The following is a 72,089-nucleotide window of genomic DNA, read 5'->3' as shown; positions in this document are numbered from 1 at the left end:
TTAGGATAGAGCTTAATCCAAGCTCCATCCTGGTGTCCTTGTAAGAGGGAAGATTGGACACACACACACACACACAAGGAGAATGCCACAACAAAGGCAGAGATTGGAGTGATGAAACTGTAAACCAAGGATTACTGGCCACCACTAGAAGGTAGGGAAAGGCAAGGAAGGAGTCTCCCCTACAGGTTTCAGAGGGAGATGGTCCAGCTGGCACCATGATTTCAGACTTCTAACCTCCGGAACCGTAAGAGAATAGATTTCTCTTGGTTTAAGCCACTTAGTTTGTGGTACCCTGTTACAGCAGCCCTAGGAAACTAATAGTGTAGGCATCCCATATTTGACTCAGCCTCCTAGCAGCTGAAATAAGCAAACAGTCCAGTAAATGAACCACAGTGCCCACAGGATTCAAAGGTTCCATTTGTTCATGGGATGCGGAGCTTTCCATGACACGAGAGATCAGAGAATGGTCTTCTCTCTGGGTCCTACAGAAGAAACACTGCCGGATACGGTGGACAACTGTAGTCGATGACATTATGATACTGATCGTGATAATGAATTTTATGTAGCTATGTCCTACAAACGACCTCACTGAAGGCAGATGGCGTGACCCCAATGGAAAGTTCATTAAAAGCACATATAGGAACCAGAAGTGAAAGAGGAGACATTACTACCAACCTTACAGAAATTAAAAAGCAATACTATGCACAACTGTATACCAACATATTAGATAACTTGGATGAAATGGACAAATTCCTAGAAAGATGCAAACTACCAAAACTGCCTCAAGTAGGAACTGAAATCTAAAAGACCTAGAACCAATGAAGAAATCGAATTAGTAATCTAAAACACTACCCATAAAGAAAAACTCAGGTCAGATGGCTTCTCTGTTGAATCCCAACAAACATTTAAAGAAGAATTAATACAAATTAGTCACAAAATCTTCCAAAAAATAAAAGAGGAAGGAATATTTCTCAACTCATTTTATAACGCTGTATTACTCTGACACCAAAACCAGACAAAAACATCCAAGAAAAAACTATAGACCAAAAGCACATATAGGAAGGATGTATTGTACCAAAAGAGTGTGGTCCACATACACAGCTCTATAACTTCATGTCTTTGAGGCAACCTCCATAAGTAATTTTCTCAAACTGGGTTTTTGATAAGGATTAGAGAGCAGATTTCAAGGCTATAATCTCTGGCAAGAATCTGGAGAGTAAATATTCTGCATTATCAATGAAATGTAAGTCCTTATGCTTTGCCAACTTCCAGGGCAGAAGACAGAAATGAGATCCTCTTATTTATTTATTGTTAACAGCATGTTGAAAGTTAAGGGAACTGCTACCACCAAAATAAGAATTAAAGACTGTTTTTCTTGCTGAAATTTGAACAAAGAGTGTGGGGCAAAGGAGAAGAGCTACTAGATATTTTAGATATATAATTTGATTTAAAATTTAATTTAAAACTACAAGAAAGATTTCAGGTTCTAGGAAATTTTAAGCATTGACTTAAACACAGAAAAGACAGGCTCCTTTTCACTGGACTTTAAAAATAAATCCGAAACACATCTTGCGAGCATAATAAACATAATCCCAGGAATCCAAATTCTACCCTTTTTTAGGTCTTAGTTAAATGCTGCCACTTTCAAGAAGATGTAGCTGTTCTCCGTTTAGTGTGGCACACAAAGGTTTCCTCTTACAACATTTTTCACTTTCTTCCTGGAGTTGCATTTGTCTTACTGTTTCACTGAAGTGTAATCTTCTTGAGGGCAGGAATGGTGTCTTGAATTAAGACTCTTACTCAGGTATAGGATAGTGCTTTGGGTACAAATAGCACTAACTAGAACTAAAAAATACCATGTGTCTCATTACACGGTCAGTTTAAGGGTAAATGGATTTTTAAGGTACTCAAAGTGTTAAAGCCTCTTGTTAAAAGGATTGTCAGGTACAATAAACTTTAAAATTTTGTTTTTGAATTAAACCATGAATAAGAGATGGCTTTAATATGATCCATTTATACTATGTACTTTTAATCAGATGTCCTCAGCTATAAGTATGGACATCTTTGGGGAGAAAAGTAGTAACCTAATAGTTAATCTTCACATTACAAAACTATCCCTTTGAAGACATCCAACCAGTTTCTTCTTCTGAAACCATTCTTGGAATGGTAAGGAGAAACCCCATTAATAGACTGTGAAACTCTGGTTTATAGAAAGAATGAGGTTTTCAGAAAGAAATTACTTAAACCAAAGTATGTAAGGCGGATTGTATTATTCTAACCAGTTATTTACTCAACTTCTTTTAAAAGGATTATACAATCTCTGCCCATTGTCATGTGACTGGCAAGGCTTCCTTTTAAGAGGAATATACTTTCTGGCCCCACTGATAGGCTCTGTCATGTTACTTGCTTTGGTCAATAGAATGTGAGCAAAACTGAGGTGAGCAGAACTGAAGCATGCAAAATGTGAGCTGTTTTCAGTTTTAAGAGTAGCATGTGCCAGTGGTTTATAAGAGCTGATTATCACATTTCCAGAAACTTGGCAAGCCCCTTGTTAAACTGTTTGTAGCCTGAAACGCGCCATGGTGGGAGTATTTACATCATGGAAATAGTAAGCACTACAAATCACTACTCCTCCTCCCTCAAGGTTGGGTCCAGCACACAGTGAGCGTGTCCCCAAAAAGTTGGTCTTTCAACCTGGAGCCTGCAAGCCAGGACACCAGTGGAGGAGAGCCAAAGCTGCCTGCAGCAGATGTAATTTGCTTGAGAAATGAATCTTTGTTTTTGTAAATTACTGAGTTGTAGGGGTTGTTTGTTACCTAAGCATAATCCACCAAAAGCTGACTGATACACCATGCTACTGTTACTAAGTTTTAGTGAACACCAATGAGCCCTACCTTTGTCTGTCCAGACCTTGGTTCAGGGGATTTCTTCTAACGACTTGTGCCATCACACACCTTGAACCTGAAAGGAAGAAAAATACACTCAGAGACTCAAGCCCAGGAATCCAGGTCTTGGAAGGTTACTATAAAGATATTAAAACAGTAATTCCATTTTTAAAAATCACTAAACTACTGCATCTTTTTTTTTTTTTTTTTAAACCTGGGCAAACACAAGTCTGTCGCTCATGGACCTGGACGGTTTGGGAGTGACTCCCCAGCCCTTTCAACAGGTCACACGTTTCCATCCCGCCTTTCCACTCCAGGCGCATGAATGGAGCGCTGTGTCTTTAAGGGGACGCGGCGCTGAGGTTTCCGCACAGGACAAAATGTCTGCGAGGATCCTGGAGGGGATCGGCCGATCCCAGACACCCAGCTCACCTCCCGCTTCGGGGGTGTTGGGGTGAGTGTGGGCTGCGAGACTCGCGGCGGCGGCGCGTGCCCACGGGAGACTGGGGAGTCCCGGGGGACAGGTGAGGGATCGCGGGAAGCTGCCTGGGGGCGGCGGAGTGAGCTGGGACCAGCCGGGGGCCTGGCGGGGGATCGCAGAGCAGCCAGCGCCCCGCAGACTCAGACGCTCAGGCTTGCCAGTGCACGGGGTGCCGGGCGTGCCCTTCGCGGTCGTGGGATTACCGTTATTGTAAAAGATGCATTTGGACCCGGGATTCTGCGTAACGCCCGGTTCAGTTTCTTTCTGCGCCTCATTTTTGCTCCTGCTCTACAGGCTCCCTTCAAAAAAGTTATTCAGGAATATCGAAAGTCATGTGCTCTCCCTTTATTAAAGTTGCCTTATTGCAGTCAGTCCTTTAACAGGGCAAGTGGTTGGCGGCCCTTTCTCTAATTGAGACTTTCTGAATGTTTCCCACTTTGGGGAGAAACCGAATGCAAGCCAGATGCTCAAACAAAGACCCCGATCCCCACCGTGCTCAAACAAAGGAATTTTCTGATCCTTCAGGAACAACATACAGGAGCAGTTTGCTATAATCACTTACACTAACCTAATGCCCGAAGTTTACCAAGCAAAGTTAGTTTTCCCTCCTTGAAAGAAAAAAAAAAAAAAAAGTACCTGCTACCATCCGAACTTCTAATTAGCCAAGACTACAAAGATGCGGTGTTTAAGAGAAACTGTTGTAGAAATAGCTTAATAAATTGACATAATTAGGGTAATCATTTTCTGTACTTTTCATTAATGTAATTATTTATATACATTTTTTAGCCAAAAATAGCTTGAGGCAGCTGACAATGAAAAGTATACAACAATGTATGCAAAGACCAAGAGCCAAAACCAGGTAATTCTTAATTAAAAAATCTTTGTTACACAGCTCTTCAAAGTAGGGCAGCTTGAAATCCCACTAATTCATATTAAATAATGCATCTTACAAGATGAAAATGGATCAACACCCTTCTTTTTAGGAACACATGTATTAAATAAAATAATGTAGGCCTGAAATAAAGGTCCACTTAGGGAAGAAGCTTCACAATTTTCATTAAAAAAAAAATACATTAATGGAGAGCGTTTCTCAGCCTTTTAGCTAATGGAAGAAGTATCTAAAATTTTGGCTTATGACATTTAGAGAACATCTCTGATTTACCAGTTAATTAGCTGTGGGTCCAGTACATTTTTTACAATCCATGTGTAACATTTTTCCAAATTTTTTCACACTTAACCCTTTATTCCCTAACTGAGGTATCCATCCTTTACAGTTTGGAAGCATTTTTACTTCATCTAAGCCTGGTGACTATAGCCTAATTTTTCTAACTGTCTAAATTTGTTTATAAATAGATTAATATATGGCAGTAAATTAATATTTCAAGAGATGGACAGGTAACAGATGAACTGTGGTTTCCTTGATACCTCAGTTGTCAAGGCTAATTATTTGTTATAATTATTATATTCTGCTTTGATTAAAGTTACTGGTGGATAAAAATGTTTTTAGTGTTTTCACATAAGTCTGTGTGGATTTGACATTAGGGTGAATTTCTCACCTAAGATCCAGCCAGGCTCAACCTATACATATTTGTTTATAACTCTGCTAGATTAATCCAACTAAAGTGATTAGACTTGACCATGCAAGGACAAATAGAGCTTTCTGTGATTTTTTTAGAACACTGCCTGGTTCTTTGACCTTTAGCCTGCCTGATATTTTGCATGTGTACAAGCACAAGTGTAAAATAATAAAATTAACTTTTGTGGGTGGTCTATAGGATGATTCTCAATGTTATAATCATACATTGTATGTATACACCCATATTTACACAAAGTATTCATCCAGGTTCTGATCTCTTCCTTTATTCTCTATATTGGTATTCAGGGAGATCATATTGAGGAATATGGGTTTTAATCTGATAAGTTATTAGAAGAATAAAACTTCTTCAGAGAACATCAAGTGCAGAGGTAATTAATATGAATGTCTTATCTTCCAGCAGCTTAGACTTTGTATCATCCCTTCCAGATAATGGGTACTGGAATGAAACTCATCATAGAATTCAGAGGCATCATACCATTAATACTACTCTCTCCCTTTCCAAGAAATAACTAAAATCTACTTTTTTTTTCAGCTTTTTTCCCCCTGAAATTGGACTCAAACATTTCCACTGTTAAATTAATTTCATGCTAGCAGTGCATTTATTTAGCTTCAAGAAATGTTATTTAAAATACGAGCTTGGAAGCCTAATTATACAACTAAAGAACTGGAACTTTATTTGTTAGAGTCAGCACTAATGGTGATGTGTTTTAGTGAATGTTGTACCCTGAGCAAGGTGGGGAAGGGAAAGAATGCTGAAGCACGTGTATCTGCATGAACCTTTGTGTTAGGGTCCCCAAGCCCACCCTTCCCCACTCTTCATGAGTGAACACTGCTCTGATCTTTACCATGGGTGTCAGCATCTTGAACCATCTCTCCCCACCAGATGGTAGGCTTCCAGAGGGCAGGGACTATGTGGTGCTCCTCTTGGCAGCCTGGGCAGCAAGCACGTGCCTGGCCCCGATCAGGTACACAAGGAGAGTCTGAATGAAAGAGTGGAAGAAGTGAACGGACGTAAACGAAATAATCATTCATTGGCACCTTTCTGGTAGTTTTTAAATTGTTTAAGGAAAATTAAGAGAGCTTTTACTTTCCGTTTTCTTCTTGTTAGCTAACCAAACAAGTTAATAGGTGTTCAGTTTGGGGGCAGTACTTGGTAAGGAAGAAATGCATATCACAGGACTCCAGCTAACTAGGCCTCCCTATCATCTTCTACCTGAGTGATGAGCCACCTATTTTGCAGGAAGATCAAATGAGGAAGTGAAAATAAATTTGGTTGGGGGTGGGGAAGTGGATCTATGATTCTTTTTAATTTGTTTTTTGTATTTAAAAATCCCCAAGAGAATTCTTCCAACTTAAACTACTTCCTCTATTGAATAACAGAATATGTTAAAGAGAAAAACAGCACTGCCTTTTAGCCACTAAGATCTTCACGTAGGCATGTTTGAATAGTAAATACTGGGAGCTTCCTTTTGTTCATGCTTTGAATTGATATAGCGCTGGCAGTCCAACAGTGACATCTCGTGCGTTATCTGATTTCAGCCACCTATTTATTACGGGCAGCTAATCTTATCATTTCTCCTGACAGATGGGGAGATAGAGACTCCGGTGAGCTGGGGCTAAGAAAGGTAAAGTCGGGCTCATTTCACTGAATGCAGTGTCCCCTGAGTGCCTGCCCTATGCAGGCCCTATGCCGGGGAGATGAGTGAGGTGGGCTGCCCTGCCATGGCATCCTCCATCTTACGTCGATATAGAATCTCCTTCTGCTCAGGCAGGGAACAGCGAACCACCCACACTGAGCAAGCTCACACACTGGGATCCCTCCAGGGCCAGATGGCAGCGCACTATGCCCCATGGGATTGTTCCCTCCAGTCTCCAGAGTTAAGGCTGCCTAGGCCTGCCTGAGCTCACATGCTTGAGGATTGTTTTATAAAATTACTCTTTATTTATGTATAGACCCTGCCATATACATACTCTACCTAAATGTATACACATGATCACATACATGCTTTCTCAGCACCCTTTTTCTTTTCCTTTTGTCTTTACCTCTTCCCCTTCTCCTTTCACGTCAGCTGCCACCCACTCAGCCCATAGTGTATCTCCTTATTTTTCTTCATATATATAAAAAATCATTAATCTGTATATCCTATACAGATCTACTTATTATTTAATAAGAGTGAGATCATATTATACACACTTTTATGCATCTTGCTTTTCTCCCTAAACAGGTCCTCCAGAAATCCCCCTGACAGAGCTCCAATCCATCCTTTTTAATGGCAGCATAATATTCCCTGGGGTGACTACACATTATTTACCCAGCCATTTTCCTGCTGATAGGCATTCTCTTGATTCCAGTTTTTTGCCATTCTAAATAATACTATGATAAACATCCTAATACATGTTACTTTACATATTGGTACTTTTACTTCTATAGAAGAGATTCCCAGGAGTTGGATCCCCAATTATATCTATTTTTAATTCATAGAAATTGCAGATTGCTTTTCCTAAAAGCCTTCACATCTCCACTAGGAATGCATGAGCATACCCTTTTCTCTGCCCCCCTTCCAACTTTGGCTGACAGACCTCTTCATTTTTGTTAGTGTGATGGATCTAACATGAGACCTTATTGTTACTTTAATAGCACTTCCCTGAATATACGTGGTGTGCATCTTTTCACAGATTTCCTGGCCATCTGATTTTGCTCTTGGGTCATTTGCCTACTCATATTTCTTGCCCATTTTTCAATTGGCTTGTCTTTTTCTTCTCAGTTTGTAAGAGCTCTTTGTATATTAGGGTCGTGGCTGAAGATTCTAAGACTTCTCTCCCAAGCCAAGCTGACTTCCAAGCCAAGCTTCTCTCCCTCTGCACTGTAGGGATGGTTGAAGTGAGCTCAGGGATTGCTTAGCAGACCTAGGAAGGCTCTGCTAGGAACGACTTGTGGCCACAGTTACTGCTGGTCACTCTTTAGAGACTGAGTCTGAACAGAAGACTCTTTTGAGCCAGAATGTAGCTGTGGTCGGAGGGCTGAGAAGGTGAGGCAGTTCTGAACCATGCTGCCTTCCACCGGTTAAGACCTCCGAGAGTGAAGCCTTGCCAGGGCAGAGGAGGTCCCTCTGCCGCCCTCAGAGGGGCAGCACTCTGCTGGCCAACACTTGTGGTGCTGCTTGTCCCTGGCTCAGATGAGGGCTCGAATAAGTCTAAAGGATTAAGACATCAAAATCAGTGATCAGTGCTTCTCATCCCTGTTTTCCACCTTAAGTCTTAGAACAGATGCCACTCCTGTATGTGGCACTCCTCTGGGCATCCCAGATTTTGAAGAAACCCAGAGACATCTTGTAGGGAGGTAAAGCATGACAGTAATTAGTCACCTCTGGCACTTGTAGGGGCACATCAGTAATAATTGCTCTCAGACTCTGGCAGAGGTAGGAGAGTCTGCAGCAATACAATTTTCAACCCCCAGCTCAAGAAAGCATATCAGAATGCAAAGCAATAGTCTTAATGTTATACAAAAACTTTAAATCTCTTTTTTTTTAACATCTTCATTGGAGTATAATTGCTTTACAATGGTGTTAAATCTCTTTTAATTTATAAAGTAAATATAGGCACTCATAATACTACTATTCTCTCCACTTCTCTGTATGTCTAGTAATTTTTTTAAAAGGGCACACTCTGGAAAGGTAAGATTCTAATTTAGAAGGAATGGAATTCTAAAAAAGAAAAAAGAAATGTAGAAAAAATTTTAAGTAAAGCTGGATAACAAAAAACATCTCTAGGGCTTCCCTGGTGGCGCAGTGGTTGAGAGTCCGCCTGCCGATGCAGGGGACACGGGTTCGTGCCCCAGTCCGGGAAGATCCCACATGCCGCGGAGCAGCTGGGCCCGTGAGCCATGGCTGCTGAGCCTGCGCGTCCGGAGCCTGAGCTCCGCAACGGGAGAGGCCACAACAGTGAGAGGCCCGTGTACCGCAAAAAAAAAAAAAAAAAAAATCTCTAAGCCTAAAATCTGGTTCTGTTTACTAAACACAATGTTTACTAACCGCAAAACAGTTATCCTTGAAGGGGGTCTGTAACTCCCCTCCTCATCCCACCACTCCAGCTTTGGGGACTTTAGTGATTTAGTAAATCTCTTGGGGGAAATCTAGCCTTTAATTTCTAAAGACCTTTTATACTAATTATCATGGGTAACCATGTTCAAACCAATGCCTCATATCAGAAGATATGTAAATAGCTATTTCTTTTGTTAGAAGAGGACTGGTACTTTTTTTTTTTTTTTTTGGATGATTCTGGTAAATTCATTCTTTTTTTTTTTTTTAATTCAAGAGATGTTAAATGTCCTGCCTGATCTCAGTGGACTTGCTTGGTGGGAAAAAAACAAATGAGGTTTAGAAAAGTGTAACGCAACTGTAACAAGACTATTAGCAACTGAATTAAAAGCTTCACTAAATACTATTATTAAAGCAACATATTTTTCCTGTTTTCATCTTTGTCTTCAGTCATCCCTGGTTGCCTTTAATAAAAGAGATTCTGGAACTTCATCATCTCCACTGCTGCTGGTTCAAAACCTGACAGTAGGAGCGGGCACTGGCTATCTCACTGTCTGTTATTCTCCCACCTCGGCCTGAATTTTCCCGATGAAATAAGTTCTCAGGAGAGCTCCAAGTCTGTCATATATTCTCTTATTATTATTTTTAAACTTTCAAAGCAAATTTGTCTAGAATCACACATTTGACCCTTCGTGAAGTTATTTTTTAAAGAAGAAAATTCACCTTTTCTATCTTCCCCCCTCATTTGATAGGTACAACAGTGGGAAATGTTTTCTTAATAGAAGAGACCTGGCAGTGATAGGCACTGTGTTGTATTTGGATCCCTTTAACTAAAGGTATTTGTTGGACAAATCAAACAGCTATTACTTCTATTTTTCTTCCTTAATTAAGAGAATCCACCAAGCTTTTTGTCTTGCAAATATAGAGTGCAGGCCATTTAGTTGGGATAAGCAATATAGAAAACTAATTTTTTTTTTTTTTATGACTGGAGCACCTCTGAGAGGGTCGGCAGAATGAACACCAGAGGGACATGGCACCATCCAGGATTTCTAGTATCTACTTTCAGGGCTGTTTAATTGAATTTCTTTTACTCCACTGCCTGTCGTCTGAATTTACTCCTAGCACTGCTGATGGTTCTTGAGAAGTCATAAGCCACACTTCAGTGTTTCCACCTGAGAACCTGGGCTGGCTAGAAACCCTGAGGCAATGATAGAGATAGCCCACCGCCTGATTTGAAGGTAAAAGTTTAGAAAACTGCTTTGTATATTGCTGTTTTCTAAATGTGCGTATTTTAAAAAACATTTTAATGATTTTTAGCAGTCCATGTTTCTCATAAGCACGGCGTTTTTAAAATCACAAATACAAAGATATTTTTACCTTGGAAAAAGCTGTCTCCTTGAAAGCTTTTTGAAAAGCTTCTCAGTCGTAGCACTGTCACCCTTAAAGTCTAAGAAACAAAATTTTCATTCCTGAAACTTTTTTTCCCCACTCCTTTCTTGTGCAACACTGCGAGAAGAATTCAAAAGGGAGCCTTGCTCGTTTTTTTTTAAGAGCGTAAAGGAGACTAGTTAAAACTAACATATACATACAGCACTTATTTAGCTTATTCTTATGAGAAGCTTGGCTTCCCAATTTTAGTCTTAGTACTTGTTAGCCAGGGAATCCAATAAATTTCGAAGAAAATTCCTGGTTAAGGAAAGAAGGGCTAGGCATTTTCTACCTTCCCCCCCCACCCCGAGGAATCAACGGTTAATACCTACTGAAAAAGAAACGCAAGCATCTACCCAAACTAACCGCAGGATTTTTATCAGTAGTGAGAGGGAGGCATGGTTTCTTGACAGGCTAACTCTCGTCCTAGAAGTTGTGTGTTGGAGCGTGTGTCCGTGTGCACATGTAATTTTGTGGTCGTCTTACCCTGTGTCCCTCGGTGCAGGCGCTGCCTAGAGAATGAGGAGCGACGAAACGGCCGTGACCATGGAAGAGACGGGCGGGCCGGACGCGCTTGCGGGCCGTCTGGGGGCGCCGTACTCCGAGGCCTGGGGGTACTTCCACCTGGCGCCGGCGCGCCCCGGCCACGCGTCGGGACCCTGGGCAACCTGCCGGCTGTGCGGGGAGCAGGTGGGCCGCGGCCCGGGCTGGCACGCGGGCACCGCGGCGCTGTGGAAGCACTTGAGGAGCGCGCACCGGCGGGAGCTGGCGGAGAGCACCTCCCGCCGCTCGCCGCCCGTCGCCCCCGGCCCTGCCGCGGCCGCCGAGGGCGACTGGGCGCGCCTGCTGGAGCAGATGGGCGCGCTGGCCGTGCGCTGCAGCCTGCGGGAGCGCGAGCTGGCGCGACGCGAGGCGGCCGTGGAGCAGGGCGAGCGCGCCCTGGAGCGCAGGCGGCGGGCGCTACAGGAGGAGGAGCGCGCGGCGGCCCAGGAGCGCCGGGAGCTGCAGGCCGAGAGGGAGGCGCTGCAGGCGCGGCTGCGGGAAGTGAGCCGCCGGGAGGGCGCCTTGGCTTTGGGCTCGGCCCTGCTGCACGCTCCGCTCAAAGAGGAGCCCGAGGGGGACCCCAGGGACGGCTACGTCATCACGAAGGTCTTCCTGTAGGTTTTAGCCGCTCCCACCCCCCACCCCCACCCCGGGCCAGCGCTACTCAAAAAGTGTGGCCCGCGGACCGGCGTCTTCAGCCTCGCCTGGGAGCGAGATCTCAGGCCCGTTGCCGCTCTGCCTAATCGAAATCGCCAAATGTGGGGTCTTGAGAAGCACTTCGAAGGCCAGGCAGAACCAAAAATCACTCCGTGGTCCTCCGGGGTGCCTGGGAGCGCAAGCCCCAGCGGCCTCCAATGCTGGTGGCGTTTAGTGGCATCCGTGCAGGGGGTGGTTTTCCTCTGACTGCCTTCGGAATGAGAGCTCCAACAGCCCTGTGAACCTAGATCACCTGGAGCCATGACCATCTTGTGCCTGGTGACTTTGAAAGGACAGGAGCTTCCTTACACACCAAAGACTATCACACCAGGTGCCTGTACACCAGCCAGGGCAACCCAGGGGAGAGGGTGCATGGAAATGATAAAGCATTTTTACCCAAAAAAGTTTTCCTCATTTCCTAATGAGTAAATCTTTGATGAGTAGTCTTTGCCCAGCACCAATTTCTGAACGGGAGAGTTTCCAAGACTGCTTATTGCCCTGTCATTTCTAGTGTCTTAGGTAGGCAGTCCTGGAGAAGCCCTCTTTTTGCTCCCCTCCCCAGCTTGCCCGGCAGTACCAAGCACCCTATCTTACCTCCGCCCTCTTTTTTCCCCTGTTTCAGAGCCAGTGGCAGCTGGGCTGTTTCCCCACTTAACTGCCTCACACCTGCCGCCTTACTAGCAAGACATGACCCCACCCCCTCCTTGTTATTAGGAAGGGAACTTCTGCCCCCGCATCTCCACAGTCCTCACTCCTGGGCCAAGGGGAAGGCACCCTCCCATCTGAGGCCACCTCCTCCTCTCATGTTTTCATCCATTCCTCTTCCACCTTTCCTGGGCCCTTCCTCCACAACGTTACCTCTTTTCCTCTGTCTCATTCCCTCCCTTTCTTCAGAGTCTTCCTCTTTAGCAATGCCCCAGTCTTCCTTGGACTGAAAAGAAAGACTCCCCCAGCCTGGATGCTCCCAACTGAGCACCCCCTAAGCAAGGACTGTCGAGCAGTCCTTGCTGCTTAGATTTCTTCCCCATTCCTTACTCCTTCACTCGTGGTCAGCTTTTCATGCTACACTGGACTCTTAAGAAGCCACTACAGTCTCACAATGGCTGAATAGATGATTTTCAGCCTTCATTTTGCTTAATCTCTCCCTTCTTGAAATTTTTCCTTTGGTAGATGGAACTTGCTTTTCCTCCAGAGAACTCCTTTTCCTGATGTAGACTGATTTCCAAACAGTTTTTCTTCAGGTCTCTTTTTTCCTCATTTTTCTGAGAATTTGAAAATGTTCAAGCATCCAGAAAAAGTTGAAAAGCTAGTACAATGAATACCCACATATACCCTCCACCTAAACAGTTAACATTTTTGCCATATTTATTTTTCTTCCCTCCACCCCAAACATGAATGGCATTTCATCCCTAAAGTATTTCAGCATGTTTATCCCAATAGCCTCTAAGATAGAGTCCTTAATTGAAATTCCCTAATTGTCCCAAGAGTGTCTTTTTCTCTTTTCTAAAAAACAGGGCCCAGTTAAGATTCATACATTACTTTTGATTATAGCTCTAGTCTCTTTTAGTCTAGAACAGCCCCCTTACTATTTTTTTCCATGACATTTACTTTTTTAAAAGTCCCGGCCATCTTATGTATGTCTTATAGACGTCCTGTATTCTGGATTTATCTGTTTCCTTAGGCCAATTTATGTACCCAATCTTGGTTCATCTACCTGTAGAGGTACAATAATCACCTCTGTGCCAGCGACTCCTGACTACCTCCAGCCTTGAGTGTTCTTCCGGGTCTATCCTTCATGGCCAGTCCCCTGCAGCATGTCTCCACCTCTATTTGCATATCTTGCCACAGGAGATGGTAGGGGTAATTCTATTCAACTCTGCATCTCCACCCCTGACCCAATAACTAGTAACTACTGGGCTCTTAAAAATGTATCAGGTACATTTACATGTATTATCTCACTTTATTTCCACAGCAGCTCCTTGGGGGGCAGGTATTAATACTATGCCCATTTTACAGCTAAGGAAACTGAGAGAGGGGTTAAGTGGCTTGTACGAGATTACAGCTGGTAAGTAGTTGAGTCGGGTTCCAAATCCAGTCTCTACCTGCAGATGCCATGCTCCCAGCTGCCGTACTGTCGGCCTTGTTACTCAGTCACCGGAGCTGACACCTGTCTCCTTCCTAATTCCAACTCCAGGTAGTACCATCAGTGACATTAACATGTACTGAGCACTCACCATGCCAGAGCTGTGCTAAGATGCTTCACAAGAATAACTGCCTCTGCCTACTATGCAGCAACCCCACGATATAATTACTCTTATACCCATTTTGTAGAGAAGAGACAGGCTCAGGGGAACTAAGTAATGTAGCAGCAGAGTAGGATTTGAGCACCCATCTCACTGAATCCTAGGCCCCTGATCTATTGAGTCTATTTCTACAAAGTATCACAGCTGTCTTCCTTCTGATGCCACCTGCTCAGCTCAGGCCCCATTTATCATTCATCTGGGATTCATCTTCCCATCCTTGTCTTCCCACACTGTCCCCTACTTGGCCAAAGGAACTGTCCTAAGCTGACATTGATTGTATCACATTTCCTGCTCAAAGGACCCCCAAGATCACCCATCATCTACAAGCTCTAGCTTTGTGGCTTGAAATTCAAGTCTCCTCTACCCCTGTGCCAGTCTTATCTGTCCCTTCCCCTACGCATGCTGTATGCTTTGGCCAAATTGGACTCCTTGTTCTTCTGACATGCCCTGGTCTTGGCACCTCTGTGCCTCAGTTTGCCTTTCCTCCATTTAAAAAAGCCCCTTCAATTTCTAAGTATGAAAAATCCCGCCCATTTTCTAAGACCTAGCTCAAATTCGACTGCCTACATGAAGCTTTCCTGGATTCCTCATCATTCAGAGATGATTCTTTTTTTTTTTTTTTTTTTTTTTTGCGGTATGCGGGCCTCTCACTGCTGTGGCCTCCCCCGTTGCGGAGCACAGGCTCCGGACGCGCAGGCTCCGGACGCGCAGGCTCAGCGGCCATGGCTCACGGGCCCAGCCGCTCCGCGGCATATGGGATCCTCCCAGACCGGGGCACGAACTCGTATCCCCTGCATCGGCAGGCGGACTCTCAACCACTTGCGCCACCAGGGAGGCCCCCAGAGATGATTCTTTACTTCTCTGGACTCTCAGCATTTTGTATCTCAAAACCCTTAGAAAGGCCATCTAGTGTGTGGCTCTGTGGGTTCCTGTCTTACCTCCCTTGCCTGAGCCCTTGGGAGTAAGGATGGAGTTCATTCATCCTTCTACTACCACAGTGACTTGCCTGTAACAGCTGCTCAATAAGTATTTGAGGCATTGAACTCAGTCTTTAAGATTTTCACAAGTCTTCTCAAATTATTAATATAATTATTCATTTATCTTTAATCCTCTAAGTAGAATTCCTAACAAAAAAATAGCCTAAAAGGAAGTAGCAATAAATTTTTAAAAGCTGTTTAGTCAATAAAGATTTAATAAGTGTCAGTTATTGGGCTGCTTTGTTTGAATCCAATCACCTAGTATGTCATCATCAGGAACACTTTTCTTAAAATTATTTTCTTCACTACACAATTAATAAAAATGCAATGCCCCACTCTACGAAGAAAAGGTGAAAAAAAATCCCCCGAAGTCCTGTCACCTTAGACTGCTATTAACATTTTAATGTACTTTATTCTTTTGTCTCTTGCAATTTTCGTATTACTCTAATAATAGTATGATCTTTCAAGTATTGAAATTTAACTTCTTCATGTGGGCTTCATAAGTTGGGCTATAAGATCTGAATCTGGACTTTTTGGAAGGAAAAAAAAAACTTCTACAAATGTCACTCATCAGTTTCACCAGTTGTTAGAACCACTAGAATAAGCAAAGATTGACTTTCAGAATCTTAACCGCTCCTTCAAAATAGATGGCTAATGGGAGCATCAGTAGCCTGTTCAGGGAATGGGGAAAGCAATTAGCCTGACTAATGACTTACCACTGGTTGTGGGAGTTATACACTTTTTACAATTCTGCATTGCGATAACTTTTTTATATCAAACATAAATTACCTTTATAATTAAAAATAAAGTTACTTACCTCTTGCAAATGGAAAATCCTTACTACCAGCATTCAGCTTCCTTATTTAAGATAAACAAAACTTCCAACACAAGAACTGAGATAATCTGCAATTCCAGAGAAGCCTAGAAGGAAATGCAGCCCTTGTCCAGTCCAACTCCATCATTTGACAGAGGAGAAAAATGAGCCTGAGTGGCTCGTCCACTCTTAGTGGCTATGATGGCTCACCTGACTCCAGCCTCCTCATCAGATATTCTGCCTCTTTGGCCTTGAGGGCTTCTGCTGACTCACCTGGCAAAGCACAAGGGCTATCAGGACCAACTGGCTAAGCCGGCATCCTGTCAGCTAAGAGCTGGGATCTGAAAGTGCAGAGGTGGGTTTGGGGATTGCATCAGCCTCTCTGGCTGTGGCACAGTCTGCTCACAATTAGAGTTGTCACTGCTAGTGGGTGATGGTGACATGCCTTGCGTATATTGGCAGAGCTTCCTTGATTTATGTGACTAGGCTTGCTAATAGCAGCAGCCAGCACTGCCTTTGAGGGCAATGCATGCAGTGGTGAGGTGGATGGCTGGAATTGGGATGCAGAATGCCCTGAACCTGACTCCTGAACTCCTGCCATGATGTAAAGTGATCAATCACTTCTTTAGGTTGAAATTTGTCAGGGAGGAGGGGGTGTAGGCAAAGCAGGGTAATGACAACCAAGGCTGAAAGAGCTAGGGCCCTTTATGCACCTAAGTACTCATCCTTGGAGGCTGGAGAAGGGAAGGGCTTGGCTTGGTTTGGGCTGAATTTCTACTTTAAACGGCTGTCCATGTCTTAATGTCTTAGAAGGGATTCATAAAAACTGAGCTGTTGTTTTGTTTTGCTGCCATGGACTCATTAGGGAATTCTATTTCTAAAGGTTTGATCTTCTTACCTTTCTACAACTTGAATCTGCTCCTTTGTCTGGAAAATGGATGAGGTGATCCTTAAGGCCCCCTTTAGCTCCAACATGCTTTGATTACATAAAATACAGTGAAACATCAATCAATCTTTGAGTGAGTCAGTTGTTCTGTTTAGATTTTCTTGTTAATTGCAGATTTAGAAGAAAATGTTGAAAGTCACATATGTGTGTTTATTAAAAATAATAATAGTATATCACACTTCTACAGAACTGAGGTACTAACTCTATGGGATTCACTACCTAGAACTGAAAATGTGTGCAGTGGTAATGAGCATGCTCTCCCATACCATACTCTTTTTGTCTTCACAACAACCTGCTGGCAGGACAGGTATAACCATCCATGTTTTACTGTGAGGCTCCATGCTTCAACAAGGTGAAATGGCCTGCTAAAGGCCACACAGCTTAATAAGTAGCAGACTGGAGGCTGGACCTCAATCTGTGGTTCCCAGTCAGACTTGGGACCAAAGAGTTGCACCTCCTCCACAACTCTCTTCTGGCTCACCTCTTTACCAGTGCCAGGACCTCTGCATCATGGCTTGAGTGTTTGCTGACACTTGGGTCAACGTTGGCTACTTCCCACCCACGAGCTCTGGTGCTGAGGGTAAGCAAGGCAGCTTTCCCAGAAGAAGCAAGGTTGGCCTTTATTAGTTTCCTATTGCTGCTGTAACAAATTACCACAAACTTAGTGGCTAAAGACAACACAGATTTTATTATCTTACAGTTCTGCAGGTCAGAGGCCTTGAAATGCATCTCGAAGTGTTGGCAGGGCTGTGTTCTTTTCTAGAGGCTCTAGGAGAGAATCCGTTTTTTTGCCTTTTCCAGCTTCTAGAGGCTGCCCACATTCCTTGGCTTGTGGCCCCTTCCTCTTCAAGGCCAGCAAGGACCAGTCTTTCTCACAAGGCATCACTCTTCTCCCTTGTCCACATTTAAAGGACCCTCTTCTTAAGTTCAGTTGGTCAGCAGCCTAATATCATATGCAACCTTAATTCTCCCCTGCCAGGTAATACTGCGTTTCCAGGGATTAGGGTATAGACATTTGGGGAAGGCGGGGACGTGGCAGGCATTATCTACCCACCACAGCATTATACTGCCTGACCCAGGTCTGGGGGGTGGGGGTGGGGGTTTAGAAAGGCACGTACCTGATGGGGACCCCCTATTCCTCAGGAATCAACACTTTACTGGGGGTCCTAATATTTCCCTCTTGTATTAATATTTTACTCAGCCTCTCTGCCCAGTGCAGGGAGTCCTCATAGACTTTTCTGAGAAAGATACCTAGAAGGTGACTATGAAGAATGCCTCTGGGGGGAAATCAGAGGCCTCCAGAGTTCTGAGAACATTTACAGATTTGTGGCACTGAGTAGGATCTGGCTGACTAGGAAGGCTGGGGGTGTGTGTGCGAGGAGTTGATCGAGCCTTTGGAGTCAGATGTGAATTAAACTCTAAGCGTTCAAAAAAAAAAAAAAGAGCATTCAAATGTTATTAGTGAAAATGTTGAAACATAAAAAAATAAAAGTAAAATAACATCTAAGCTCCCAACCACCTATGTTAGCTGTCACCTTGGCAACCAGCTCAATCTCTCTGAAATCCAGTTTCTTCATCAGTAAAATAGAAAGAAGACATACCTTACAGAGTTGTTATAGATTACTATTTAGGCAAATTCTGACATAGTTTAAACTCAATAACCATGACTTCTTTTTTTCCTCTTACCTGAATGGGAGCTCAAAACCAATCCAAAGGACTTCAGAAAGAGCACCCTGGGATGATTCCCGAGAGGAGAGGCACATAAGCCACAAAGGTTTGCCAAGTCATTTTCCCTCATGATGGAACTATTTTTCTATCAAAACATAAATTTCCTACCTGATTTGCCAAATAAGCTAATCCAGTCAAACTCAATATGACTTGACTACAAAGGAATCTGACCAATCTTACAAGTAAATATATCAAAACCTACCCATTCAAGCACTTCTGCCTTCAAAGTTGTCACCTTTGAAGACTATACAGTTATTCCAAAAATGCTTCCATGCTTAAAACACTTCTGGAACTCCTCTTTTAGAGTAGCTCTTGGAATTTCTGGCACATTCTTTTAAAACACTCTAAAGTTGGCAAATATTCATCTTACCAGGAAAAGTTGATTTTTGAAAAGAGCCGCCAGTTACTCAGAGCCCAGTTTGGTGAATATAACCAGATTAACATTTCTTGTTAATAAGGTGTGATTATAATAAAGCAGTGATAATTCTGTGTGCGTGTGGTTCATAAACTGGCCTTGAAGGTGTTGTACATTAAGTTTAAGTAAAGGGAGCACAGTCGTAGTAGAAATTAAAGCCCATTTGAGTGGGTTTATGATGTGAATGAATTCAGATAGCCCTGGGAGTCATTACATATTTAAAATAGTACTAGATGTTTATGAAAATCTTAATTATGACATTCTCTAAAATCTGATTTCATAGTATTAAAATGAAGGCTTTAAGGAAAAGCAATAAATGCTAATGAAAGCTTTATTATTTCAGTATATATTCTCCTGGGCCTTTGGTCAAGGTGAGTAATGATCAGATGAATGAGCTGGCAGAAGTCTGTTAGTAATTGGAAGCTAAGTAACACACTACCACATGTTTAAATATATTTAATAATATTCCACCAACTTTTCCCTGTCTTGCTTTCTGGGCAATGAAACGTAGATGAGGGAATTTCTGGGCATTTTAACAGAGATGAGGAAAGCTAGCTTTCTGTTGGAAAAATTTCTGAAAGTCATTCTTACTCAGCAGACACAGAACATTGTTTGCCTCCATCACATTAGCTTCCCCAAGTGTGTCTGCTCTTCATCCTCCAGGGACTTTTTGATTTAAATATTTTCCATCAACTCCAATTTCTAACAACCTGATCAATGTTGCTTTTTTTTCTTGGTACTTCAGTGTTCTATTGTTCAGACTCAGAACCACAAAACCCCAGTGCCTGAGCAGGCAGAGTTACTATTATTTCAGGTAATTAGAGGAGATACATAATCAAATGAGGGGCTGCAGCTTCAGTAAGGTTCTACAGTTGTCTACATATCCCAAACCCTTAAAAACATGACTAAAATATTTTGAAGGCAGAGTTTTTAAGATTTCCCTAAACAGATCTGATGTAGAGACAGATCTGAAAGCATTAAAAACAACAACAAATTGCCCCTTCCCCTCCACCCCAAGAACTTCGGCTTTTGAAAAAACTCTGAAGTGAACAGAAACCATTTTGGATTAATACTTTTTTTGAAACTATCAAGACCTTCATGTGACTACTTGGCCTTTGCAATCTACCAAATAGTATCTAAAAATAAATGTAAGCTCCAAGACTGCAGCAAGTCTTGCCCGATTTGTTTACTACTGTATCCCAAGTGCCGAGAATAGTGCCTGGCCTATATTAAGAACACCTGCTGAAGGAATGAATTGCTGCTGAACTTTTATTCTTATATAACAGTATCTGAAATCTAGTTGTTCGAGTTCTCCCTGCAGCTCCCCTGCTCCCACAGGGTACTGAGGGCCAGGGTGACCTGCGAGACCTCCCTATCATTTTCTCCAATGGCTTCATTTCCAAAGTCATGCAAAATCCACCCCTTCTTTGAGGATGACCTCAAAGGGTCACCCATGATACCTTCTACCCTTTCTCACCGTCTATCATCTAACGGTCTCCTGTTCATTCTCCAATATTCATTAAGAAACCCAGCTCCTGATGCAGTCTTGTCCACATATCATCACCTCAGGGAATGAAGACGACCCATCCACTTACTCGCCTCATCTGTCCTCCTCCCTGACTTCTACTAATAACCACCATCTCTGCTCCAGGAGTCTACTCCCAACCACGCCCTTGGTATTTTTTTTCTTTTTAATAAATTTATTTATTTATTTTTGGCTGCGTTGGGTCTTCGTTGCTGCAGGCGGGCTTTCTCTAGTTGCGGCGAGCGGGGGCTACTCTTCGTTGCAGTGCGCGGGCTTCTCACTGCGGTGGCTTCTCTTGTTGCGGAGCACGGGCTCTAGGCACGCGGGCTTCAGTAGATGTGGCACACAGGCTCAGTAGTTGTGGCACACCGACTTAGTTGCTCCACGGCACGTGGGATCTTCCCAGACCAGGGCTTGAACCCATGACCCCTGCATTGGCAGGTAGATTCTTAACCACTGCACCACCAGGGAAGCCCCAATACGCTTTTTTAAATAAGCAATGTAATAAGAATATTCTCTATCATGGTATAGACAGTTCTATCTTACTCATCTGAATGGCTACAAAGTATTACATAGTAGGCCTGCATCACAATTTAACCAACACCCCAAGTCACCACTAATGGATAGCTGGGTTATCTGGCAGACAGTTACCTGCCCATTCAGTAGCCATTGTCCCCCTCTGCCTTGCTCACTGAACCTGATGTTGTTCCAACAAGCAACATGTTCTGCCCTAGGTGATAGTTCATGATTGGCTTAAGGCAAGTGAGACCATCCTGTTGGCCTACCTTTTCAACTTCCCTTGCAGCTATGGGCAGTAATGTTATCAGGCTCTGGCTAACAACCCTAAGTAGAAGTCTGTTGTGAGAGTTTGTGAGTAAGCTTTTGCTTTCCTGATAAAAAAGAACTAACAGGAATACTGACTGCTCTTTCCCCTTTCTTCTGTTTTGGACATGACTATGATGACTGGAGTTCCAAAAGCCATTTTGCAACTACAATGCCATAAGCCAGCACTAAGAAGAGTAAAGCAGAAAGGCAAAGAGAAAGCCTGGGCCCTGATACACAGACACACACGTAAACACTGACTCATTTTAAAGAATCCAAATGTATTTCCACTTTAAAGCCTGAAAAAGTAAAATGAAATGTTTTAGATTAAAGATTCAAGGCAGAGATATAAGTGATGCCCTACAAAAATAAGAAGCACACTTAGAACACCAATATGGGGAAATACTTTCAGCTGTTCCTGAGAACACCTTTAGATGCTACGTCTAGAAACGCCTTTCTGGCTCCCTGCCAAGCACATCCCTCTCTCCTGTAACTCGTTAAGGAAGGCCTTTGTATACGATCTCTCCTTGTTGGAAATTTCTATTTCTTTTGCCTGCCCTTTGAAAATGTGCCAAATTAAATAATCTTTTACATGAAAAGTTGGAAGGTGTTTGAATTGGGTGAACCATAACTTTTCATAAGTTCACAACCAGAGTAAGTGAAACATCAGAAGTAAAAACTTTTAAAAACAGAAAAACATCTCCCCCTTTCTGAGAAAAAGTGCTTCCTGGCTATTTAATTCTAGAAAACAATTTCTGTTATTTTACTGTAATGGTGATGGTTTCTTCTGTTCTCAATTTTGCCAGCTTCTCATGTTCTAGCAAAATATGTTAGATTTCTCAAAATTCAGCAACTTGTAGCTCCACTTAAACACTTAAAGGCTATTAAGTTAATACATTTATACTGCAAGAATAAACTATAGTTTTAAATATTAGACGCAAAACAACTTTATGTGTAATTCAAATTGTACATAATCCACATTTATGCTTCTAAACAAACAGAAGCTCACATTTGTACTACTTTTACAGTTTACAAAGTGCTTTTACATACATTTTCCCATTTTCTATTCAAGACAAACATGTGAGTTAAATATTCTCATTTCACAGGTAGAAATAGAACCAGACATTATTCAGTGGTTTAACCAGTATATAGTATAGCCCTGAGACTTTAGATCTGCAAAGGGTTTTAATAAAGCAAATATCACATATATTTCAATTTTTATCACCATTTTCAAGTTTCCATTTTCTTAACAAAAGAAAACAATGAAAAAGTTTTCCACAATCTAATAATAAAAATGGGAAATATTACATAGACAGTTGTATACTAACCCAATGAGAGATATCTACCAGAAGCAAGTTTACTCTGAGGGTCCTATATTGTTACCTATATGTAGGGCACCGGCACCAGAACCACATTTAGATGAGTAATTTTTCTACTTTAGAGAAAATAATGCAGGACACTCCTAGTGCCTCCAAGTCTAATGTACATATATGTGTATGTGTTAGGGTATGTAGGTGGCCAAAAAGGATACAGAAAAATACTTAACCTAGATTTTTAGAGTTATAGGACCTCTGTTTTTCCCATCTTTAGGCCTTTAATAACTTGACAATTGTTTGGTCATATGTCTCATCTTTAGTAATACATTTATTTTTCTTTCCACACCTCCCTTTCTTCCTAAGTACCCTGTACACTAAGACTAGAAACTCCAACAGGTAGCTTTCTTTCTGAATTATCTTCCCTACTGCATATTTTTTTCCAGAATTTTCCTTTCCTATTTCTATATCTTGAAGACATTTCTTTATAGTAGATGAAGGAGCTATATAGTTTATATTCATTATGAGAAAAGATCAGTTCCAGCATTGATTTCCCAGCAAAAAGCTGAGAGAAAAGTTGAACAGAAAGGAAAAGAACAGTATTAACAGGCAGAGCGGTGACACCTGCACTCAGAAAGCTGCACTGCAGTCTCCGAAAATCTGAGGTTATCCTTTCATTATTGTGCTGTCAATTTACAGAGGAAAATTCTGGCTGGTCATGAGTTCAAAGCAGACCAGTATGTTTAAATTATTGGTTCAATGAATCATTCTTTTTGATGTTATAATGTTTTTTATTGCATTTGAAGACGTTTTCAATAAGTATCTTGAGTTTGAGGCCTTGGCTAGGTAACCCTTTTGCAGTAGAAATCAGATTTTTCTGGCACAACTCCATTGCCAGCAATGGGATTTATCAAAACTACAAATGCCAGCACACTGAATATTTCAATACTGTACTCAATTGTTCATATCTAAATATTTCAGCTATGAAACAAACCAAAGGTAAACGCTTAATATATAGTACAAATCAACAGATTCTTCACAGAAGAAAACAATGAGACTGATTTTCTACAACATGTCAGCTGTTCATTAGTTCTTCAATAATATTACTTGGGTTATTTCAAATATAATAACATTTATACACCACTACCCATGTTTTCTCAACATTTTCTACCTAGGTCCTAAAGGGCATAAACAAGGATGTATATAGTCACAATTGTTTTTATAAACTTTCGATGTTTCTTTTGTTATGCATCGTACAATAATGAATATAAGGAGACAGGGACAAATGTACATTTAAGTTAGTGGTTACATGAATTTTGCTTATATGGCTAGTTGCTTATATGGGCCTTGCAAATGACAAAATAAAGTAACAAAGCTTGATAAGCTCATCTGTGCCCTGTGAACTTTAGTCCACTCACAGCATAACTCGATTCAGTCACTAGTTTTTAAAAATGTTTTTTAAAAACTGCAAACCACACTTTATTACACATTTCTGAATCAAGAGGGGGTAAATTGTGACACAGTTCCCTCACGCCACTGACTCTTTTGGAGAGAAAATTTCTGCAATTAAACAAGAGTTTCCAAATTCTATAAAAAAGCTTTTGTGTTCTATGACTGACCTTCACTCTACAGTCCCTTTGACCCAAGGCACAGTCCCTGGTGCATCTTTTTGAGATTTAGTTTCGGGGAAGTTTTCAGCAAACCTCTCTCGAGCTTTCTCCCAGTTCTTTTTGCTCTTGTTTTGGAGAAGGTGAACATCTTCAATTGAAGATGGCTTGCCTGTCCCCAAGCCTGCATGTGTTCGCCGAAGTTGAAGCTGGATCTGTTACCAAAAGTTAAGAAGAGAACTTACTGTAGTATCTAAACACACTGAAATCTGCTGTATCCAATTTGGTACTTTATAATTCTTTGAATTAGAAAAGATTGATGCATAAGAAAAAACTGTCAAATGCATCAAATACATACAGGAATAAATACATGATTATACATGATTCTACATTGTCTTGCTTGTCAATAAGTACAGTTGACGCTATAGAAAACAGAATGCTCCTTAAATAGCAATCACCAAATTTCACTGAGATGCTGCAGAATCAATCTGTCATCTACTCTAACGAGAAGCAATGGATGTATTTAAACCTACAGTCCAAGCCTCACCTAAGTAAGTGAACAGGTAAGTTAAACATTAAGAGTCATGGGACTTCCCTGGTGGCACAGTGGTTAAGAATCCGCCTGCCAATGCAGGAGACACGGGTTCGAGACCTGGTCCGGGAAGATCCCACATGCCGCGGGGCAACTAAGCCCGTGCACCACAACTACTGAGCCTGCGCTCTAGAGCCCGCGAGCCACAACTACTGAGCCCACGTGCCACAACTACTGAAGCCCGCGTGCCTAGAGCCCGTGCTCCGCAACAAGAGAAGCCACTGCAATGAGAAGCCCGTGGACCGGAACAAAGAGTAGCCGCCACTCGCCACAACTAGAGAAAGCTTGTGCGCAGCAACGAAGACCCAACGCAGCCAAAAATAAATAAATATATTAAAAAAAATTAAGAGCCATAAAAAGAGAACTTGTTTATTTTCATAAAAGGAAGGGAGGACTTCGCATTATTTTGAGAACCATTATAAGCCACCAGTTACTGAGTGCCTAATATATGTCAGGCACCATCCTAGGGGCTTTACGTTCAGACATCCCTGAGAGTTCTCATTATCCTCATTTTTACATATGAAAACTGAAATCCAAACTTGCCCTAAGTCACACAGCTAGTGATAGAACACATATTCTAACCTGACTACTAAACCCATGTTCATCCCACTGTACCTCAATGAAATGAGAAAATTTACATTAAACTCTCACTAATGCACCCATTATTTCTTTAGGTACCAAGTAATTATCAAGAAAGTTCTTTGATCATATTACTACTTTGTAAGGTTTATGTGAAAGAGAATCTGAACCTCTGATGAACCATGGGACTATAGAATTAAACCACTGTATTGTTTTCCAGACATGATTCTCTCTATTGCTTGTTACATGCTCTGAATCTTGAACCTAAAACAGATTCTCCAGCTAGTACAGAGTCTGCCTTTTCGTAAAGTAACACTGTGATTGCTCTTGCATGTTAGGATAAGGCACAGTAAAGAAGTCAGTAAAAATAACTAAAAGACAGAGAAGAACTTCTGGCTCAGGAAATAATATTCACTATCCTAGTCTGATGAGGAAAAAAACTCTAAGGGCCTTCCTAAGAACTTTAAAAACAAAACAAAACAAATCATAAACACATATATTTGGTAACTGTGATTGCCACAAAGGTAGTAATTATGTCTCTTTTTGCTTGCTACAATACTCCTAGCACTTAAGGCAACACCTGGCATATAGTAAGTACAGTAAATATATCCATTACAAGAATAAAGAATGAAAGAAATCTTGAGTCTTACCGGAGTTTTCATTCCTCCACCATCCTTCCCTAGGCCCTCTCCTTTTTTCCAACCCATCTTTTCCAACATCTTCCGACCTTTATTGCTATCAGTAATTTCACTTTAGAGAAAAGTAAGATGAGAGTTGATTTCTAAAGACCATTTAAGTCACATTTATAATAAATTCATGAATTAAAAATAACTGGTACGACTACTTTAGAAACTATTTGGCATTACCTAATAAAGTTGAAGATACACAAATCCTACTCCTACATATACTACTTAACGGAAAAGGGAATGTTTTGCAGCCAAATCTAACAATAAACACAAATTAGAAACAATCCAGATGTCCATCAGTGGTAAAGTGGATAAACTGTGGCATATTCATACAAGAGAATATTATATGGCAATGAAAATAAAATGTACCTAACATAACAAAGTAATGCTGGACAAAAAGAATATAGACACAAAATAAATACTAAATTATTCCATTTATTTAAAGTTAAAAAATAAGTGAAATTAATCTGATGCTGGTGAAGTCAGTAGAATAGTTACCTTTGGGGAGGAGAGAGGAACAGTGATTAAGAGGGGACACCAGGAGGGTAGGTTTCTGGAGTTACTGATAATTTTCTATTTCTTGACCAAGAGGTGTATTCTGCAATGTGTTAATCTTATGATGTATCACTGATATTGATACTTACATTTGTGAATTTAACATCAACAAAAAAAGTTAAAACAAAACTAAACCTCTCGTTAACTATTTGCATTTTGTTTTATGATTTTATGGTCTGCTAATTTAAGGGTATTTTATGTTCTATCACACTGTCTTTTCAGTTCTACAAAATATGTAAATCAGCTCTTCAATAACAATAACCCAAGCCATGTCAGACCAATGGATTTCATTTTTCATTTCTGTCTTCTAATTTAACTGTAATGCAATCTTCATATTCTAAATCAATTATTTCAAAAATATTAAACCTTAAAATATATTTGTCATGTTGCTTAGCATATCTAACTTAAAATGCTGTATTTCATAAAATGTGACTCCATAAATTCTAAGATGCACTGTTAGTCTATGTAACATTAAGAAAAAACTGCTGTCACATGTAACTGTAAAATTCTATCCAAGTGGTATATCTTAGAATCAATAAAATGATAATAAGTCAAAATGTAGTAACTAATTGTTAGTTCTACATGAAAAATTTAAATGTTAACTAAACCTAGAATTTATATTCTGAGAAACGAAATGTAGCTAATATATGATTAAATGCAGAAATATAATCATTTTGTAGGCTTCAAAATTACATTTTTCATGTTTATCAATGCTACTTTATCAAGAGAAACGAACTGAATCAAAAATAAGTAAGGGGGCTTCCCTGGTGGCGCAGTGGTTGAGAGTCTGCCTGCCGATGCCGGGGACACGGGTTCGTGCCCTGGTCCGGGAAGATCCCACATGCCGCGGAGCAGCTGGGCCCGTGAGCCATGGCCGCTGAGCCTGCGCGTCCGGAGCCTGTGCTCCGCGACAGGAGAGGCCACAACAGTGAGAGGCCCGCGTACCGCAAAAAAAAAAATAAATAAATAAATAAGGAAGGGACTCCCCTGGTGGTCCAGTGGTTAAGAATCCACCTTCCAATGCAGGGGATGCGGGTTCCATCCCTGATCAGGGAACTAAGATCCCACATGCTACGGGGCAACTAAGCCCACATGCCACAACTAAGAACCGACGCAGCCCCCCCCCCCAGAAAAAAACAGTAAGAAAAATAGTATTTCAGGGTCAAGAACAGAAGCAGTTGAGTTCTGAAATAACTATTAAAAGTATCAGTCCATACCAATTTCTTACTAGCCCAGCCTCCTAAGTATCTAATATATAAAAGTATGGTCACTCAATTGTGTGGCTACAATGTTAGCTATGCATATATATGTGTGTTTAAGTTTGTATGTGATAAATCTGTATGTATACTTACATATATGATCAGTAATTTTCTAGGGAATAACACAATACCAATATTAGAAGAAAATGTAAACAGATGTAGAGTTTCCATCTTGTTCTATGTTATTCCTTTAAAGGTTACCTATCAGATTATATAGCCCCATAAATCACATTACCCTATGAATGTGATTATGGTACAAAGATTGTTTCAAGCAATTAAAATTTAATACTTACGAATGAACAGATGCAGGAGCATCATCTCTTTGGAAAGTTCCTTCACTTCCAATCTGCTCCCTACGTTTTCCAGCTCTATCTTTATATTTTGGATTCTTCAAAGCCTTTTCATCTTCGTAGTCTGTATTCTTCATAAACATGAAATATTCATTGAGGAAAACAAAACAGATAAATAAAAATATAATGTCTGTATATTTGCCTTGCTTAGCAAATATGGTTCAATGTGGTCTCCATTAAATAAGCCATGATATAAATTATGATACAAATTAAGACAATTACATTATTGAATATTTCTATTCTATCCCCTTTAATATAGTGAAAATATAGTACATTTTGAATCAATGCTGTGTACTCATATTCTCATATGAACTACCAGTATTCAAAAAAATATGGAGACCCCCTGGGGCTGGGGAAAAAAATCTACTTCTCCTTTTCTCTAAGGAGCTGAAAGTTCCAAAGGACCTAAAATATTTTGATACTGTTCCTTAGAAGGGAAAAATGTAGAAAGTCTTTAAAAAATAGATAAAAGGAAAAAAATACTTTTACCCTGGCAATAATAGTAGCTTTTTGCTTCAATACAGCTTCATTATATGATTAATCACTCACTCAACAAATCTTTTCTAAGTAAAGAGTAAGTTATGCCCTATGCTAGGTGACAGAATGCAAAGAAATTTATAATCCTAAAGTGCAGACACACACAGTCTTCAGCATGTTACAGTATGACTGGTTCAACAATTAAGGTATATACAAGATATGGCAGTGGCACAGAAGAGACAGGCAATTCAGCTTGGGGTTTCAAAGGCTCCTCTTCCCCTTTGTTACTATTTGCTAATCTTTACATAAGAAGTATAACATTCATCCAAAAAGATGCTACAGACTGCTAGAGCAACGCAAGGAAAGTACCACAGAAGTTTTTACTTAATTTTGCTTTCAAAACAGAAAAATACAAACCACCAACCCTAATAGGTATTCCCCCCAGAAAATGATATAGAAATTAAGCTAAAATTTTTGAAAAAACATTTTATTCTCTCCTTATATATCCTCTATTTTCCTCCCAAATTAACCTTAACATTTTTTTCTAGTATGATTTCTCTCCCTTAGTACAATAGTAACAAAAAATACAATTCTGCATAAAAATGTTATTTTGGCAGCATCTTTTCTGACTTGTTCATAAAGTGTAAAAAACACTGGACAAATACACTTAAGACCTAGATCCTATATCTAGCTCTGTCATTTAGTAGGTAGGTGACCAGCTCTAGTTTCTCTAATGTAAAATGGCAATATTAATTAGTTTTCTGGTCTACTTATAGGATTAAATGGTAATTTTTTTAAACTGCCTTACTGAGGTATAATTAACATACAATAAATTACACATAAAGTGTACAGTTACTTTTGAGATTCGTACACTCTTATGAAACCATCGCAACTAAGATAATAAACATATTCATCTCCCACAAAAGTATCCTCGTCCTTCTTTGTAATCTATCCCTCCAGCCCCTCTCCCTGTGCATCTTCTCCTGTAGCCAGGCAACCACTGATCTTTCTACCATGATACATTAGGTTTGCTTTCCTAGAATTTTATAGAATCGAAGTATATAGTATGTTGAGTTAATCTTTGAACAACATGGGTTTGAACTTCGTGGATCCACTTATACATAGATTTTTTTTCAGTGGTAAATACTACAGTACTACACGATCTGCAATTGGTTGAATCTGTGGATGCAGAATCCCAGGTATACAGGAACTGTGGACATAGAGGGCTGAGTACCAGCTATATGCAGATTTTTCAACCAAGGTGAGAGTCAGCACACTTAATCCCTAGGTTTTTCAACGGTCAACTGTACTCTTTTTGTCTGGCTCTTTCACTCAGCACAATCATTTTGAGATTCATCCATGCTGTAATCTGTATCAATAGCTTATGCTTTTTTATTGCTAGAGTGTTTGACCATATAGATTTAACATAGTTTGTTTATCCATTAATGATGGACAGATGAGTTTTTTCCAGTTTTTGGCTTTTAGAAAAAAAAGCTGCTGTGACCATTTGCTCACTAGTTTTTGTATGAACATATGCTTTCATTTCTCTTGGATAGAAATGAAATACTTTGAAGTAGAATGGTGAATAATACAGTAGGTGTACATTTAACTTTTTGACGAAGTACTAAACTCTTCTCCAAAGCAATCACACCATTTATATTTTCACCAGCAGTGTATGAGAGTTCCTGTTCCTCCACATGCCCACCAACACTTAGTATGGTCAGTCTTTTTAATTGGTTTTAAATTGTAATTCCCCAATGACTAATAATACTGAACATCTTTTCATGTGTGTATCTGCCACCTGCTTTGGTGAAGTGTCTATTCAAATCTTTTGCTTATTTTTAAATTAAGTTGTTTTCCCTTATTGAGTTTTCAGAGTTCTTTATATACTCTAGGTATAAGATACATGATTTTTATCAGATATATGATTTGCGAATATTTTTCCCAGTCTGTGGCTTATCTTTTCATTCTCTTAATCGTTTCTTTGGAAGAACAGAAGTTTTGGAGAAAGGACAATTTGTGCTTTTGTGGATAGTGCTTTTAGTGTTAGATACCTTAAAAAATCTTTGACTTTTTTTTTTAAGGTTTGCTTCTAGAAGTTTATTAATAGTTTTAAGTTTTAAATTTATATGTATAGTCCATTTTGAGTTCATTTTTATACGTTATGAGGTGGGGATCAAGGTGGTTGTTGTTGTATATGGCTATCTAATTGTCCCAGCACTGACTGCTGAAAAAAGACCATCTTCTTTCCACCAAATTGCCTTCATGCCTTTGTTGAAAATCATACACACACACACACACACACACACACATTTATCTATGTATCTATCTATCTATATGGGTCTATTTCTGGACTCATTATTCTGTTCCATCAACATATTTATCTTTTTGCTAGTACTATACTGTCTTTATTGCTGTAGTTTATAATAAGTCTTGAAATCAGGCAGTATTAGTCCTCCAACTGTGTTTTTCAAGGGTATCATTTTAATGCAAGTTTTTTAAAAACCAGAAATGGCTATTCCAATATAGGGTATTATCATCACTTTCCTACTCCAACCTCAACAGTTGGTGAGGTAAACAGTAAACAACTAACAGGAATTACATAAATCTCAGAATCATTCTAAATAGCTCTCTTTTTATATATAAAAATGGACTATGCTTATCTACAGGCAGTTTTATACAAAACCAGATGCACAGTTTAACACATGTAACAATATTTAACTCCCTTACCTGCAAACCATATTTTACTCGTATTTTCTTTAATTCTTTTCTCCTTTCCAACTCTTTTTCCTCCTTACTTAGAGCTGGACCAACTAAAAGGAAAAATTGAGTTTGGTTTAAAAAAAAAAACACTAAATCTGATATAATACTGTTTATTTAATAATGAAAAACTAATAGTACTAGTATCCCATCTGCAGATTAATAAAAAGTTCAAATAAATTAATATAAAAGTATCTTAGGTTGTGATGATGTCCTTTCAGCATTTTGGTAATTAAATCTACTTGGAAAGTAAACCAAAACTCAAAGACTACAGGAATGTTTTAGATACTGAAAGAAACACTGAACATCTTAATTTTTCAATATGGTTACTGTAATTGAAATCCAAATGCAGAAATATTGTTGAGTTTTCCAAAGGAACATAAGCTTGTGCAAAAGAAAAATAACAGAACCCAAGATTCACATTATTATGTAATGTGCCATACTCATTTTCATAATGTAGTATGAGAAAACAAAAAATACATAATGAACATGTATAGTTGGTATTTAAAGGAAACAAACGATGTGAAAAAAATTACTTCTTACTAGTTAAAAGTATCTTTCAATTTTTAAAGCCTTAGATGAGTGGGTTTTAAACAAGATAGCAACATTTTACAATATTATTTATTATAGAAAGTAATGGTATATACACAGATTAATAATTCAAACAAACTGTAAGTAGGAAAGCAAATATATCAATCAATAAACCTTAATACCTTGGCCTATTATTTTCTATGTTACTATTTCACATCAGTTTAACTGTGGATGACTTTTTATATCAGTAAACAGATGTTAAAGGGAAACCAATCTCTATTTATGTCACAATTACTCCTTTGAAGTACATTTAGCTACCACTGCAGTGCTGCTTCAAAAGCCTATAGACTGCAGTAAATAATAAAGATGAGGCCTATTTTCAGCTACAATAAACAAGACTGCAAAGAGCCAAAGTATATACCTAAATAGGGACTTGCTAATATGCACATCTTCAACTTTGTTTCCCAAAGAGATGGTTTCAATTAATAGTCTCACTAATAATGTATGAGAACTCCCTTCTCTCTACATTCTTAGATTTGTTATTGCTTTCTTCTTTCTAAATACTGTTGTATTCTATATTTCTTACTAATTTATAAAATATATATTTTAAAAAAAAAGCCTATAGACTGGATTAGCAAAAACAGCTAATGATTATCATTCCTGGTCATAAAGTAACCTAATGTTGTAATAGTACAACTAAATTATTACACAGAAAAACCAACTACAATCATAATCTACTAGTCTAGGTCTCAAATTTCAAATACATGTCATTTCTTAGTCTCATTTGATAATATTCACTTAAATATAAATGTATCTCAATAGAGTATTATATCAATTAGATATGAAGCTGGTAACTAACTGATACTTTTTTAGAACACGCAGTGAATTAAAAAGCTACCATGCCCATAAACAGTATGTTTCACATACCAAAAGGTTCATCTTTCTTATCAAGACGAAGGTGAGCTCTAACCTGCCCTGGTTCACAGCCATCACAGGTATCACTGCCAGGGTGAATGTGAAAGGACAACACAGTCTCTCCAATTTTCACTTCATCTCCATGCTCAAGTACGTAAGGGTCACATTTAGTTTTGGGCTAAAGGAGAAAAAAATTACAAAACCAAACCCAAGAGAGTTACATGTGGTTATTTTATTTATTTTATGTCTACTGTAAGTAATGTCTGATTATAAAAAAAAATTTTGAGATTGTTCTCAATGAGATAGACATATGCACACACATTTCCACAAAACTTAAAGGTGATGCATAATATTCTACGAGTCGAGAAGATGACAGCTGAACTGAGCAACTTCTAATTTTTTTTTAATATTTATTTTATTTATTATTATTTATTTTTGGCTGCATTGGGTCTTCGTTGCCAGGCGTGGGCTTTCTCTAGTTGCAGCGAGCAGGGGCTACTCTTCGTTGTGGTGCGCGGGCTTCTCATTGCAGTGGCTTCTCTTACTGCAGAGCACAGGCTCTAAGCATGTGAGCTTCACTAGTTGTGGCACATGGTCTCAGTAGTTGTGGCTCGCGGGTTCAGTTGCTCCGTGGCACGTGGGATCTTCCGGGACCAGGGCTCGAAGCCATGTGCCCTGCATTGGCAGGCAGATTCTTAACCACTGTGCCACCACGGAAGCCCTCTAATTTTTATATTATCAAAATCCACTGATCTCCCCATCTCCATGCCCAATCCTATCACAGAAATACCCAACTCAAACTTCAGCCTATTACCAAAATGAATAATCATCACAGTCAAAAAGAAGAACTGTTAAGGAGACAGGTGCATTGTATTTCCCTTCTTCCGTCCTCTCTTGATAATTCAGTTTTATCTCATTTTTTTTTATTTTTTTATTTTTTATTTTTTTGGTGGTACACGGGCCTCTCACTGTTGTGGCCTCTCCCGTTGTGGAGCACAGGCTCTGGACACGCAGGCTCAGCGGCCATGGCTCACAGGCCCAGCCGCTCCGCGGCATGTGGGATCTTCCCAGACCGGGGCATGAACCCGTGTCCCCTGCATCGGCAGGCGGACTCTCAACCACTGCGCCACCAGGGAAGCCCCTCATTTTTGATTCTTATAGACTAAGACCTCCCTCCCTCCCTTCCATGTATTATCTTATTATGTGCTAAAGCACTTTGTTACATGTTGGGATAGAAGAGTTAACTGAATAGACATAGCCCCTGCCTTCAAGAAGTTTACAGTTTAACAACATTTCCTTTAAAAGTTTAAACACACACACACACACACACACACACACACACGATGGCCCCTAAGGTTGCTATAAGAACATTTACTCTGAATAGCTTTAAAATGTATTTATTTCTAAAAATAAGGCACAGGTACATAATTAGAAGTCAAAACTCAACAGTTAAGTATCCACTTACTGTATACATTTTTTAGCCCTTTCTAAGAATTCCCTTCCATGTTAACACATTTGGGTGAATACCAATCTGAACTAAATGATATATATAATAACTATGGCCCTGAGGGATAAAAAGCTTCATTTCAGTTTTATAAAATAATGTGAAAGTATTTAATTAATAAGTATATACTCACTTGAAGAATCTGTTTTCCATTAACAATTGTACCATTTTGACTGCCTTGATCCACAAGGACATAACTTTGTAAGTCGTGATCAAAATAAATTTCTGCATGAAACTTAAAAAAAAGAAACCAGGTAATTATAAAGTATTATACCTTTTTTAAACCATAGATAATTTCTCTATGATAAGATGCAATGAACTTTTAGTCTCTTAATAATTTAACTTTTATTATTTTTAATACATTTTTTTCAGAATACAAAAGTATAATAATGCTTCTAGTAGAAATGAGAAGGCTACAGGAGAAAAACTCACCTATAATTCCACCTATCATTACCATTAATAATTTAGTATGTGTCCTACCTTTTCTACTTTTATAATATAGCTGAGATTATACTATATGTAATTTGAAATAATTTTTTCACCTAATATATTTGTTCATGTTATTAAAAATTCTTAATACGAAAGGTGATTTGAAACATTCAAGGTCGACTTCTCAGTTTTTTCCAAATTTTCAATACTAGGAACTAATCACTCCCTTCTGTTCCACAGCACTTTGTTTATATAACAATTAAATTATACAAAGTTTCCGTATATGTAAATGTCACCGTACTGCTTACAATTATCGCTTACATTTATTTTTATTTAATTAATTTATTCATTTATTTGTTTATTTATTTGGCTGTGTCAGGTCTTAGCTGCAGTATGCAGGAGCTTCCTTGAGGCACGTGGATCTTTCGTTGTGGCGTGTGGGCTTGGGCTTCTCTCTAGTTGTGGCGCGCGGGCTCCAGAGCACTGTGGGCTCCGCAGTTTGCAGCAAGTGGGCTCTCTCGTTGAGGTGCTCGGGCTTAGTTGCCCCGCAGCATGTGGGATCTTAGTTCCCCGACCAGGGATCGAACCCACATCCCCAGCATTGGAAGGTGGATTCTCTACCACTGGACCACCAGGGATGTCCCTATTGCTTACATTTAGTTTACAATGTTCTTACCACTTAGTACATAATACAGTGCCTCACATATATTGGGCATGTACTCAATACATGCCTATTTAACTGGATATAGAGCTGCAGAAATATTTAACTTTAAATTTCATAAACAATACATTGCTGGTGGGAATGTAAAATGGTGCAGCTGCTTTGTGGGGGGTCTGACAGTTCCTCAAAATGTTAAACAGAGAGTTACCATACGATTCAACAATTCTACTCTGAGGCAGGCATCCAGAGAAATGAAAACATACCTCCAAACAAAAACCTGTATGTGAAATGTTCACAGCAGCATTATTCTTAATAACCAAAAAGTGGAAACAATTCAAATGTCCATCAGCTGATGAACAGATAAAAAACATTGTATCTGAACAATGGAATATTATTTGGCAATAAAAAGAAATGAAGTACTGATATATGCTACAACATGGAAGAATCTTGAAGACATGCTAAATAAGTAAAAAAGCTAGTTACAGGGGTGGAGTCAAGATAGCGTACTAGGACAGGGAATTCGCGTCTCCACACAACTAGGGCACCTAGCAGGCACCGGTGGGGGACAACGGACACCTAAGGGGACCGGAGGAACCCCCAGCAACTGGGTAGGATGTGGGGTGTGGGGGGAGTGAAGGGGGAGGAGAAGTGGAGGTGGGACGGGACTGGCGCCCCAAGGGGCGGCTGGGGGAGGGGAAGCGATCCCACGCCCAAAGGGGGAAATTGGAGAACCACTGGGAGAGCAGAGGATCAAAAGGGAGCGTGGCCAGGTTTCCCCTGCCCACTTGGGCCCCCAGGAACCTGTTCAGATCCCAGGCCTGATCCTCTGCCCACCGAGGCCCCCTCCAGCCACACGGGTCCTGAGGAAGTGGAAGAGAGGGAAGGGGGAGCAAAAGTAAAGGCCGGACCTAAGGGGCAGCACCCCTGAGGGGTGGCTAGGGAGGGGAGGAGTTCCTACACCCAGTGGGACCCACCCACGGTTAGGGGTCCAGCGGCAGGGGAGACCCTGGGGGAGACAATGGGGGAGGGGCACAAAAGAATGGAAAGGAACGGGGCCAGTCCTTTCCCTGTCCACTTAGGCCCCGGGTAGCCTGTTGGGCTGCCAGGCCTAATCCTCTGCCCTCAGAGCCTTCCTCCTGCCTTGCAGAACCCAAGCCCCGTCCCCACCCACCCCCACCCAGGGCCCCAGCTCTGCACTCAGAGACACCCTCCAACACTTGGCCTAAACCCCACCCACACACTCTCACTCAGGGCCCTACCTCCAAACTCCAGAACTCCACACTCCAGAGGCCCTTCCTTTGACATACTGCCTCTCCCCTTCCATGCAGGTCCTAAGCAGAGGCCTCGCCCAATGCCTGAACATGGCCACCTAGGCCCCGCCCCATGCTCAAATGTCACCCCCCACCTGCCTAGGTCCCGCCCCACCCTAAATCCCGCCCCTAGCTGTTGCACCCCAACCTAAACTCTGTCCCCATAGCCAAGGTGCATTTTTTTCTTTTTTCCCCTTTTAGACTGGGGTTGTTTTACCTTGTTGATTCATTGTTGTTCTTTTATATTTTTATTTTTTCTGATAAACATTTTATTTTTCTACTTTTATTCTATTCTTTATACTTTGTTATTGTTCTCTCCTTTTGGCTTGTTCCCTGCCCTCCCCCCTTTTTTTTCTTTTTTCTGTTGTGGTGTTATTTTACCTTGTTGTAGTTGTTTCAATTATAGTTTTATTTTTCCTAATATAATTTTTATCTTTCTAATTCAATTTTATTTTTTATTCTTTGATACTGTACTGCTCCTTTTCTTCTTTCTTTCTTTTTTTTAACATGCCACAAAGCTTGCAGGATCTTGGTTCCCAGGCTGGAGATCAGGTCCGAGCTCCTGTGGTGGGAGCTCCGAGTCCAAACCGCTGGACTAACAAAGAACCTCAGACCCCAGGGAATATCAATCAGAGTGAGGCCTCCCAGAGGTCCTCATCTCAGCACCAAGACCCAGCTTTATCCAACTGCCTACAAACTCCATTGTTGGACATCTCAGGCCAAACAACCAGTAAGACAGGAATACAGCACCACCCATCAAAAAAAAAGAAAAAGAAAGAAAGAAAGAAACGACAAAAAAATATGTTACAGATGAAGAAGCAGGTAAAAACCTACAAGACCAAATAAATGAAGATGAAGTAGGCAACCTACCTGAAAAAGAATTCAGAGTAATGACAGTAAAGATGATCCAAAATCTCGAAAACAGAATGGAGAAAATACAAGAAACATTTAACACGGATCTATAAAAACTAAAGAGCAAACAAACAATGATGAACAACACAATTACTGAAACTAAAAATACTCTAGAAGGAATCAATAACAAAATAACAGATAAGTGAGCTGGAAGATACAATGGTGGAAAAAACTACCAGGGAGCAGAAAAAAGAAAAAAGAATGAAAAGAATTGAGGACAGTCTCAGAGACATCTGGGACAACATTAAACGCACCAACATCCAAATTACAGGGGTCCCAGAAGAAGAAGAGAAAAAGAAAGGGTCTGAGAAAATACTGGAAGAGATTATAGTTAAAAACTTCCCTAACATGGGAAAGGAAATAGTCAATCAACTCCAGAAAGCACAGAGAGTACCATACAGGATAAACCCAAAGAGAAACACATAGAGACACATATTAATCAAACTATGAAAAAATAAATACAAAGAAAAAATATTAAAAGCAGCAAGGGAAAAGCAACAAATAACATACAAGAGAATCACCATAAGGTTAACAGGTGATCTTTCAGCAGAAACTCTGCAAGCCAGAAGGGAGTGGCAGGACATATTTAAAGTGCTGAAAAGGAAAAATCTACAAACAAGATTACTCTGCACAGCAAGGACCTCATTCAGATTTGATGGACAAATTAAAATGTTTACAGACAAGCAAAGTTAACAGCATTCAGCCCCACCAAACCAGCTTTACAACAAATGCTAAAGGAACTTCTCTAGGAAGGAAACACAAGAGAAGGAAAAGACCTATGAAAACAAACTCAAAACAATTAAGAAAATGGTAATAGGAACATACATATCGATAATTACCTTAAATGTAAATGGATTAAATGCTCCAACCAAAAGACACAGACTGGCTGAATGGATACAAAAACAAGACCCATACATATGCAGTCTACAAGAGACCGACTTCAGAACTATGGACACATACAGACTGAAAGTGAAGGGATGGAAAAAGATATTCCATGCAAATGGAAATCAAAAGAAAGGTGGAGCAGCAATTCTCATATCAGACAAAACAGACTCTAAAATAAAGACTATTGCAAGAGACAAAGAAGGACACTACATAATGATCAAAATATCAATCCAAGAAGAAGATATAACAACTGTAAATATTTATGCCCCAACACAGGAGCACCTCAATACATAAAGCAAATGCTAACAGCCATAAAAGGGGAAATCGAGAGTAACACAAAAATAGGGGATTTTAACACCCCACCTTCACCAATGGACAGATCATCCAAAATGAAAATAAATAAGGAAACACAAGCTTTGAATGACACATTAGACAAGATGGATTTAATTGATATTTATTGGACATTCCATCCAAAAACAACAGAATACACTTTCTTCTCAAGGGCTCATGAAACAGTCTCCAGGATAGACCATATCTTGGGTCACAAATGAAGCCTTGGTAAATTTAAGAAAATTGAAATCGTATCAAGTATCTGTTCTGACCACAACACTATGAGACTAGATATCAATAACAGGAAAAATACTGTAAAAAATACAAATATATGGAGGCTAAACAATACGCTACTAAATAACCAAGAGATCACTGAAGAGATCAAAGAGGAAATAGAAAATACCTAGGAACAAATGACAATGAAAACTTGACAACCCAAAACCTATGGGATGCAGCAAAAGCAGTTCTAAGAGGGAAGTTTATAGCAATACAATCTTACCTCAAGAAACAAGAAACATCTCAAATAAACAACCTAACCTTACACCTAAAGCAATTAGAGAAAGAAGAACAAAATAACCCCAAAGTTAGCAGAAGGAAAGAAATCATAAAGATCAGATCAGAAATAAATGAAAAAGAAATGAAGGAAATGATAGCGGAGATCAATAAAACTAATAGTTGGTTCTTTGAGAAGATAAGCAAAATTGATAAGCCATTAGCCACACTCATCAAGAAAAAAAGGGAGAAGACTCAAATCAATAGAATTAGAAATGAAAAAGAGAAGTAACAACTGACACTGCAGAAATACAAAGGATCATGAGAGATTACTACAAACAACTATATGCCAATAAAATGGACAACCTGGAAGAAATGGACAAATTCTTAGAAAAGCACAATCTTCTGAGACTGAACGAGGAAGAAATAGAAAATATAAACAGACCAATTACAAGCACTGATATTGAAACTGTGATTAACAAACAAAAGTCCAGGACTACATGGCTTCTCAGGCGAATTCTATCAAACATTTAGAGAAGAGCTAACACCTATCCTTCTCAAACTCTTCCAAAATATAGCAGAGGGAGGGACACTCCCAAACTCATTCGACAAGGCCACCATCACCCTGATACCAAAGCCAAACAAAGATGTCACAAAAAAAGAAAACTACAGGCCAATATCACTGATGAACATAGGTGCAAAAATTCCTCAACAAAATACTAGCAAACAGAATCCAACAGCACATTAAAAGGATCATACACCATGATCAAGTGGGGTTTATTCCAGGAATGCAAGGATTCTTCAGTATACGCAAATCAATCAGTGTGATACACCGTATTAACAAACGGAATGATAAAAACCATACGATAATCTCAACAGATGAAGAAAAAGCTTTCAACAAAATTCAACGCCCATTTATGATATGCCAGAAAGTAGGCATAGAGGGAGCCTATGTCAACATAATAAAGGCCATATATGACAAACCCACAGCCAACATCGTTCTCAATGGTGAAAAACTGAAACCATTTCCACTAAGATCAGGAATATGACAAAGAAATAAAAGGAATCCAAATCAAAGAAGAAGTAATAAAACTGTCACTGTTTGCAGATGACATGATACTATACACAAAGAATCCAAAGATGCTACCAGAAAACTACTAGAGCTAATCAATGAACTTGGTAAAGTAGCAGGGTACAAAATTAATGCACAGAAATCTCTTGCATTCTTATACACTAATGATGAAAAACCTGAAAGAGAAATTAAGGAAACACTCCCATTTACCTCTGCAACAAAAAGAATAAAATACCTAGGAATAAACCTACCTAAGGAGATAAAAGACCTGTATGCAAAAAACTATAAGACACTGATGAAAGAAATTGAAGAAGATACAACCAGATGGAGAGATATACCATGTTCTTGGATTGGAGAATCAACACTATACTACCCAAAGCAATGTACAGATTCAATGCAATCCCTATCAAACTACCAATGGCATTTTTTACAGAACTAGAACAAAAAATTGCACAATTTGTATGGAAACACAGAAGACTCTGAAAAGACAAAGCAATTGTGAGAAAGAAAAACAGAGCTGGAGGAATGAGGCTCCCTGACTTCAGACTATAGCACAAAGCTACAGTAATCAAGAAAGTATGGTACTGGCACAAAAACAGAAATATAGATCAATGGAACAGGATAGAAAGCCCAGAGATAAACCCACGCACATATGGTCACCTTATCTTTGATAAAGGAGGCAAGAATATACAATAGAGAAAAGACAGCTTCTTTAATAAGTGGTGCTGGGAAAACTGGACAGCTACATGTAAAAGTATGAAATTAAAACACTTCCTAACACCATACACAAAAATAAACTCAAAATGGATTAATGACCTAAATGTAAGGCCAGGCACTATAAAACTCTTAGAAGAAAACAAGAGCAGGACACTCTATGACATAAATCATAGCAACATCCTTTTTGAACCACCTCCTAGAGAAATGGAAATAAAAACAAAAATAAACAAAGGGGACCTAAAGAAACTTAAAAGCTTTTGCACAGCAATGAAAACCATAAACAAGACCAAAAGGCAATCCTCAGAATGGGAGAAAATATTTGCAAATGAAGCAACTGACAAAGGATTAATCTCCAAAATTTACAAGCAGCTCATGCAGCTCAATATCAAAAAAGCAAACAACCCAATCCAAACATGGGCAGAAGACCTAAATAGACATTTCTCCAAAGAAGATATACAGATTGCCAACAAACACATGAAAGGATGCTCAACATCACTAATCATTAGAGAAATGCAAATCAAAACTGCAATGAGGTATCACCTCACACCGGTCAGAATGGCCATCATCAAAAATCTACAAACATTAAATGCTGGAAAGGGTGTGGAGAAAAGGGAACCCTCTTACACTGTTGGGGGCAATGTAAACTGATACAGCCACTATGGAGAACAGTATGGAGGTTCCTTAAAAAACTAAAAACAGAACTATCATATGACCCAGTAATCCCAATACTGGGCATATACCCTGAGAAAACCATAATTCAAAAAGAGTCATGTACCACAATGTTCACTGCAGCACTATTTACAATAGCCAGGAAATGCAAGCAACCTAAGTGTCCATCAACAGATGAATGCATAAAGAAGACGTGGCATATATATATATACAATGGAATATTAGCCATAAAAAGAAAAAAAATTGAGTTATCTGTAGTGAGGTGGATGGACCTAGAGTCTGTCATACAGAGTGAAGTAAGTCAGAAAGAGAAAAACAAATACCGTATGCTAACACATATACATGGAATCTAAAAAAAAAAAAAAAAAAAAAGGAAGACCTGAACCTAAGGTCAGGATAGGAATAAAGACACAGACGTAGAGAATGGCATTGAGGACACGGGGAAAGGTAAGCTGGGACGAAGTGAGAGAGTAGCATTGATATATATACGCTAGCAAACGTAAAATTGATAGCTAGTGGGAAGCAGCTGCATAGCACAAGGAGATCAGCTCGGTGCTTTGTCACCACCTAGAGGGGTGGGATAGGGAGGATGGGAGAGAGGCGCAAGAGGGAGGGGATATGGGGATATACGTATGCATATAGCTGATTCACTCTGTTATACAGCAGAAACTAACACAACACTGCAAAGCAGCTATACTCCAATAAAGATGTTAAAAAAAAGTTACAAAAGACTACATATTATATGATTCCATTTATATGAAATGTGCAGAACAGGCAAATCCAGAGAGACAGAAAGTAGACTGGTGGTTGCCTAGGGGTGTGGAGGTCAGGTGGAAATGGGGAGTGATCACTATTGAGTATGATGTTTCTGTTCATGGTGATAAAAATGTTCTAAAATTGACTGTGGTGATGGTTACACAACTGTGAATACACTAAAATCCTCTGAATTACATACTTTCAATGGGTAAATAGTATACAGTATGTAGACTATATCTCAATAAAGTTCTTAAAAATTTTCATAAGTATAAACATTATAAAATGGTTCAAACATACAAAAGAATATATTGAAAAATGTCTACCCATGATCCAGCTTTAATAAATTTTGCTATATTTGCCTCAGATACTTAAAAGAAAATAAATTATTATCCATCGATGTGTACTTCACTCTATCCTCCACCCTTCTTTCAGAGGTTTGATGTTTATTTAATCATGATGTATCTCTTTATACTTTTACCATATATGTATATATCCATAAAAATTATGTTTATTTTGTCTTGTTTGGAACTTGGTATAAAAAGGAATCACACTATGAATTTTTTATTGAGACAGTTTATAGACCGGAAATTCATAGTTCTTAAGTGTACAGTTTGATGAGTTCTGACAAACTTATGCTAAGAGTATATATTTCTTTTATCTTGCTTCTTTGGCTTAATATTATGTTGTGAAGTATATCTAGCTGTTGTGCAGAGTTGTGCTACTTTGCTGAATGGTAATCCACTGTATGGCTGTACCACTACGTGTTCTACATATTTCTACACATTCTTCTGATGCCGACATCCAGGTTTTTTCCAAGGTTTTACTATTTTTCAAAATGCTTCTATGAACATTCTTGTACATGCACCCTTCTTGTGGACAATACAAGGGTTTCTCTGGGGTATACACTTAGGAATGAAACTGCTAAGCCACAGTATATGTAAACCTTAAACTTTGATACTGCCATTATCACTTTCCAAAGTGGTTGGACCAATTTATATTCCACACCAATCTATAAGAATTCTTGTTGCTCCATGTACTCTTAAACAACACTTTGTATTGCCAGAATTTTTAGCTTTTGCAAGCATAACAGGTATCAAATTAATCTCATCACTGTGATTTTAATTTGCACTTTCCTTATTACTGCTGAGACTGAAACCTTTTCTTATATTTATTAGCCATTTGGGTTTCCTCTTCTGTAAATTTTCTCTTCATGTCCTTCGTAAATTTCTTTCACTTGGGTTGTTTAGAATCATAATAACTATATCGAAGAGTTTAAATAGTTTCAAGTCTTTTGACCTGAAACCTTATTCCAAAGAGCTTTCTAAATTATGCTCTCAACAGGAATGATATTTAATAAATAGGATGAATGAAAACTGACATCTTGGTCTCATTTGTATTTCTTAAATTACTACAAATATTGAATGGTTTTCACATATTAACCATATTTCCTCTACTGTGAATTACTTATTTATGTCCTTCTCTCATTTACCCACAGCGGGGTTTGAAAAAATGAATTTGTATGAGCTTTTAAAATATAAAGGATATATATTTTATCAGATCTGATTGTCCTAGTCTGCCTTTTAAATTTATTTAACAAATAAAGAACTTCAAACTTAAATTATTCAGTATTACCTTGTCCTCTGTGATTTTTTTCCTTTTTTTAATTATTTATTTATTTTTTTATTTTTTGCGGTACGCAGGCCTCTCCCTGTTGTGGCCTCTCCCGTTGCAGAACACAGGCTCCGGACGCGCAGGCTCAGCGGCCATGGCTCACAGGCCCAGCCGCTCCACGGCATGTGGGATCTTCCCAGACGGGGGCACGAACCCATGTCCCCTGCATTGGCAGGCAGACTCTCAACCACTGTGCCACCAGGGAAGCCGTTTTCCTTTTTTTTTTTTTTTTTAAACTTAGAAGGTCCTTTTCTATCCATTCGCTAAATATTCATTTCTGTTTTCCCCCTAATATTAATATGAAGTATGTGGGGTATTTTTTAATTTAATTTTTTCATATACCTGGATATGTGTGATATATATTGTCAAAATGATTTCACACAGCTAACAAATTATCTATCCCACCAGTGGACATGTTTGTTTAAAAGAAAAAAAAAGCAGAAATGCCACCAGAGAACTACCTACATTTTAGACTGAAGTGGGAGAAGGACGTCTTTGCTATTTAAGTTACAGATTGGGTTTTCTTTGAAGGCAGAAGAATCAAAGGTCATAAGAAGGTGAAAAAGAAAGATAACTTGGTCAGAGTTAGGATTACAAGATTTCCTTCCCTCTGAATGAGTACAAAGTAAAAACAACTAGACTTTCAAACTAATAATGGGAAAACAAATTTCATTCCAAAAAGACAAAAATCACAAAAAATACATATTTTAGAGTTATATTATAGTCCATTAAATAGAAATAAAATGGGGATAATGAAAGGCCAAAAAAAAGAAGAAAAAAGGTAACAGTCAGAAAAGGGAGGAGGAAAAGTACAGAAAATATAGTAAAGAAAAAAGATAAATGAGAGTTTTGGTAGCTAAACCTTTTAACTTAAGCTGCAACTGTTCTTATTGTTTGTTTTGAAAAACCCAACTGCTCTTTTTCCTGAAACCATTAGAGACTCAACTAGGAAAAGATATAAATGGAAAGCCTTGGATGGTAGAGGATAGATTGTTCTTGAGTTGGAAAATACCCTGGACTCAAAGTAACCATACACTAAAGTAGCCTGAATCCAGGTCTGATTTATTTTTGAACTGCTATAATATCTAGCATATTTATTTCACTCAATAAATATTTGTTAAATGGGTATTACTTTAATACTTAAATTAATCCACATTTTCTACTGCACCAGACTGTTAAAAATTAAACATAATTTTAGCTCATCCAAATTGTGAAAGAGAATTTTTATTTTCTCAAGCAGTGGAATAAACAAATCTGCACTGCTTTCATTACCATTACTATATTGACTATTAACCTTTCTTTTTAATGGGAAAAATCCTAAGCTTTCTGCCATAATGATGATTTACAAAATCACATCTAGGGGGCTGTAACCGAAAAATCAAAGAGCTTACCTTACTGACACCAACTTCAGGGATTCGAAGAGTATGCTCCATATCTTTTTCTCTGCAGAGTTAAGTAAAATGCCTTTAATTATTTTTGAAGCATACATAAATGTAGCACTTAAAGAATTTTTTTAAAGATAAGTTTTTTTGTTTTAAAAGATAATGTTAAAATGCAAGTCTCTCTATCACACTAAATCTGGTTTCCATAATGCTACTCTAATTTCCTTTTTGAAAGAAGGTTCCAGAATTACTTTTACTCTTTGGTACATCTGTCACAGGCTAGTAAACATCCAGTGAGACAAAATATCCTTTGTACTAACGTCAATCACTTTTTCCAGACCTGTTGACTGTTTCTACTTCTATTACTACATGTAAAAAAAGTATACAATTTCTAAGAATTTAAAATTAAGATATCGTATGGAACCTGAATTAAAGATACATTACCTTTCCAGTTGGGAAGAAAGGAAATTATCCTACTCATGATTAAAACCTACCTCTCTACCAAGCTGGCTGAATTACAAAGGGGTAAAAGAAAAGAATCAGAGGAGGTCAATAGTGGGTTTAACTAATTTAAACCTAAAAAAAACCAATACAAAAGGTAAGAAAATGACAAAACCTCTGTGGAAGGTATCATATCACCAAGATTTTATCTCTTTACATAGGCAGTCCCCTTTAGGGATAATGAGGTTATATCTCCAATTGTCTTCCAAAAGCAGGTGACAAAAGGTAGGTGTCAGAATATTTTTTGAGTGGAAAAGGGAGGGACATGGATGTCACTTTTTGCCTATTCAACAAGTACCATGCATATTTAATGATTAACTGCTCAGGAAAAGTACAGTCCACTGGAATAAGACAAATACACAAATATAATAACATTAAACATGTTTACCTTCCAATTGTAGCAGGATTTACAGCTGTAATGATAAAAAGTGATCCTGTCTGCAACACAGGTGATCTAATTACAATTACTCTAATACATGGGGGCCAAATTTTTTCTTCATCTGCCAAAGAAAGAAATGTGTAAATATTAATTCAAATGCTATGGGAAAAAATTAGAAATGTATAGGCATGAGTAGGAGGCATACATAAAGTAAAAATATATTGATAAAAATCTTCATTCTGTTTAAAACAACATTCTTAAATTCTTCTATATCACATACACAGTAAGGTTTAACAATGTTACCAATTTAAAATGATCAACCTATGGGACTTCCCTGGCGGTCCAGTGGTTAAGACTCCACACTTCCACTGCAGGGGGCACAGGCTTGATCCTCAGTCAGGGAACTAAGATCCCACATGCCGTGCAATGCAGCCAAAAATAAATAAATTTATAAAAAGATCAACCTAAAGATATTCAGTACCTACCACAATTATAAAATAATCAACTCTCTCTTTTTTAAGGTCTTGGAATTTGAAAGTATCCCAAAAAAGCATTTTTACATTAAGTTAGAAAAACTGAGTCTGCCCTTTTTAAGAAAAAATGAGAGGAAATTCCATTAAGAACAAAATAAGCTCATATACACCGATATGAAATCCTGAGCTTTAAAAGTATATCTTTATATCCTCAAGTAAAATAAATATTAGATTTACCATAATACCTATGTAAGCTGAATTCATGGACTACTCTTTTTAAAGGGAACTGCTTTCCCTCCCTCAATTACAAAAGTGGACAACTATCTAATCCACTAAAATAGACTTTGTACCTACTTTAGGATTAGAAAGTAGGTAACTTGGTTTTGTGTTCTACTAAGCCATTCAATGCAATGAAACTTCAGGATCCAAGTACTAGTAGTCATTTATTCACATCCTACTGTTGAAAAATAACCAAGCAGTTATAATTTTTAATAATGTCATTAATCTCTTTAAAACCATCAGCTCACTTTTTGGCAGATATATTATATGGGTTAATAACACTTTTTAACTGTTTTGCACTTTTACAATGACCATGTTTGGTTATTTATGTAAAATTAAATAATGGCCATTTACTCACCTTCATCTTCAGAATCTTCTGCAGTTACATTGTCTTCACTGGTAATGTCTTCATCATAACTGTCCTCGGTCTGAGAGTCTGTAATTTCACCTTCTTCAGGCTCACTATCAGTCTCTATGATTTTCTCATCTTTTAATGAAGCCGAATTATAAATGTTTTCATTAAGAGGAGATTCTACAGTCTTTGAGCTAACTGGAACAGTATATTTGGGGGGACTCTTTTTGTAATGAACGTCTACTTTGGCCTTCTTTTTCACACTTGCAAAATCTTCTCCCTCACTGCAGCTTATATGTTCAATACTTGATGTTTTTTGATCTTCTGAATTCAAATTCTGGAAAGAGGTGGGTACAGGATAGAAGACTCTTAAACATGACCATCTTATATTTAATGCTAAATGTTTCAATGAATTAGTGAAGATATATGTACAGCGAAATAGCTATTATCTCTACTGCCTCTTCCTCTCATGTTCCCTTTCTTGGTTAATGATATTACCATCCACTTATCCAAATCATAAGTCTTTGACATCTCCTTAACCACCACTTGAAATCAATTACCAAGTGCTATAGACTATTTGAAATTTATCCCAATTTTCTCTCCTTATCTATTTTCAGTGTCTTAACTGTCCCAGTCCAGGCCCTCATCACATGTTGCTTGGACATGTGACAGCCTAGAACAATGCTGTCAAAAATAAAATGCAAGTTATATTTATACTTTAAAATTATCTAATAGGGCCATTAAAACTGTAAAAAGAAACCAGTGAAATTCATTTTATCTAACCCAGTACTTTCAAAATATTATTAATTATATATAAAATTAACACTTAATCAATATAAAAATTACCAAAATATTTTACATGGATTTTCTGTACTAAATCTTCAAAATTGAGTGTAGTTTACACTTAGAAAGCATCTTAATTAGGATTAGCTACATTTCAAGTATTCAATAGCCAGACGGAGCTGGCTGAACAGTGCAGGCCTAGAGAATACAACTAAACCTGAATTTTCTTTCTGAACGTTGAGCCAATTATCAAGTCAACATACATAAAGAATTAGCTTTAATTACAGCAGGGATTTAAAGGTCCAAATGTACCTAATGTAGCAGAACCAAAGTTTTGCTATAATTTAATATATTAGAGAGTTGGTTTGATAATACAAAAAAAGTACAGATGAATCAGTTACATCTCTTTTGTTCCAAAATTCCAACTTACCTGGCATAAGCCTTTTATTATTTATTATACATGCATACTGGGCATACCCTAGGACAAATGAACAAATCTATTATTTTAACTTTAGAAGAAACAGAGAGTTATTTTCCTTTGGTTTGTAACACAGTCTGAATTTTCTTTCTATCTTAGAGCAACATGATGAAGTGAATTCATATGTTCCGCTGTTACTTTATAAAATATGAGAGCATCTTAAACACACTTTTGTTTGTTTGTTTTTTAAATTAATTGATTTATTCATTTTTGGCTGCGTTGGTCTTTGTTGCTGCACGCGGGCTTTCTCTAGTTGCAGTGGGTGGGGGCTACGCTTCGTTGTGGTGCGTGGGCTTCTCATTGCAGTGGCTTCTCTTGTTGTGGAGCATGGGCTCTAGGCGCACGGGCTTCAGCAGCTGTGGCACGTGGGCTCAGTATTTGTGGCTCACAGGCTCTAGATTCCAGGCTCAGTAGTTGTCATGCACAGGCTTACCTGCTCCATCGCATTTGGGATCTTCCCGGACCAGGGATCGAATCTGTGTCCCCTGCATTGGCAGGCAGATTCTTAACCACTGCGCCACCAGGGAAGTCCCTAAACACGCATTTTTAATAGCAGCATAAATTCAGTTTGAAAACTGGCTAAACACTCACAGTGTGATAGATAAACTATACATATTTCCAGCAACATAAACTCACCAAGAACAAGAACAAGGGCAAAGAGCTGAAAAACTATGAGGAACTTTAAAGGCCACTGTGAATTATGGCCAAAAAATTTCCCTATCTATATATGCTTTAAAAAAAAAAAGTTTCCAATCTTACATATTTTATTATTACTACTGCTTATAGGACAATACATGCAGAGGAAAAATGAGTGAAATTGCAAGAGGTACTGCTTTTTAAAAACTATTTGTCAGTCTAGAATGTTAGATAAATATTCATTAAGATATAAGAAAGGCCCGGGGCCTACATGTGGGCATTAAGCATATATGCATATTTCAAGTTATTACTCCAATCTCTTAACCCTACTTCCTTCCTTCTGTATACTCTACACTTCCAAAAAGTGAGGCTCAAGAACATCTTAAAACTCAAGAAAAAGATGAGGATGTCTTAACTGCTTTCCTCCCATGCTTCACAATTACCTTTTAGAATCCTTGGGGAATTCTCAGAATTTCATCAGGATTTTTCTTAAGTCACTGTCCTGAAGTTAACATATTTTTGAAGGCTGGTAAAGATGAACAGTTATGGGAGCTAAGCTGGACCAAAATCTCACAGAATGCTCTCAAATTTCATTCTCTAGTTTGTCAGGAAAGGTCATTTGAGAACCCCTACATGTTCTTTGCTTTGCTAGGGAGAAGTAGTTTCATAATGCATCCTTTCAAACAGTTCAACCACTGGTAATAGGTAGACATCATTAAAAAAGAGATCTTAAAATAAAAAGAAAAATCATTTTTGGTATTTTAGTTACATAATCTTCAATTCCTAGGTATTGCCAGTGAAAATAAAAGAGAAATAAAGACAAATCAAATAGAGAATTGAGATAAAATTTCAAGAGTAGGGGAGGTGGCCAAGGTGGTGAAGTAGGAAGACACTGAACTCACCCCCTCCCATAGACACACCAAAATTACAACTAGTTACAGAGCAACTATCTATGAGAATAACCTGAACACTAGCAGAAAAGATTTTCCACAACTAAAGACATAAAGAAGTAAGCACATGATACATATATACAATGGAATATTACTAAGCCATAAAAAGGGAGAAAATTGGGTCATTTGTAGAGACGTGGATGGCCCTAGAGACTGTCATACAGAGTGAAGTAAGTCAGAAAGAGAAAAACAAGTATCGTTTATTATCGCATATATGTGGAATCCGAAAAAACTGGTATAGGCGATCTTTATTTACAAGCAGAAATAGAGACACAGACGGAGAAAACAAACGTATGGATACCAAGGCAGAAAGCAGGGGGGCGTGGGATGAATTGGGAGATTGGGATTGACATACATACACTACTGAAACTATGCATAAAATAGATAACTAATGAGAACCTATTGTATAGCACGGGGAACTCTACTCAATGCTCTGTGGTGACCTAAATGGGAAGAAAATCCAAAAAAGAGGGGATATATGTATACGTACTGCTGATTCACTTCGCTATAGAGTGGAAACTAACACAACATTGTAAAGGAACTATACACCAATAAAAATTTTTTTTAAAAATTAAAAGAAACAAACAAAAGGAACCACACGAGATGGGTAGGACAGGCGGAACCCACACCCCCATGCTGGCAACCCACAAATAGAAGGAATATCACAAGCACAGAAGTCCTCTACAAGGAGCGAGGAGTCTGAGCCCCAAATGGGGTCCCCAGCCCAGGGGTCCTGCACTGGAAAGATGAGCCCCCAGAACGTCTGGCTTTGAAAAACCAGCAGAGTTTACGTTCAGGAGAACTAGAGGGATACAGGAATAAGATTCTGCTCTCAAGGGCACATGCAAAATGTCACATGTCCCAACACTGGGGCAGTAGTTTGAAAGGAGCCTGGGTCAGCTATTTTGGGGAGTCTCTTCTACCCCAATAACACTGGTACTGGAAGACACCACTTTGGAATTTTCCTCTAGTCTGTTAGTGCTGGCGCCCCAGCCCTGCCCACCATCAGGCTGGCACAAGCCCCAAACCCCACCCCTGCCCTGCCAGAAAGACAGCCATGTGGGGACCCAGCTTCACCCTCCAGTGAACCAGGAACAGCCTTGAGCCCCCCAGACCATGCAGCCAACTTCACAGGAAGACTACCCTACCCTCTAGTAGGCCTACAGCCACCATACAAGGCAGGGCCTCACAGCCAACCAGGCCAGGGGCCAGCCCTGCCTACCAGTGCTCCCATAGTAATCAGCCCCACCACAACAGAAGGATGTATATGCAGCCCACATAGGGGACACCCCTAAAGCATCTGGTTCTGGAGACCAAAAAGGAGTGTGCTGCTGGGGCCCCAGAGGAGGTCTCCTAAATAAGGCCACTTCCCCAAGACGGGAAACATAAACAACCTATCTAACACATAGAAATAAACACAGAGAACTGGGTAAAGTGAGGAGACAGAGGAATATGTTCCAAATGAAGGTACAAGATATAACCTCAGAAAAAGAACAAACAAAGTGGAGATAAGCAATCTACCGGATAAAGAGTTCAAGGTAATGATCATAAAGATGCTCACCAAAATCAGGAGAAGAATCAATAAACATAAAATTTCAATAGTTAGAAAATATGAAGAAGAACCAAACAGAGCTAAAGAATACAATAACTGAAATTAAAAATATAACTAGAAGGGACAACAAATTAGATGATACGGAGGAACAGATCAGCAATCTGGAAAACAATAGCAGAAATCACTCAAGCTGAAGACAAAATAGAATTTTAAAAAATGAGTATAATTTAACAGACCTCTGGGACAATACCAAGCATATTAACAGTCACAATACAGGAGTCCCAGGAGGAGAAGAGAAAGGGGCAGAAGGCTTATCTGAAGAAATCATAGCTGAAAACTTCCCTAACCTGGGGAAGGAAACAGATATCCAGGTCCGGGAAGCACAGAGTCCCAAACAAGATGAATCTAAAGAGGTTAATTACAATTAAAATGGCAAAAATTAAAGAAAAACAGAGAATTTGAAAAGCAACAAGGGACAGGCAACTAGTTATCCACAAGGAAGCTACCATAAGGCTATCACTGACTTTTCAGCAGAACTTTGCAGGCCAGAAGGGAGTGGCACCATATATTCAAGGTGATGAAAGGAAAAAACCTACAACCAAGAACACTCTACCCAGAAAGGCTATCCTTCAGATTGGAAGGAGAGATAAAGAAATTTATAGACAAGCAAAAACTAAGAGTTCAGCACCATTAAAACAGCTTTACAAGAAATGTTAAAGGGACTTCTCTAAGTAGAAAAGAAAGGATCACAACTAGAAATATGGAACTTATGAAAGGAAAAATCTCATTGGTAAAGGTAAACATACAGTAAAGGTAGCAAATCAACCACTGATAAAGCTAGTAGAAAGGCTAAAAGATGAAAGTAGTAAAATCATGTATATCTACATAAGCAGTTAAGGGATAAACAAAACAAAAATGTAAAATATGACCTCAAAAACATCAGATGTGGGGGGAAACAAAAGTAAAAATGTAAAGCAGTTAGAATGCATTCAAACTTAAGAAAATGTCTTAAAATAATCACATATATATAGGTTGTCAAATATGAACCTCATGGTTACCAAAAACCAACAACACATACACAGAAAAGAGAAAGGAATCCAAACATAACACTTAAAGGTAGTCGTCAAATCACAAGGGAAGAGAGCAAAAGAAAAAAGGAACAAAAAAGTACTACAGAACCCGCCCAAAAAACAATGAACAAAATGGCAGTAAGTACATACCTATCAGTAATTACTTCAAATGTAAATGGATTAAAAGCTCCAATTAAAAGACACAAAGTGGCTGAATGGATTGAAAAAAAACAACATATATGCTGCCTACAAGAGACTCACTTCAGATCTAAAGACACACACAGACTGAAAGTGAGGGATAGGAAAAGGTAGTCCATGCAAATGAAATAAAAAGAAAATTGGGGTAGCAATACTTATATCAGACAAAACAGACTGTAAAACAAAGACCGTCGAAAGAGACAAACAAGAACGTTATATGCTAAAGGGATCAAGCCAACAAGAAGATATAACAACTGTAAATATCTATGTACCCAACACAGGAGCACCTAAATACATAAAGAAAATACTAACAAACATAAAGGGAGAAATTGACAGTAACACAATAATAGTAGGTGACTTTAACACTCCACTTACATCAATGGACATCATCTAGACAGAAAAACAGTAAGGAAACACTGGTCTTAAATGACACGTGACTAAATGAACCTAACAGATACATAGAGAACATTTCATCCAAAAGCAGCAGGATACACATTTGTTTCAAGTGAACATGGAACATTCTGTATGATGATGACATGCTAGGCCACAAAACAAGTTTCAAGAAATTTAAGACTGAGATGCAACTAGAGATTATCATACAACGTGAAGTAAGTCAGAAAGACAAAGACAAACACCATATAATATCACTTATATGTGGAATCTAAATAATGACACAAATGAACTTATCTACAGAACAGAAACAGACTCACAGACATAGAGAAAAACCTATGGTTGCCAAGGGGGAGGAAGGGAGGGAGAGGGATGGACTGGGAGTCTGGGGTTAGTAGATGCAACCTATTACAATTAGAATGGATAAACAACAAGGTCCTACTGTATAGCAGAGGGAACTATATCCAGTCTCCTGGGATAAACCATAATGGAAAAGAATTTAAAAGAAAAAGAATATATATATGCGTATAACTCAGCAGAAATTAGTACAACACTGTAAATCAACTATACTTCAATTAAAATTAAAAAAAATTTAAGACTGAAATATTAAGCAGCGTTTTCAACCACAACGGTATGAAACTAGAAATCCACTACAAGAAAAAAACTGCAAAAGCCACAGACACATGGAGTCTAAACAATACGCTACTACAGAAGCAATGGGTCACTAATGAACTCAAAAAAGAAATCTGAAAAATACCTGGAGACAAATGAAAATGGAAAAACAATGATCCCAAATCCATAGGATGCAGCAAAAGCAGTTCTAAGAGGAAGTTTATAGAAATACAAGCTTACCTCAGGAAACAAGAAAAATCTGAAATAAACAATCTAACCTTACAGCTGAAGGAACTAGAAAAAGGAGAAAAAAAAACAAAGTTAAGAGAAGAAAAAATAAAGGTCAGAACAGAAATAAATGATACAGGGAATTCCCTGGTGGTCCAGTGGTTAGGACTCTGCACTTCCACTGCAGAGGGCATGGGTTCAATCGCTGGTCGGGAAACTATGATTCTGCAAGCTGCACAGCGTGGCAAAAAAAAAAAGAAAGGAAGAAAGAAATGGTAGAGACTAAAGAAAGAAAAAAGATCAGTGAAACTAAGAGCTGGTTCTTTGAAAAAATAAACAAAATTGCTAAACCTTTAGCAAGACTTATCACCAAAAGAGAGGGACCAAATAAATAAAATCAGAAAGAAAAGTTACAATTGATATTGCAGAAATACAAAAAATAAGAGATTACTATGAACAATTATATACCAATAAAACAGACAACCTAGAAAAAATGGAGAAACCCTGAGAAACACAGTCTCCCAAGACTGAATCAGGAAAAAATAGAAAATATGAACAAACCATTTACTGCAAATGAAATTGATTCAGTAATCAAAAAAACTCACAAGAAATAAAAGTCCAGGATCAGATGGCCTCACAGGTGATTTCCACCAAACATTTAGAGAAGAGTTAACAAATCTATCTTTCTCAAACTATTCCAAAAAGTTGCAGAGGAAGGAACACTTCCAAACTCTCTACAAGGCCAGCATCAGCCTGATACCAAAACCAGACAAAGACACGACAAAAAAGAAAATTTCAGGCCAATATTACTGATGAACACAGATGCAAAAATCCTCAAGAAAATATTAGCAAACCAAATTCAATAATACGTTAAAAGGACCATATACCATGATCAAGTGGAATTTATTCCAGGAGTGCAAGGATGGTTCAATACCCACAAATCAATCAATACAATACACCACACTAACAAACTCAAGAGTAAAAATCATGATCATCTCAATAGATGCAGAAAAAGCTTTTGACAAAATTCAACATCCATTTATGATAAGCTCTAAACAAAGTGGGTACAAAGGAAACGTACTTCAACATAATAAAGGCCATATATGACAAACCCACAGCCAACATCATACTCAATGTGAAAAGCTGAAAGCATTTCCTCTAAGATCAGGAACAAGACAAGGATGGTCATTCTTGCCACATTTATTCAACTCAGTATTGAAGTCCTCGCCACAGCAATCAGACAAGAAAAAGAAAAGAATCCAAACTAGAAAGGAAGAAGTAAAACTGTCACTGTTTGCTGGTGACATTATACAACATATAGAAAATCCTAAAGATACTCCCCAAATAACTGTGAGAACTAACAAATGAATTCAGTAAAGCTGCAGGATACAAAATTAATATACAGAAACCTGTTGTATTTTTATACATTTAACAACAAACTACAAGAGAAATTAAGAAAACAATCCCAGGGACTTCCCTGGTGGCGCAGTTGCTAAGACTCCACGCTCCCAATGCAGGGGGCCCAGGTTCAATCCCTGGTCAGGGAACTAGATCCCACATGCATGCCGCAGCTAAGAGTTTGCATGCCACAACTAAGGAGCCCGCCTGCCACAACTAAGGAGCCCATGTGCCACAACAAAGGAGCCCACGAGCCGTAATGAAGGAGCCCGCGAGCCGTAGCTAAGGAGCTTGCCAGCCGCAACTAAGGACCCTGCCTGTCACAACTAAGACCCAGTGCAAACAAATAAAGAAATAATTTTTTTTTTAAAAAAAGAAAGCAGGGCTTCCCTGGTGGCGCAGTGGTTGAGAGTCCGCCTGCTGATGCAGAGGACACAGGTTCATGCCCCGGTCCGGGAAGATCCCACATGCCGCGGAGCGGCTGGGCCCGTGAGCCATGGCCGCTGAGCCTGCGCATCCAGAGCCTGTGCTCCGCAACGGGAGAGGCCACAGCAGTGAGAGGCCCGTGTACCGAAAAAAATAAAAAAATAAAAAAAGAAAAAAGAAAACAATCCCATTTACAACTGCATCAAAAAGAATAAAATACCTAGGAATACATCTAACCAAAGAGGGACTCCCGTCGTGGCTCAGTGGCCAATGCAGGGGACACGGGTTCAAGCCCTGGTCCAGGAAGATCCCACATGCCGCAGAGCAACTAAGGCCGGGCGCCACAACTACTGAGCCTGCACTCTAGAGCTCACGTGCCACAACTACTGAGCCCATGTGTTACAACTACTGAGCCTGCATGCCTAGAGCCCATGCTCTGCAACAAGAGAAGCCACCACAATGAGAAGCCCACGCACCGCAACAAAGAGTAGCCCCTGCTTGACGCAACTAGAGAAAGCCTGCACTCAGCAACGAAGACCCAACACAGCCAAAAATAAATAAATTAAATAAATAAATAAATAAGGTTCAGGGATTGATGAATTTTAAAAAAAAAAATCTAGGGGCTTCCCTGGTGGCGCAGTGGTTGAGAGTCCGCCTGCCGATGCAGGGGACATGGGTTCGTGCCCCGGTCTGGGAAGATCCCACATGCCGCAGAGCGGCTGGGCCCATGGGCCATGGCCTCTGAGCCTGCACGTCCAGAGCCTGTGCTCCGCAACGGGAGAGGCCAAAACAGTGAGAGGCCCGCGTACTGCAAAAAAAAAAAAAAAAAAAATCTAACCAAAGAGGAAAACGACTCATACTCTAAAAACTATAAAATATTGAGGAAAGAAGAGAAACAAATGGAAAGATATACTGTGCTCATGGATTGGGAGAATTAATATTGTTAAAATGGCCATACTATATCCAAGACAATCTAAAGACTCAATGCAATCCCTATTAAAATACCAATGGTGCTTTTCGCAGAACTAGAATAATTCTGTAATTTGTAAGGAAACACAAAAGACCCCAAATAGCCAAAACAATCTTAAGAAAGAACAAAGCTGGAGGTACCATGCTCCCTGATTTCAAAATATACTACAAAGCTACAGTAATTAAAACAGTATGGTACCAGCACAAAAAAAGACACATAGATCAATGGAACAGAATAGAGAGCCCAGAAATAAATCCACCCTTATATGGGAAGTTAATCTATGACAAAGGAGGCAAGGATACACAATGGGAAAAGATTGCCTCTTCAGTAAATGGTGATGGGAAATTGGACGGCTATGTGCAAAAGAATGAAACTGGACCATTTTCTCACACCATACACAAAAAATAAACTCAAAATGGATTAAAGAGTTAAATGTAACAAAGGAGGAAAGAATATACAATGGAGAAAAAACAGTCTTTTCAGCAAGTGGTGTTGGGAAAGCTGGACAGCCACATATAAAATCAATGAGGTTAGAACACTCTCTCACACCCTACACAAAAATAAACTCAAAACGGTTTAAAGACTTAAATATAAGACATGACACCATAAAACTCCTAGAAAAGAACATAGGAGAAACACAGGAGAAACATTCTCTGACATAAATTGTAGCAATGTTTTCTTAGGTCAGTCTCCCAAGGCAACAGAAATATTAATAAACAAGATCTAATCAAACTTAAAAGCTTTTGCACAGCAAAGGAAACTATAAACAAACAAAAAGAAAACCCCCAGACTGGGAGAAAACCTTTGCATACAATGTAACTGACAAGGGCTTAATTTCCAAAATATACAAACAGGTCATACAACTCAATAACAAGAAAACCACCAATCCAAAACAAAAAATGTGCAGAAGACCTAAAGAGACATTTCTCCAAAGAAGACATACAGATGGCCAAGAAGCACATGAAAGGATACTCAACTTCATTAATTATTAGAGAAATGCAAATCAAAACTACAATGAGGTAACCCCTCACACTGGTCAGAATGGCCATCATTGAAAAGTCTACAAATAATAAATGCTGGAGAGGGTGTGGAGAAAAGGGAACCCTCCTACACTGTTGATGGAAATATAAGTTGGCGCAGCCACTATGGAAAACAGTATGGAAGTTCCTTAAAAAGCTAAAAATAGAGTTACCATATGATCCATCAATCCCACACCTGGGCACATACCTGGAGAAAACTATAATTCGAAAAGATACATGCACCCCAATGTTCTTTGCAGTGCTATTTACAACAGCCAAGACATGGAAGCAACCTAAATGTCCATCAACAGATGAATGGATAAAGATGATGTGGTATATATACACAGTGGAATACTACTCAGCTATAAAAAAAAAAGAATGAAATCATTCCATTTGCAGCACATGGATGCACCTAGAGATTATCATCCTAAGTAAGTCAGAAAGACAAATATCATATATCACTTATATGTGGAATCTAAAACATGACCCAAACTTATTTACAAAACAGAAGCAGACTCACAGACATAGAAAACAAACTTATGGTTACCAAAGGGGTGGGGATGAGGGAATAAATTAGGAGCTTGGGATTAGCAGATACAAACTACTATACATAAAACAGATGAACAACAAGGCCCTACTGTATAGCACAGGGAACTATATTCAGTATCTTGTAATAAACCATAATGGAAAATATGAAATATATATATACATATTACTGAATCACTTTGCCGTACACCAGAAACTAATGTATCATAAATCAACTATACTTCAACAAAAAAATATGAATATATACATATAAAAAGACATGTATGACCTGAAACCACAAACCTCCTAGAAGAAAACATAGGCAGTATGCTCTTTGACATCAGTCTTAGGAATATTTTTTTGGATATGTCTCCTCAGTCAAGGAAAACAAAAGCAAAGATAAACAAATGAGACTACATCAAACTAAAAAGCTTTTGCACAGCAAAGGAAACTATAAACAAAACAAAAAGGTAGCCTAGTGAAAGCGAGAAGGTATTCGCAAATGATATGACCAATAATGGGTTAATATCCAAAATATATCAACAGCTGACACAAATTTGCATCAAAAAAACAACCCGATTAAAAAATGCGCAGAAAGGGTTTCCCTGGTGGCACAGTGGTTGAGAGTGCCTGCCGATGCAGGGGATATGGGTTCGTGCCCTGGTCCAGGAAAATCCCACATGCCACGGAGCGGCTAGGCCCGTGAGCCATGGCCACTGAGCCTGCGCACCCGGAGCCTGTGCTCTGCAATGGGAGAGGCCACAACAGTGAGAGGCCCGCGTAACGCAAAAAAAAAAAAAAAAAAATGCGCAGAAGAACAAATAGACATTTTTGCAAAGAGGAAATGCAGATGGCCAACAGGCACATGAAAAGATGCTCAACACTGCTAATCATGAGGGACATGCAAATCAAAACCACAATGAGATTATCACCTCACACCTGTTCTAGAGGCTATAATCAAAAAGACAACAAATAACAAGTGTTGGCAAGGATGTGGAGAAAAGAGAACCCTTTTGCACTGTTTGTGGTATTGTAAATTGGTGCAACCGCTATGGAAAATAGTATGAAGGTTCCTCAAAAAATTCAAAAGAGAACTGCCATATGATCCAGAAATTTCGCTTCTTCATATTTACCAGAAGAAAACAAAAACATGAACTCAAAAATATATATGCACCCCAATGTTCATCACAGCATTTACAACAGCCAACATGAAAGCAACCAAAGTGTCCACTGATAGATAAATAAAGATGTGGCGTGTGCGTGCGCACACACACACAGGAATATTACTCAGCTATTTAAAAAACGAAATCTTGTCATTTGCAAAGACATTAACGACTCTAGAGGGTATTATGCTAAGTGAAATAAGTCAGACAGAGAAAGGCAAATACCTTATGATCTCACTTACATGTGGAATCTAAAAAACAAAAAAAACAAACAAAAGGAAAACAGATTCATAGATACAGAGAACAATTGGATGGTTGCCAGAGAGGAGGGAGTCGGGAGTGGGGGCAAACGAAGTGAAGGGGATTAAGAGGTATAACTTTCCAGTTATAAAATAAATAAGCCACGGGAATACAATTTACAGCATAAGGAATATGGTCAATAATAATACAATAACTTTTTATGTGGAAGATGATGGTTACTAGACTTAATTAAGGTGGTGATCATTTCATAACGTATGCAAATGTCAAATCACTATTTAGTACACCTGAACCTAACATAATATTGTACTTCAACTATATTTCAAAAAAAAAAAAAAGAAATCAAGAGTAAAGTATCAAATAGTTGCCACAATTTACAAAACGCCAATATAACAAATAAGCCTCCTTTCCTGCCTGTAAACCACCAACCTAATTCTATTTAGGGAGTAGAAATAAGAGCATTGATAACATTTTTTTACTTCCCTTCTTTCAATTTAACATTGTATCATAAGTATTTTAAAAATTCCCCTCAGCCTTTATAAACTACCATCTGAATGACTAAATAATGTTTTTTCAATTAAATGTACTATCATTTTCTTCCTTTTTTTCTTCCATTTTTATTAAGATATAATTGACATACAGCACTGCAGAAGTTTAAGGTTTAGAGCATAATGATTTGACTTACATACATCAAAAATGACTACCATGGTTAAGTTTAATGAACATCCATCATCTCATTTTCATACAAAATAAATTTTTTTCCTTGTGATAAGAACTCTCAGAATTTACTCTCTTAACAACTTCCATATATAACTTACAGCAGTGTTAACTGTATTTATCATGTTGTACATTACAGCCCTAGTACTTATTAATCCTATAACTGGAAGTTTGTACCTTTTGACTACCTTCATCTAACTATCCCCCTCTCCTCACCCCCTGCCTCTGGTAACCACAAATCTGGTATCATCTTCTATGAGATTATTTATTTGCTTTTCAAATGTAACTGACTTATAACACTATCTCAGCTCTTGGTGCACAATATAGTAATTCAATATTTCTATACATTACAAAATGATCACAATGTCAAGTCTAGTTACCATGTTTCCACACAAAGATATTACATTATTATTGACTATATTCCCCACACTGTACATTTCATCCCTGTGACTCATTTACTTTGTAACTGCAAGTTTAAATGTACCATCATCTTCTTAACCAATAACTGTCAGCCATTTAAATCTATTTTTTTGTTCTTATAAATATTGCTGTATAACTATACAAAGGAATGTTTCTTTCTTTGGAATTTTTTTTTAATTACAAACTAGAAATGAGACTTTTCCAGTTAAAGCATATGAACATTTTTATGGTTATTGATACAAATAATCCATTTTCCCAAAAGATACCAATTGAAACTAATGAATATATACAAATCCTAAATTTGCTAGCAATGGATTTTTTTAATGTTTGCTAACATAAGAAGAAATTGCTCAGCAAAACTAAGAATGTCGAACTTTTACCTACACCTATTTACAAACTGTGTTTTCCTTTTATTGTGAATTGTGCACTGACATCAACTTATCAACAGCTGGTATGAATGTTCTTCTTCCAAATTATGTAACACAAGAGTATTTTATCTGCCCTAAATCTACCTGCTTCAAACTTTAAGCAATTTTTTCTACTTCTAGTGATTGAGAATTTGTGAAAAGTCCATGTTTGCTCCATGAGAAAGCTTCTTGGTTGATAGATTCTGATATCTTGTTATTGTAATGAATATGTTTAAAATACAGTTACTAAATGATTTTCAGTTTCATCAAAAATTTTGGCTTAACTATGATATCACCATTATGTAAATTTTAAAAATTATGACATTACCTTTTCCTCATTTGTTGTAGAAGAATCAAGATCCTTTCTTTTCTTCTTCAATTTTTTATCTTTACTTTGTTTTGTGCCAGAAGTCTGATAAGGTTGCAAATCTACTCGAGAATGAAATTGATATCGACCACTTTCCACATCACAGTAGTAATAAATTCCAGTGGAAGGATCATAATATAGTTGATTTTCCTTTCAAAGTTAAGAAAACAATAAGTTCTATTCCAGTAAGATGAAATAAAATAGAAAAATAGACTTAATAGAAATGACAAATATATTCAAATACAGTAAATTTTCTTTTAAGAACTATAGTATTTTTTGGAAAAAATGAATAAAGAGAATGAAAAATGCTTGTAATTTTCCAAAATACTTTACCATTCAATATCTGCTCTCATTTTCCTAGTGTGGAAAATGAATACATTTACATATTATATTAAATCTCATGAAATTGCCAATATTTGACCATTTTTTAACTTATAGAAACAGCAACTTCATATGGTTCAACAGAAACCTTTTAGAAGTCATGAAAACTAAGGTATGCATCAGAAAAAGCCAACCATATAAAAGCAATTGCAGACTCATTCCCCATATAATTACATGATAATGGTTTGGTAGTATAAACCCCTAAACCCTCCTCTCAATGACATAAAACAAAGATTTGCCTTTCAATGTTCATGATTCAAAATCCTGGAGAAAAATCTGAAAATAAAATTAAGCTCATGAACACTACTACAACATAACATTCTGTACAAAGAAATCAATAAACAATTTTCTTCACTAATCAATTAATTCTACACTAAGTAACTACATAAGACTTAGAGTAAAGCAGCCATGCAATATAGAGTTTTGGTAAATTATGGATAAAAACTAGAAAGATAAAATTATGTAATCATCTGCATTTATTAGATACTGGCCAGTACTTTATAACCAAGATTTAATTGAACCGTCTGTATCTTGTTTACATCATAAATCCATGCAGATCAGACTTGGAAACATCTTGCAAACATATATACTGAGATTAAGCAAGTAAAGCTTCCTGAAAAAGAATAATTTATTTTTCTAACTGTTGATACTATTGCAATTTATTGTCTTTAATTCATTTTGTAGATCTCTTACAAAAATATTTAGAATTCTCACTATCTTTCCTTCAGCTAAAAACTGAATAGAAGCTTTCTGATCTTTATTTCCAGTGATAACAGAACTTCTGCAACTCAAATCTTTTTAATCTGCTATGTCTTTCAGTCCAAAATATAGACATTTTCAAATATGTAAGAAAATTAATTAAAATGAAAACTAGCACAATAAAAATGGCAAAACAATGAAGTCCCCACTCCACTGAGACACAACCTGCAGAATGTAATTAAGCATTTACAGAATAGACGTCAGGAAGAAAGTTACAGAAAAGAAGGTAGAAGAATGACAAAGACTAACGTCATATACTTGGAAATTCCGTATTTTTCTAGAAACCAAGTAATTAATAGTTATTTTCTTTGGTAATAAGAGTTTAAACATTAATTTTCTAGGTATTAATTAGCACTGTCAATTAGCATACTCCTGTGAAATAAAACCCTCTTTTACAAAGTATTTACAAAGTACTATACCAAGTACAAACTGATAAGCTAATGAAATCCCTTATCTAACTAAAATATTTACTATTATCATTACGTTCCCTAGAGTAGTTAATAATAGTTCCAATAACTGGAATGGTGAATATCTGCTCCACTTTGGGGCACTACATTCTGTAACTCCTGAGGACCAGATAATATGTGTAGACCACTGAGGTTGAGGTATGTGGGTATATAACTTCAAGCATCATTGTCATCAAAACCTGAAAAAATCCAATTAAATACCAGACCTTCAACAGTCATAACACTATAATATAAATCAAGAACTTTCTTTTCTGGTTTTGTCCTAGTCCGTGGTCCATTATATTTCTGATTCCATACTAATTCCCTAGTTCTCACTGTTAACAAATTGATTTTTTAAAAGTGAAATACTTAAAAGTCACAAAATATAAAACAATGGCTCATAATAAACATGCTATAAAGAATTTAACAAAAAGACTCCTCTGTGGTCTAAAATGGATTCATAAAGATACAAGTATCTGAAACAATTTTTTAAAAATCTTACCCCAAGCCTAGAATTAACAACATTACTTCCTTTTAGTTTAGGTTCTTAAACATTTTACAAAATGTAGTTGTCTCCTTTTATTAATAAATATGTTAACATTTTTGTATGTTACTTTACCTATAAAAGGTTATTAGATCTCTCTAAAATATTAATCTATAACACAATTAACTTATTTAATTAAATAAACATAGAAATATAGTATCATAAGCTACTTTATAAATCTTTACTCTTGCCAAATAGCTTTAAATCAATTTTTACATGTAGCTCCCTGCTTATCTTAATTCAACCTAGGGTTTAATATTTGGTATTCAAGCAGCTAAGAACACAGCCATACAGTATTAAAAGGTCTGAGATACTTACAGAATCGTAATAGAATCCAGTGCTGTGATCAAAATACAATCCAGTATTCTCATCATAACTAAATCCAGTCTGTGATACAGCAGCTTCTGCTGCAGCTCTCAAACTTTCAGCTAGTGATGAACCTTCTAAGGATGTATCTTCTGTTGCTAACACAGATGCTGGCTCCTAGGTATGATACAATCATGTCAAACAGGACAAAAACATCCTCATATCAATATAAAAGTTAGCAGAATTTGAAACAATAAACAGACCTAAAAACTATTCTGAATAATAAGATCTCAATTTCTGCAGTGGAAAGGGATGGCTATCAATTACAATTTGATCCACTTAAAAAAATATGAATTAGTGTATCAGTTAATTCACTTCTGACCCAGTTTTGAAGACACTAGAAGTAAGTGAGGGACCATTACTCAAAAATAAATGCCTAATACCATAGGGAAGCAATCCACAAAATACAGACTGAAATATTCTTTAAGACAAATGATCTGGATTCTTCAATAATTACAGGCTCAAGGGGAAAAAAAATTTTAGAAAAGAGATAGAGAAGAAAGGTATAAATTATACATCACATATCAAGCAGTTGCCCTGTATGAACCTTACTGGGATCCTGATTCAAACAAATGGTAAAAACAAATTTATAAAACATTCTGGGAAATTTGAACAGTGGCAAGATATTTGACATAAAGGAAGTATTAAAAAAAAATTTGGTGTGAACGTGGTATTGTGGTTGCTCAAAATTTTCTGGTTGAGTCAAACGTACTGACAAATTTTGTTTAGTTTATGTACAGCATACACTTTTGCAACACAACAGAGTAGGAAAACAGTTACACATACGCACAAGTTCTAATTTTTGTTTCTCAAAAACTGTATTATTCACTGCATAATTACACGCAGAACATTTACAACCTTTGTATATATTATAATAAACCAAAGAAGTCTATTTTTCTACATAATAACAACAAAGAAGAACAAGTTCTTGAGTATCAACAGTTTCAAGTGAAGCATTTTATTACCTGTGAATTTGAGGCAAAATGGTCCTCTTGTCCACAATTAACATTTTCTGTTATATCAGTACCAGCATAAGCATCATTTTCTATGTGTGACTGGTCTTTAGAATTAAAAGTAGAAGCTTTGATATCCTGATCTTCCTGAACTGGGAGTTCAGATGCTTTATTTGGAAGATTAACATCATTATAGTATGTCTGATAATAATAATCTATTGCAAAAACAAATTAAGTGATATCATATTAGAATAGTGTATATAAAAAGGACTTAATTCCAAAACACTGGCACTGAACACAAAAGAGCACACGTTGCAAACAAACCATATTTTTATAATTATACACATTTTAACAGATTAAAAGTAATGGTCCAAGTAAATCTGCAGAGATATATATCTTTGATTCTAATGTCACCTTCAGTACCCTGGCTGTCAAGCTAAAAAGGAAAAAAAGGTAAGCAGATTTGGATTTTCCATAGCAAGAGTAAAAAGAAAAAACAGGTAGATAGGTTGTGTTCTGTCAAAAAAAAAAAAATTAGCAACTCTTAACAATGTCTAACTACATACCACAGTATACTTAAATATCAAATGACAACATGTCAAGGGCCGACTTTTTCTGTCAAATTTTGCTCATGGTGCTGACTTTTTAAAAAACATAATATTATACAGATATGTAATGTTCATATCATTGCTGTGTTTAGCAATTTGCTAAGTTGCATCTGAATAAAACAAGGCAAAATTTAATGGGAAAGATCATTTCTTGTTATCCCTATTTATTAAAACTTGGTTTCTCAGTTATTTTGCCTCACAACATAATGCCACTAACAAGGCCAGGGGTGTAGGCTCACCCCATTCCCAGGAGGGCCTAAGAGACTGACACTGAATTGATGCTAAGTGGAACGCATCAACAAGAAAACACATGCCCCTGGTCACAAGTAAGGTCAGATGAGAGTAGATAGTTTACAGCATAGCAAAAATTACTCAGTGAATGTGCCACTGAAAGCATATTAGCAATATTACGTATTTACAGAAATAACAATACATGTCTACTTTCCCACCAAAAAAGCAAATAGATTATCTGAAAATACCAAATCATATGGAGAAAAGTCAACTTTGTAACAGCTCTCCTATTTATCTAGATGTATACAGATTCTAAATTTAAAGAAAACTCCACGTTAGCATGATTTGAATGTAGTAGTATTAGGATATCTTCACTATAAGCAGAATACCTGAGATTGACCAAGGAGGGTGGTTCTCTGTTTGTACTTCTACATCAGACTTTTTATTATCTTCGTTTCTCCCACAATGGAGTATTTTACTGAGCTCTTCTACCTGAAAGAAAGCAAGGCTTTAGGAAAAATAAACCATACAGCAATCTAATAATATACACACTATTCTCCTGAAATTACAATAATTATTTTTCCTAGTAAAAGTCTGGAGAAGTACCAATATCAGCTAGTTTCCTTTTCAGAAAAACTGAAAATACTACAATATAATTGGCTTTCACCTTTTACATCTGCAGAAGGAGATGTTTTTATTCTTAGATTCTCTAGCTAACCTCAAACTATTACCTCTAAAAATCAGACTGACTAAATTAATAAGACTTAGTGAACAGGATCCTTTATTTCTATCAATAAGAAAGTTTTTATACTACTATTTTAATCGGTCAGCAGTTCTCCCTAAGGAGAATTAAATCATTGAATTAAATTATCTAGTATCATTCAGTGTTCTCCACCTGGAACTACCCATTCACTTAAATAATGCCACTCATATACTTTAACATACTTTTTCCTTGAAATAGTAATCTTCTAATTAAGTAGCGGGAGCAGAAGGAAATAGAGGTGACTGCCTCAGAGATGCATCTCGCCTCCCTGTGTCTCACTGAATACCAAGGCCATAGCAGCTGAGTGTGAAAAATACCCATAAGCAGATGAAGAGCAGCCTCATCAATACAGCTCAGTCAGACAGGAACTCAGTGTGAGATTATACCCATTATAAGCACAAAACCAAAAAACAAGCTTCTTTAATGATACATAAAGCTTAAAAAGAGAAAGGTGATAAGACTGATTATATACGGATTATCTGTGCGCTTCATAGATTATCAGATCTGCTGCTACCACCAGGGCTGGAACTAGAGCGAAGCGAGCAAGGCATGTAAGGCACAAAATTTAAGGAGACATTCACTCTCAGCTTCATGCAAGTATAGAATCATACCTGAGAATGAGTGCCCCCTTGAATTTTTCGCCCTAGGCTACTGACCGCCTTGCTCTAATCCTGGCTCTGGCTACTACCACTATTACTATGAACAAGACCATTTATATAGAATCTGCTACATGCTAGGCACTGCACTTGGTACTGTGGGTAACATCTCATTCATTCTTACAACCACCTTACAAATTAGTTGTCCTAATCCCCATTTTACATGTGAGAAATCTAAAGGAAGTAATTTGCACAAGGTTTCTTTGACTCCAAAGCCTGTACATATTGTACTTTCCTGCTAGTTCACCCTCAATTCTCAAGCCAAATTTTTACTGCTCCAGATAAAACACTATCTAGTGATTAGGAATGACAGTTAACAAACACCGACCACCAGGGGAGGCTGACTAGAAAGATAATAAAGAAGAGTAATTACTATCACTCGTAAAGTTACGGCTTTCTATGCATTTCAATTTTTCATATTAGACTGCTATCAAATTAACACTAATAACCAAAACGCTGGCTCTTCAAAGATTAGCAAAAACGTTTTCTTTTAGGATCTCTATAGCAAGCGGTACTATTACAATTTAGAATTATAAAAAGGTTTTTTTCACAGCTCATCATATTTTACTCCCCTTTCCCCACAATATTTTAACAATATTTGTAGTCCCCTAGCACAGTCGCTATGCATTGTAGTTGTCCAAGAAATAGTTGTTGAGTAACAAAACACGAATTTTCGGTAATGTCATAATGTTAACAACTCTATACAATGGGCACAGAAAGTCACTGCAACTCAGCGGTTATTTTCATAGATTATTTGATAGCAAAGCGTAACAAAGTTTGATGATACTTTAACGTTCAGCCTACATTTGTGATTTTAGAAAATGTATCAATATATGCCAAAAGATAGACAACAGTTTAACTGAAATTAATAATTACGTGGAAGTAACTTGTTGGGAAAGAGTGCGACTGCCCAAAACAATCACGCTGAAAAGATTATGCTGCTTAAGAGTTTTTTTTAAATGCGAGTTTAAATATTTGTCCTTACTGCATGTTATAAGAACAAAGTTAGCTGCTTAGTGTCTCTAACGAACAGTTCTATCTTCCCTACTTCCACTAGACTACTCAAGATGAATGCCCAGAACAACCGCACACATACCTAGCGTTCAGCAATTTACAAAACTGTAAAACAGTCTGTTGACATTTACTTTGATTTAACCTCCACCAGTGTGGTCCTAGCATTCTCATTTTATGGGCCACTGAGGCTCAATATCAGTTCACACATCTAGGATATGATAAATGGGATTCTGATTGAAATCCGGCGCTTTAACAAACTCAAAAGTGATCTAGAACAAAATATTAGAAATGTGCCTACTGCCAATGGGACTTCACAAGTGAGAATGAAGACTGAAGTACTTAAGTGCACTCCACGCCGGCCACAACTGCAGCTCACGCACTTAGCTAAATCGAGTACCCCAACGCTTAGGTTTGTTCCAAATGTACCTGGAATTATCATCGCACTGAACTTTTAACTCTTTCAGGTACTCTATAAAGCAGTCCTGGGCCCTACCAGGGAGCCCTTCTGAGGCTATCTTAGACTTCGAAGGCCTCATCTCGGGCTGGATGGGGCGTGGGGCTGGAGGCGGACCGCGCACCTGGGTGCGGAGCTCCTGGTTGTTGCTCTCGGCGCTCTGGTACAGCCGCTCTGTGTGATGCAGCAGCTTCTCGATCTCCCGCACTTGCCGCTTGCAGCTCCGCAGCTCGCGTTCCAACTTTTCCACCTTCCGCCTCAGCTGGGCCAGCTCAGGCTCGGGGGAGGGAGGTGGCGACGGCGACAACGAAGGCGGCGGCGCCTCAGAGGCCATGGGGTCCGGCGCGAAGCGGCCCGCGGGAGCGGAGGGACTGCGCTCAAGCTGAGACGGACGCCGACGGACCCAGAAGCCACGAGAGCGCGCGGGCAGCGAAAGGCGGCCTCATCCCCGCCCGGCCGCGGCGGCCCGCGGCCATGAGGCCCTAAAGCTGGTTATCTGTAGCCGAGGCGAACTGCGGGAAGCGAGCAAGGGGACGGAGAACGGGCCCAGTCCTCCGAGCTTTGAAACAGTAAAACTTTATTGGTAACCACCTGCCCCGGCGACCGAGTAAGCCACCGAAACGTTGGAGAAATGGGCTGGCCAGCGAAGCAGGAACCAGGAGCGATTGGGCCGTTTCTGGGCTGAACCGGAAACGAAAGCGGTGGGCGGGGCCGAGACGGAAAAGGAAGCGACGGAAGGCGAGAAAGGCCTCACAGCGCAGAGGCGCACTTCCCGCCGGCTGCGGGTGCACGGACGGGACGGGACGGGACGGGGCGGGACGGGGCGGGATGGGACTTGGGGACGGGCGCGGGGCGGGGCGGGGCGGGGCGGGGCGGGGCGGGATGTGAGGGCGTGGCGGGATGTGAGGGCGTGGAGAGCGGGCGGAAAAGGTGCTACAGTAGCCCGGGAGCCATAAACAGAAGATCGCGCATCCTCTGGTCGCGGGATTTTACCCTTGCACACTTTCAAAACGTTTTCAAACTTTTTGCAGAGTGCACTTCCTAGCTCCTCGTTTTACAGATGAGAACAGTGAATTTCCAAGAAATGTTTTGCCAGGGTTCATAGAATTGATGCTAAACCAGGACTGTGAACGTAGTGTTCTGACGCTCTGCTTACTTAGTGCTTCTGCGGATTCCGTGAGGTTAGCCCCCGCCCCCCCCCCCAGGAAAAGAAAGCAAATTCCTATAGGTCTGGCTTGCAGAGAGAAGCATCCCTAGTGGGAAAGTAAGCAGCAAGATTCTACGAAAGCAGGAGAGAAAATTTTTCTGTTTCAGTGCATCTATTTGGTGTTTCGTCTATGTGAAACAGGCGTTTGTTCAGCAACTGATGAGGGCTTCTTGGAACACACTTTCTTTCTTAACCAACGTCATTTAGAATTAGAGCTTGAGTTCGGAATGCCGGGCCTGAGACCTATGGAGGTCAGCGACTACGTCTTGCCTGTCCTCTCCCAGGCACCAGCTCAGTGCCTGTCACAGAGCGAGTATCCTTAAATATTTGCTTAACATAAGAATCCTGTTTGATGTCCTAGTTCAGTGGCCGCTCTGTGTGCTTTATGTCCCGTGCACTGCCCACTAGTTAAGTCACAGGCGGTGAGTTCTCCAGCGGGGACCTGCCCTCTCTAGGTCCTGCACACATTATTCCTTAAGCTTTAAGAGTCCTTCAAAATGGCACCACAGTGATCTTCTAGCCATCAAAGGATATTTAGTGAGAAGGCAGAATATGTACTCCCCGATGTAAAAAGGAGATGTACTGCCCCCCCAAATCTGACTTACCTTAATGCATTATGACTCTAATCAAGAATTTATCCAAATCTTTGAAAATAAAAGCTCTATTTCCCACTTTCTTCACCTTTGGGGGGGGAGGGTAAGGAATTCCATAAACACCACCTGTAAGGTAACTTTAAGGTAAAGGGGACTTCCACTTTCTCATTTTATAGATGAGAAATTTCAAGTTTTAACCATTCATTATAGAAGGAATAAATAAGCTTATTAGCTGCTACTTGAAGCAATGACTTGTCTTAAAGGTAATCCATTTAATCCTAAATTCTGACCTATCATGCCACTAGTCTATAACTTAACCTCTGACCATTAGTCTGGAAGAAAAGAGTCACAATATTTTTTTGAGGAAAAAAAAAAGCTTTGTGTATGAGGTGGGAATTGCATTAAGGTTCTAGTAACAGAACTTAGTTTATAGTGGCTTATTAAACAAATTAGGAGGCTCCTCTATTACATTAAAGAAGTCTGGAGATGGGCTGTCCAGAGCTGGTAAGGTGGCTCTACCAGCTCTTTAGAGACTCAGGCTCCGTCTGTCTTTCTGCTCTTCTATTCGTAGAGCATATTCCCAGCCTCCAGGTTAATTCATTTTACAATATGGCAAGGGACAAAAGGACTTTCCCAAGGCCCCACCCAGTGACTTCTGTTTATATCTCACCCCTTGCTGCAAGTGGGGCTGGGAATTGTGTGTGTGTGTGGGGGGGGTCTTTCTGAGCTGGACACATTATTCCTTCTAACAATAAAGGGTTCTATAAATATGGAAGAAAGAGAAAATACTTGTTGAGTAGGTAAATAGCAGTCTGCCACACCTAGTTCTCAAATCAAAAGGTACTTAGTAGAGTGGACAGGGCCAGTGCCCTAGAGAAACATACTACTCGGCACCCTTCATAGTTTGACTTTGTTTTTATAGTGTTTTTCCTAAGTTATTATTGATATTTGG

At 38.6% G+C, this 72,089-nt stretch overlaps 2 protein-coding genes and 1 non-coding gene across 5 annotated transcripts; 2 read left to right on the top strand and 1 right to left on the bottom strand.

Annotated features, from left to right (window-relative positions):
• Nucleotides 1-3,259: 3,259 nt before the first annotated feature.
• Nucleotides 3,260-14,560, top strand: ZBED3 (zinc finger BED-type containing 3). Of its 3 annotated transcripts, XM_060091769.1 has the most exons (4): nucleotides 3,274-3,339; nucleotides 6,549-6,588; nucleotides 10,123-10,238; nucleotides 10,934-14,560. In XM_060091769.1, the coding sequence occupies exon 4, from the start codon at nucleotides 10,948-10,950 to the stop codon at nucleotides 11,587-11,589; it is 642 nt and encodes a 213-aa protein (XP_059947752.1). In that variant the 5' UTR covers nucleotides 3,274-3,339; nucleotides 6,549-6,588; nucleotides 10,123-10,238; nucleotides 10,934-10,947; the 3' UTR covers nucleotides 11,590-14,560. The 3 variants fall into 3 exon arrangements, with proteins under 3 accessions (XP_059947750.1, XP_059947751.1, XP_059947752.1); XM_060091767.1 differs by lacking the exon at nucleotides 6,549-6,588 and having other exon boundaries at nucleotides 3,260-3,409; XM_060091768.1 differs by lacking the exon at nucleotides 6,549-6,588 and having other exon boundaries at nucleotides 3,262-3,339.
• On the top strand, nucleotides 7,978-8,115 carry LOC132487309 (small nucleolar RNA SNORA47). The gene has a single exon (XR_009531595.1). It is a non-coding gene; the product is annotated as a small nucleolar RNA SNORA47 (small nucleolar RNA).
• Nucleotides 14,561-21,578: 7,018 nt separating the features above from the next.
• On the bottom strand, nucleotides 21,579-70,008 carry AGGF1 (angiogenic factor with G-patch and FHA domains 1). Its single transcript, XM_060093064.1, has 14 exons — nucleotides 69,462-70,008; nucleotides 66,840-66,942; nucleotides 65,624-65,826; nucleotides 64,611-64,775; nucleotides 62,124-62,312; nucleotides 47,602-47,932; nucleotides 46,501-46,612; nucleotides 45,621-45,672; nucleotides 34,459-34,560; nucleotides 32,834-32,999; nucleotides 31,346-31,428; nucleotides 28,082-28,209; nucleotides 25,939-26,038; nucleotides 21,579-24,332 (listed from the first exon to the last, which is right to left on the bottom strand). The coding sequence occupies exons 1-14, from the start codon at nucleotides 69,669-69,671 to the stop codon at nucleotides 24,132-24,134; spliced, it is 2,145 nt and encodes a 714-aa protein (XP_059949047.1). The 5' UTR covers nucleotides 69,672-70,008; the 3' UTR covers nucleotides 21,579-24,131.
• Between the last annotated feature and the right edge of the window lie 2,081 nt (nucleotides 70,009-72,089).

This window comes from Mesoplodon densirostris, chromosome 3 (assembly GCF_025265405.1).
Source record: "Mesoplodon densirostris isolate mMesDen1 chromosome 3, mMesDen1 primary haplotype, whole genome shotgun sequence".
Lineage (NCBI taxonomy): Eukaryota > Metazoa > Chordata > Mammalia > Artiodactyla > Ziphiidae > Mesoplodon > Mesoplodon densirostris.
The sequence above is the reverse complement of the archived record's forward strand: the minus strand, read 5'-3'. Positions and strand labels throughout refer to the sequence as shown.

Excerpts from the sequence above, each read along its gene's own strand:
- ZBED3 (XM_060091767.1), top strand. The coding sequence starts at position 10,948 with ATGAGGAGCGACGAAACGGCCGTGACCATGGAAGAGACGGGCGGGCCG.
- AGGF1 (XM_060093064.1), bottom strand. The coding sequence starts at position 69,671 with ATGGCCTCTGAGGCGCCGCCGCCTTCGTTGTCGCCGTCGCCACCTCCC. Across the intron at positions 26,039-28,081 it reads GCTCCTGCATCTGTTCATTC|TGAAATTACTGATAGCAATA; the intron begins GTAAGTATTAAA and ends TTTTCTCTAAAG. Across the intron at positions 24,333-25,938 it reads GTGGAGGAATGAAAACTCCG|ATCCAGCTTCAACTTCGGCG; the intron begins GTAAGACTCAAG and ends TTTTGGTAACAG.